At 44.4% G+C, this 72,089-nt stretch overlaps 1 protein-coding gene across 1 annotated transcript; it reads left to right on the forward strand.

Moving 5' to 3' along the window:
• Positions 1 to 1,144: 1,144 nt before the first annotated feature.
• LOC146772935 (ETS translocation variant 3-like protein) lies at positions 1,145 to 44,824 on the forward strand. The gene is made up of 5 exons (XM_085638984.1): positions 1,145 to 1,225; positions 15,340 to 15,577; positions 29,280 to 29,463; positions 34,314 to 34,434; positions 44,355 to 44,824. Exons 1-5 carry the CDS (start codon positions 1,165 to 1,167, stop codon positions 44,822 to 44,824), a joined length of 1,074 nt encoding a protein of 357 aa, XP_085495110.1. The 5' UTR covers positions 1,145 to 1,164.
• The last annotated feature ends 27,265 nt before the right edge of the window (positions 44,825 to 72,089 follow it).

Here is a 72,089-nt window from a genome sequence, read left to right on the forward strand (position 1 = left end):
CAGAACAGCAACGATATTCTTAACACGATGTTACTCACCTGAAAAAATATATTTTCACAACATTTCTGGATCACAATATTTTTGTATCACAATATTTTGTTCTGATATTTCAGTCCCTCAATATCTACAACTCAATATTTTGTGCAAATACCTCATATGCTGGACTTTTCCTCCTCCACATTTCAATTCCTCTGTGTGAAGAGATTGGCAAACATGGAAAACTCGTTCTGCAAAATGTTATTTCCAAACCTATGGTGTAAAGCAGACTGAATTTTATGGTGGACACAAACCAAACCTTTTACATTTATTGAAATTGAATATAATATACCTACTCATGATTGCTTTCATCTAGCCATCTGCATCCATTGGTTTGGGGTTGTGCCATTTAAATTTGTCTTCCAACCACTACACTATACAGCATGTGTTAATGGGTCAACCCACTTTGGCCACTGGTTCACTTGACTGTGAATGGTAACATCCTGCTGTTTTACAAGGAGCAAATCCTCACACTAATAAGTTCCCTTCATTGGAGGGGTCTACAATGGCAATGTGTGCTTTTTTCGAACAAACTGAATTGGCACCAGTTGACTCCCATTTTTGGCTCCTTCTCCCCTTTCTGGAATAAATATTTGCATTTTATAGCACTGCAGAGGCCAATTAGAACATTGAGATGGCATCAGGGGCAAGATGTCTGGGTCAAACCTTTGACTCAGAAACAAAATCTTCTTGGTTACTTGTTTCTGGTTTTGGTTCTGGTCAATTGTGGCATGATTAAACTATATCTAGTGGGCTCTTCCACAGCCTGCACAAAGGCTATTGGCCTTTTTTCAAATTCAGCAGAAAGGGCTAGAGTTGAATGGGTAAGAATTGAATATGTAGTCGGTTCTCACACTCAAGAAGAGTGAAAGAACGTGAGTGCGCCATTTTGGGTATCTTGTACTGGTGTAAGTACTACTTTTCGGGATACCTGAAGGGGTCAGTGTTCCCCAGCCACTACTTTCCTAGAATACCAAAACTGCCTAGAGGTGATTCACAATGCAATGTGTGTGTGCTTTGAATATGTTCAACAACTGCGACCCTCACTGACTTGTTGTTTTACTCCAATATGATCCTGGATGTTTGTGTTTCAGTGTTCCTGTCGCTATAACCTTGGCTGGTGGTGAGATGCACTGCGGCTGCGTTACAGAGGGAGTGGCAGCAGTGCCCAGCTCTTACTGGGTACCAGGTGAGTGGTCCAGGCCGCTTACAGTGTGCAGTCATGCAGCATTACAGGGCACTATAGTTACATCACATTGCATCGTATCAATATGCAATCACATCTTTGTGACCAGTCACACCATGGTGCGTTACAATGTGCTCGCTTTTCCAACACACTCACATCACAGTACAGTCACTTCACAGGTCAGCTGTACCACAGTGCATCACATCAGTGTCTGTTCACTTCTCAGGGTGGTCACATTGTAGTGCGTCAAGGTAGTTACATAGTACAGTGCACAGTTGCATCAGAGACATATCATAGTCACATTTCAGCACACAGTCACTTTGGCACTTTGGCACATCACAGTGCACAGTTACATGTGAATCCACAGGCACAACACAGAGCATAGTCATGTAATAGTGTCACGCATATCACAACACATATATAAAACACACACCATATTCACACCAGTCACCTCACATTGCACAGACTCATTACAATGACATCACAGCGCACATATGACACTGCGAATAACAATTATATGGTAAAAGAATACGTAGAATGTCATCTACCATATCAAGTACCAAATTCCTTGTAAAAAATATCGCCCCATTGCAGTTAATAATAAAAGATCTACACCTCATGGGATAGTAAACAATACTGAGACATTATAGTTATATCAGACGATATTTCTGTAGAACGTATCCTGACATACAACCGCCACATCACAGTCACACCATGGCATACACTGTCATTGAAGAGCACAGTCACCTCACTTGCTATCACATTACTGTCTGTAAGGTCATTACTCCTCAGCCGCATTATCTGACCTGTAAAATAGTCCATCACAGATATAAGAAGGGGAGAGAGGTACTGCTCCTTTTCCATCCTCCCTATCATGGACACATTACAACCACAAAAGAGGAAAAGGAGGAAGAGGTAGGTGTCTAAGATACCACCCTCACTTGGAAAACGTAGGTTTTTTGAAAAAATGCCCTCACCCACTAAATAGTTGCATGCTTTATCATAGGGCTGCTACTACATCCCAACACCTGGGATGGAGCAAATGGAAGGAGAAGACAATACAAACATAAATGTGTTGAATCCACGCAGTAAACTTAATACAAACAGACAGTGATTGTGTAGATGTAAAACTAACTCAGAGATACCGCTCTAAATTTTTATTCATTGGTTCCCTGGATAGGATTAAAAATTAAAAAACGAAGAGGGTCTAGGGGATGATTAGGACCCCTCTTCTCACCTGTACTACTTCTATGTCGACATGTTTCAGACACTACTTCCACCCATGAAGGGTCGTTTGGCCTTCCTCAGGACTAGCTATCCCATTTAATACAAATCGCTTTTCTGGTAAAGATCCAAATAGTCAAGGGGATATGTATGTTTGAAAATAAAGTATTTCTATATACAATTACCTTGCTTGTCACTTTCTGAGTAAACACTTTCATGTGTTTCTGAAATGACAAACACTACACATAAATACAAATTCAAAACAATACCAAACGTTTTCGGATTTCATATCGATGTGTCTTGATTATGTTTAAAGGGAAGACAACCCCTTTATCACATGTACTAATAGGCTTAGTCACTGAAATACCCTGACCGCCATACACCACACATATTGTCACTCATCACCCAGTCCCAACTCTCAGGGCTGAGTAGGAAGTCAATGGTGTAGGTTGAATCTACCAAAGAGTAAAATAGGCTCCATTGTTACCACACCCTGTAAAACTGAGTGTGGCAACACCAGCCAGACCCTTTCATTGTCTGAGCTGAGCTCCACACAAGAATTCCTTCTGCACAGCTTGTATTCAAGCCACAATGTGAATGCTGACACCTCTAGTCAGTGCTTTGAATGGAGATATTGAAGTGCAGGTACTCACTATTTAATGTACCTGTTTGTTCCAGAGAAGTGCGCGTACTCTCCCATTAAATATACCGCAACAATGCTGAGAAGTGCATGGACTCAGTACCGGACAGTATCTGCCCATTTAAAGCACTGCTTCCAGTGGTGGTTTGTGGACCTGCTGTAATCATACTCTGCACACGTCACTCACACATGTTAGAGAAGACCGTACTACATTTGGTTTGACGGAAACTGTTGCCACTCTAAAAAAAACCTGTTGATTCATGTATGTAGAAGAGCTCAAAAGTGCACCAGGTGGTGACCACGTAGACACCAGCAGGATATTTATCAAGCTGGACACTACAAATGACTCCAGCTAGGTTCAGAAGAGGCACCTTAGCATCATTACATTGGTTCCCTATTAAACGGAGAAATAATGTACAGCAACGGGTCAACTCCTATTTCAAGTCGGTTTCAATGGTCTCGGCCTGCGCGTACTCCTAAAACATCTGACCAGTGCCAACTACAAGTGCCTAAGATTAAAATATGTCAAATTGGAGGCAGGAACTGGAGGTGTACAATGGAATCAACCATATGCCAAATGCTATTAGGAAAGATAGTATTTTTTTACATTTTAAGAAGGTCTTCAAAACTTGAACTTACCACTGTAACAACTTGGCTTCAGTTCCTCTTTTTAACTTAGTCTGTTATTAGATCAAAGGTGCCTTTAGGTTTTATAGATGTTTATAGGACTCCAAATACAAATACATGTGACCTTGATATATATTTTAGGCCATTCCCACCATGTGTCAATCCATGACCCACAAATGGAGAAACTAGCTCTTTTCTGTACTCTTAAAACTTTTTCTGACACTTCTCTCATCCAAATTAATAATATGAGCGCTTAGTATTTATTTTATCACAATCATTGTGTAAAATGTTAAATATTGCAAGTGATCAAATCAGTTGTAGAGAAGCTAGATGGCATTTAATCAAAGAAAAAATAGGCAAAATCTGAATTCAGCGAAACCTCTCAATTTAGCACAATAAATAGGTACAGTGTAAACCATTGGAAGTGTTTCAAATACTTGAAGTGAGTTGGTGGGCATCTTCGAAGAAAAGTGCAACAACTCTGTTTATGCTTCTTTATTTAATACAATAAATTCAGTATATGAAATATCACACATGCTATAGGCAAGGTAGCAAAACATTTAAGATTCTTCGGGGAGAGGGGAAGCAGATGGAATATATTGTCAAAGAAAGTTTAAAGGACGTAGATGTTACTGTTTCTTTTTTCACATTAACCTATATAACAATTCAGACTTTACAGCAATGTTTCCTTCTCCTAATCTGGCTAAATGTGTTAGTTTTCAGACACCCGTGGGCCCTCAGTCCCTCTCCTTGCCACAATCTATGCTTCAGTCTGCTCTCCTGGATGTGAAGGAAGAGACTCGTACAATACTACAGTTCTACAGCACTCCATTTTAAGGATTTTGGGAGCACTGGGCATAAGCATATTTTGCAGGCGCCGATACGCAACAACTTTTGATTTCATTATCCATTTCCTAGTAATTCAAGTTTGCATGATGCCAAATAATACTGAATTATATGTTAACTTTTACCAGCCTCACACAAAAATAGCTGAAGTATGTTTTACCCGGGGCCCAAAATCCTTAAGATGACATTGGGTAGAGAGACAGTCAGAGGGATGGGTTTTGGAGAGAGGTTGAGATGAAAACATAGAATAGACAGAGGTCAAACAGAAAAAAAGTTCCCTATCCCTGGAGGCCCCTTGAAAGGCGGGGATCCTAGGTGACCGTCCACTTTGGGTATGACTTAAAATGTCTCTGACTGTTCTTGATGCTTCTGAAGGTGGCTAAAGCTGGCAAATAGCTATGCATCTTAAACATAATTCTGAAAATGAACCTTACAATCTCAAATAGGAATGATCAGGAATGTATTGCATGTTTTAAAATACATTGCAGACAGGATAGAATCCTGAAGTATTTGCTAGACTATGGGGCAAGGTAGTGCACAAACTGCAGAGAGAATCACCCTCTGAGGACAGTCAGACAAGGACAATTTAACCCCTCCCCTGCTCATGACGGAACCACTCCGTCATGAGCCACGGTCGCCGTGTACTCATGACGGAGTGGTTCCGTCATGCCGCGGCCGTTGGCGGCCGCTCCGCCCACGCGGCGCTAATTCCCCGCCTGTGCGGGCGATTAGCACAGTGGGCGGAGTCATGACGGAACCACTCCGTCATGAGCACACACATGGTACTGATGTCACGGTTGACAGTGTTAAAAGCAGCTGAGAAAATCATAGTTCCAATATCAGAAACCTCTCCCATTGGTTCATCTAGATATATACTGCCACTGATTCCATGTCTGTGAAGAGACAGATCCCTACTTGGGCAAGGCGACGACCTAGAGTTATTCATATTATCAAAGTAGCAAATTTAGTAGAAGGACCGCAACTAAACGTAAATAATTTACTTTTTCCATTTTTTCTCTTCTCTGACCCATTCACTTTCAAAACTGAACCAGAACATGGGTCATTTAGGTCAGGGCAGACATACATATGTGTAGGAAGGAGGATTAGTGAAGTATTCTCATGATGATAATAGCTTTTTTGGGAACACGCCAAATTAAAGTACCTGGAATAGAGAAAATAATACTCAAGTGAGCAATAAAGTTGACTACATGATGAATATAACCTGTATGTAATTTGACTTTGTTTTTAATCATGTTTTATTAATTGTGCTTTTATGATTTTAATTTTAAAATCGAATAAAGCTATCTTTGACTTGACTTGACTTGACTACATAATTACGGTATTAGATTACTCTTAAAGTATACTTGAAGGTTAATGTGGCCAAGGTAGCTGCATTGGGTCAATAACATTAAATCAGCATTGTTACAAAAATTGATCATTCATATGTTTTTTCCATGCTATCTTTGATAACCTACAGTGGGAAAAGTGAGATGTAGATCTTCCTTAACACACAAAATTGGAGACAATTAGAATAGATCTGTTGAACTTGGGCCCATAAATATTTCTAGTGCATGCTAGATCACTGATATTTAATGAAGTGGTGACATTGTCCTCTATTGCCACTTACGAGAAGCAGGTTATATATGAATATCTATTTAAATCCCAGTTAACAAAAATGTATGTAATAATATGGTTAAGTGTTGGTTTACATCCTCTGCCTCAGCAGATGTCTTTAAGAAATTATGTAAGAGACTATTTTAGGAACTATGATGCACCTGATCCCACTCCCGGTGAGGGTGTTTAATTCCTTTTAAGACACAGGAGCTGTGGCACCAACCGTAGCAGAGTCCATTTATGATCCTATACACAGCCGCAACAAATCTCCAAACTTATGCGGATCTTAACAACCGATTGCACTTCTCAAAAGTAATATTAAGCTTTTCACTAAAGTCCAAAAATCAGGCATTTTGAATTTATGGCCTTTCCAGAGCATGTGCATAAAAAAATCACAACAAAGAGGATAACACTGGATTGGCGATCAACTCCATTAAGAAGCTTTCCCTAGATCAAGCATCATTGATCCTGAAGGCTTTTGAAGGAGTCAATTGGGAATTCCAAAACCAGTATTGGCTCGAATTTGAAGAAGTTACTGTTGGCAAACTTCATCAACCCTAGTACCAGATTAAAGGCCAGGGCCCTTCTGTCTGATCTGATACTCCTGACGAGAAGCACTCGCCAGGGATGCTACTGTCCCTGTCTCTTTTTGCATTAAGCTTTGAACCCTTTATTCAAAAAAAAATTCCAATCATAACATTAGGGTTTTTGCGTTGGGAAACATGCAATTAAAGTGGGACTGTTTGCTAATGACGAACTGTGCTTTCTAACTGATCTTTTGAGCTCTTGGTTAGCATTAAAAGAGGAACTGAATGCATTGTAAATAATGTCAAAATTAGCTACCAAAAATCAGATGCAATAGAAGAAACTTGAGAAGCTGGACTAGAAGTGATAGCACCAAACGCTATCCGCTCTTAGGGGTGTCCCTTCCATCTGAAGTGCCTCGCCTTTGTGACTGTAATATCCACTGCTCTATGTGCTTTACAAAGACCTATATCGATCGGGACATCTGGAAATTTCATGGATTGGACTCATAAATTGTGTCAAGGTGAACATTTACCAGAGATTCTTGTACATGAGAATGCTGCCACTCAAAGTCCCCATTAATACCATTAAAGAGATTCAAAACAGAATTTTGGTTTTCATATGGAATAACAAGACACCAAGGCCCCAATCAACGCGTGGCCTGGGATTGACAGATTTTCAAAGATACATCTCTGCGGCCCAGATCGCACCAGAAGATTTGTGGGTATAACAGAAAGGCAATTCATGGGTACGGATGGACCAATAGGCATGCAGACACCCCCTGACACATCTTCTCTGGCTTCCTCCCCGGTTGTATAATCAATTAGATCCGTGCACCAAGCAACCAGCACCATATTGCATTACTGATAAAGGGGTGACAGGATGACTGTGGTGGTATTGTGGAACCCAGACTTTTTATCTACTATGTTAGACAGAGGTTTTGCCCAGTTGAGGGATAGTTCCTCCGTTACATTTCAAGTAAGGATTTACCCCAGCAGTTTTTTAATGCCCACAAATGTACGCGTTTGGAGGCGTTTATAAATCTCTATGGCTAACCATGCATTAAATGACCCAGGAATGCACTCATTCCCAACCCTTCAGTGGGATTATGGTACAGAGATCTCCATATTCGTGGCAAAGACAAGTGCACCCGTAAAAAGCGCATGCTGTCAGGAATTCCTTGTGAGTTCTTGGCATGCATAAGTAAGATAAAGTTGGTCGTAAGCCTCAGTTTACAGTCACATTTAATTTATGCATAGCCTCAAAAATGCATTATTGAAATGCATTTATCACTTGTATGGAAATTAGTTTTAGATTTTATTTTAAATGATTTTTATTAATTGTGATTGTGAAACAGTATAATCAATACAGGAGAAATACATTGACTAAGCAATTTACAGGATCCTTAGTACCTCTCTGGTCCCTCATACAGTATAGTATCATACCTGTCAAACCCACCCCAAAACAGGACATGTCCCATAGTGTGTGTAGTCTCCCATAATGAGTCACTTCTACATAACTAGACAACATTAACAACCTGAAATGAAATGAAATGAAAAGACGATTTATAGAGCGCGGTAGCTACCCTGAGGCGTCCTAGTGCTATGGACAGAGCAAGTAGGTGGAGAACTGGGTACTATAGTGGTCTATTGAAAAGCAGGGTTTTCAGTTGCTTACGGAACCGAAGAAGGTTGGGCTCAGAACGAAGAGAGAGGGGAATGGAGTTCCACAGGATGGCCGCATTGTAGGAGAAAGAGCGGCTTCCACACCTGGTTCTTTTTATCCTAGGTACCGTGGCGAGGAAGGAGGAGGCTGATCTGAGCTGTCTGGTGGGTTTATAGGGGGTGATAAGAGAGTGGTTAATGGCCGCCCCGGTTTTCCAAAAGGCTCGATGGGCAATACATAGGGCCTTGAAGTCGATCCTCTCCCTGACCGGGAGCCAATGGAGGTTCCTTAGGCCGGGTTTAATGGAAATCCTCCGGGGTATCAGGAGCAGGGTTCGGGCTGCGCAGTTTTGAAGAGTTTGAAGCTTGCGCAGAGTGGCTTGGGGAGCCCCTAGATAGAGAGCATTCCCGAAATCCAATCGAGACAGAATGAGACCCTGAACCATTATCTGTCGAGGTTGGGGTGGCAGTAGGGGGAGAATCTTACGTAGGAGCCGTAGTAGGCCGAAGCAGGTGGCGGACAGTTTGACTGCTTGATCATTAAAGTTAAGGGACTTGTCCAGCCACATGCCAAGGCTCTTTATTTTGTCTTTAGGGGTGGAGGCAGGACCGATGGAGGTCGGCCAAGATAGGGTGATGGGGAGCGGAGAGGAGTTGCCTAAGAGCATCAATTCGGTTTTGTCCCGTTGAGTTTGAGGCATGATGAGGTCATCCATTTAGTAACCTCCTCGAGGCAGTCCCTAAGGTTGTTTTGTGGGGTGGAAGATTGATTGAGAGCCACCACTAGCTGAGTATCGTCGGCGTAGGTGACGATTTTTATTCCAAAAGGGCGGACAATCTCAGCTAGGGGGCTCATGTATATATTGAACAGAGTAGGGCTTAAGGAGGAACCCTGAGGTACTCCACATCCGAGGGGTTTGTCCGGGGAGGTAAAATCTCCCTCAAAGACCTGGAAGTAGCGGTCGGAGAGGAAGGATTTGAGCCAGTCCAGCGCAATCCCTGAAACTCCTAAGTTGGTGAGCCGATGTAGAAGGATATTATGGCTAACCGTGTCGAAGGCTGCGCTTAGGTCGAGGAGAATGATTGCCGCACATCCTCCCTGGTCCAGTATGTTCTTGGCTGCCTCCGTTACTGCGACTAGAGCAGTTTCGGTCCCGTGCATGGGCCGGAAACCAGTCTGGGTGGGGTCGAGTAGGTGGTTGGTTTCAAGGAATTTGGTCAGAGTGGCATTGGCATATTTTTCCAAAATTTTGCTCAGCCATGGCAGCAAAGAAATTGGGCGGTAATTAGTGGGGTTATTTGGGTCTAGATTGGGTTTTTTCAGAAGGGCCTTGACCATAGCACGCTTCCAGGGCAGCGGGACGCAGCCGGTGGATAGGGACGCATTAACAACCTGATCAGAAATCAGAAATACTCGCCAGATAGTCATTCAATTTTCCCTCCCTGGTTCTCATTGCCCAACTAGACCTCCCCCCTTCATCGGTCTAACCAATGTGTTTGCTTTATAGGCGTTCCCTCCTACCATCCCTTTGCCCACCCACATTTACCCCTCTCCACACCTACTCCCTAACTGCATTTGTGAGGTTAGTCATGCACGATTCTCACTAGTACTCCCTCAAGTGTCATAGATCAATTCAAGGGGGTCTTGTCCCCGGTGGGTCTAAAATTGCCTTTATCATCTCGCCTCATGTTTCCATATCATCTATAAGTTCATAATCTTGTCAAACCATTCGCATGTGTGTCTCCAACGGCGTTGCCCCCTCCACCAGGCTCCCCCTCCAGGCATCAGTTGTAGTAGAAGAAAAGTGAGGGTTCACTAACAACTTCAGATTGACTTGCAGTGTCACAAGAGTTTTGTTATTAGGAATCACTAGTCCTATTATTATCACACTCTTTTGTTGTTTTCTTCTGATTAACCTAGGGGGACTAAGAATGTGTCTTGACCCTCTCTCTCTTGTTGTTTGAAATTATCAGTTGTAGTAGCCCAGTGTTAGACTTGGGGGTCTCTAGTTGGCACAGGTAAGCACTTGTGACAAATAGGGACCCTCGCCTCAAGTCAGGGTAAGGGGGTACACTCCTAAAATAACCCCTGCTCACCCCCTTGGTAGCTTGGCACGAGCAGATAGGCTTATCTCAGAGGCAGTGTGTAAAGCATTTGTGAACACATACAGTAATCAAGTGACAACACTACAGATGGACACCACACAGGTTTTATAACAAAAATAAGTATTCTTTTATAGAGTTACCACAAGACCATTAAACGACGGTTACTTTAGATGGTAGTATTTTGCTTAGTTCTCTTTAGTTCTTAAATTCGACACTTTAAGTCAATGTACCTTTTAGATGCGACACGCAGGGCAACGAAAGTGTTGCAACGATGTTGATGCGTTGAAGATTTTGGTGCAAAGAAATAAAAGACGTGAAGATCTTCCAGATGGTGGCACGCTTCTCCTTCTTGAGTCGCGCTTCCAGCTCCTTGCGACACGCATTCCCTCAGAAGGCCCAACAACAGCAGCAGGCACTTCCAAAGAACTCTAGAGAGCTGGGGGGTGAATTCTGTTGTTCCTGAGACTTCAGCAGGAGGCAAGCTATTTTCCAAGCTCTGGAGATCCGTCACAAGTTGAGCAAAAGTACACACAAAGTTCCTTTCTCCTCTCTTTGGCAGTAGGCAACCCCTGCAGGCCAATCCCCCAGTTTCAGGGATAGTCTCTCCTCAGATTCTTCTTGGTTCCTCTCCTCAGCAGAGTTTCTTCTTGTTTCCCAAAGTGATCTAAATTCTTGGGATCAGGGTCCCAATACTTATACCCCAAAATCCTTTGTCCTCTGAGGGCAGAGGGGCCTTTGCCTTGTTAAAACTGGTTCTGGTCAGTCCTGGAGCACTTTGTTTACCTGACTCCTTCTTTCCTTTCAGAGTGCAGGGCAGAGACATCAGACGCACCACAGGAGGTGGAGCCAGCATTGTGGAGGGAAGGCACAGCCCTATTCAGGTCCCAGGTGCAACTCCTCCCACCCATCTAGATGCAGATCTCTCTATTCACCCCTGGGACACCTCACCCTGTCTCCTAGAATTCCCCAGCCCTGTCACTCAAACTCCAGACAAGGAATACACAGCCTAACAGAGGCAGGTTTGAATGGTTAGACAATAAAATACCTATTTTCTAAAAGTGGTATTTTCAAACACAGAATGTTAAAACCAACTTCACTAAAATATGGATTTTATCATTCTGAGTTCAGGCATACTAAATTCGAATTCCTACCATGTTCCCTGAGTCAGTTAGGATTATAAGATGTAATAATCAAACTGCCCATTCTGGCCTATGGAGAACAGGTAGCCGTGCAATAGTGAAAAACGAAAATGGCTGTAATTATCTATTAGACCATGCCACACACACCGGGGCATGTCCTACCTTATCCTTACAATGCACCCTGCCCTTGGGCCTACCATAGGGGTTTCTGATATGAAGAAAAGGGAAGGTTTAGGGACTGGCAAGTGGGTGCATTTGCCCAGTCAGCTTGACAGTACCAGACTGCACGCAGGCTCTGCAATGGCAGACCTTAGACACACTTTTACAGGCTGCTTCTGTGGGTGGCACAACCAGTGCTGCAAGCCCACCAGCAGTATTTGGATTTACAAGCCCTGGACACTCCTGGTGCACTGTACTAGGGTCTTACAGGTAAACCAAACCAACCAATCATGGAATCACAAATCATACATCAATTTACAATAGGGAGCACTTGAACTGTGGCACTGGAAAGCTGTGGCACAGTGCCCTGAGCAACTAACACCAGCAAAAACACATGAGGCAACAGCGAAAAATGGAAGGGTGACCCACGCCAAGGTGCCAGGTCTAACACCCAGTGTATGGCTATAGATCTTTTTGCCACCAGTGCTCCTAATTTGAAGAATTTAGCCTTTATGTGCTTCTGTTTTTTCCTTTCAGGAGGAGATTAAGAATGTAGTTCCATAGTGTAGGTGTAGTTCCCCCTTAAATATATGTACCAATTGCTAGGGCTATCTCCTACTAAAACGTATAGAGCCCTCGGCACTTCCATATCCTGTGCAGGAAATTTGTGTCAATCTGTCTGCACCTTCCACACACAGCCGAGGCCGCCGAGTAGATCTTGTGTATTTCCAATGGGTTAAGATATGTCATGTGGATGTAATTATATTGTATGAGTTTATAGTGTGCAATACTGGTTACCGTTGTGGTGCCCTGGCACGCTTCTCTCCACTTCTTATCAGTCAATGCGCCTTCTAGGATTAGGATGTAAGTAGCTCAGATTGGCAGAGGTTCGCAGTGCCCGGTATAAGTGTGTGATCAGTTGTCTGCATCCCGGTAGGGCGAGCAACATTGCCATGGTGTGGGAGACTGACAGGCCAGTGTGAAAGGAGGTCAAGATGCCCCTGGCCAAGTGTGCTATTCTGGCATACTGAAGGTACTATCCCGGCTGGAGGCAAACATCTCCTGCGCATCTTCAAGTGTGATAAATCTATTGTCTGAGAATAAATTAGCAAGAGTTGCACAACAGCCATGATCTTGTCCATAGCCACAAAAGGGGCTATGTCCCACAGTGTTGGGGCACTCGTGTGTGGGAGGCATTTTGCACCTTTGCAATAGCTTTATAAGAAATGAGATTTATATATTGCAATATTTGCATTGGGAAACAGAATTCACATCGCATGCATTACAACTCATGCGATTACAATGCGGTCGTTACACCAACTGCGTTGTTACAACGCAAGCCATTACATCGCAAGTCATTTCTACGACTTGCTGTAGGGGGTGCGCTAAACTAAGGAATATAATTTACTATTCCAACACCTTCCCTACTGTTGCACACGCTGGAGTTGGAATAGTAAATTATACTATTCCGCAGTCCAGCGCACCCCCTACAGTAAGTCATAGAAACGACTTGCGATGTAATGGCTTGCGTTGTAACAACACAGTCATTGTAATGACCACATTGCAATCGCATGCGTTATAGCACATGCGATGTAACATTGCATATACATTTGCATTATATAATATTAATTGGTCCATAATTGTTAGTCTGTTAAAACATCTACAATATATATTTTTTTTTTTATTAAACTGGATTTATATTCTAGGAAGGCACCAACCATCAAATAGTATGAATTTTAGCTAATCAACGTGAAAATCCCAAGCGGCATCTCCCACACCAGAATGCTTAGCACTGCCTTGGCTTGTCAGGGCTATGGAGGGAAATCTTAGCTGACACAGAGTAGCAATTACAATTACAATAATTTGTTTTCTGTACAAGCACTGCTCATTTAGATGTTCTGTAAGGGAAGTATGGTCAGATAGGCATCTGATCAACATAACTCCTTTCCACATGTGGTCGTCAAACCCATTCAAAGGGAACCAAGACTGCAAGTTCCACATACAATGTGGGAGTGTCCACCCATGCAGAGATACTGGTTGAGTGTGGGGAACAGGCTGTTAAATGTGACTGAGGTACAGATACAGCTTATGCTCCAGCTGATCGCATTGGGTACATGGGGAGAGCAAACACTAGAGAAATGCGCAACACTCTTTCGCAGCGTAGCCCTAGCAGTCACAACAGGCTATAGTTAATTGATTGGGTAGCTTGATGATACCTACAATGCGGGAATGGGAATCAAATCTTGGTGAATGAGGGCAGAGGAGTTGGTGTACAAATCATGGAGCTGAATCCCAAAATGTGACAACATTTGGAATCCTTTGGCAATGATAATATGGGTCTGTGGGAATTGCAGTCCTGGGAAGACCAGTGGAGAAGTGATAGGGGAGATGACAGGAGGGAGAAGCCAGCACTGGGTGAGAGGGGCCGACAGGAGATGGGGGCCGGAAATGGACAGTCTAACTGATGGACAAATGATTTGAAGCCTGGACAAGCTGCCTGCAGACATCAGCAGTAGTTTGAAATGCCTACCTGTGTCCCGATCCACAGCCCGTATAGAGATGGGGGTGGGGCAAAGGCCTCCACAGGTGTATGATAGGATGCCAATTGTCTGGAGGGGTCTTCTGGGGCAGGTAGGGATTACTAGTACACGGTTGGTGTTAACTGCTCAGTTGTCGGGCAGACTAGGTTATAATGTTGAAACACAAATAAAAAGTTTATTAAAAAAAAAAAACTGCAAGCCCCCAAATTGCACTGGCACGTCTACAATTCAGGGGTTTGCAAAAGGAAAGCATCGAGCTTTTACAGGAAGGTTTTCTTGAGGAGTTATATGGCGACTCTACTAAATAGAAATGTTAATTTCGATTTTGTCAGAAATAAGGAAACTTAAAACTTTGACAACTTTCGCGTTTTGGGGATTAGCACGGTTCACAAAAGAATTTGTGGCTCAGTTTGCAATGTGCAAAATTTCACTTTATTGAATTATGTTATTTACAATAGATTATCTTTAAGGAGTGATCTATGAAAGCCTAAAAGGTGTCCCAAGCTCCTTCATCTCACAACCTGAAATTAGCTGTCGGCCATGGAACCTGTCCTGTCAAAAGATGACTATAATGTCTAATGAGTGTCACACCGGTTCATAATGCATCACAGTTCAGCCTTAGCTTGCACTGTGTCCTCTACAAGGGTAGTTAGATGCATAGAAACATGCTCTACTTGATCAGCCCTGTGATTCTGCTTTTTTTTATTTGCCTTAATATGTCTAAGTGCCCTTTCCTTCCTCCCTCACCAACTTTACTCAATATTGTCTCGTGTCCTCCTCAAGCACTTCCTATTTTAACTCTATATTTCATACCATGTGCCCCTCCTGCATCATTGCCCTCTTTCCTTTATCCCCTCCTTTGTTGTCCATCCTCACAGTTCTTAATTTAGATTTCCACTCCGTCTCTCCACCATGCCAGTCTGGACAAACCTTTTGTCAGCTCCCAGTTCTGTCCTCCAACCTCTCTCTAACATGCTGTTCCTGTAGAAAGCAGCTAATTAACCAGCGCCTTCTGATCTATCCTTGTATCTAGGTTTGGCATTCCCAGACTGGGCCTACAAAGCTGAGTCGAGCCCTGGCTCACGGCAGATCCAACTTTGGCACTTCATCCTGGAACTGCTGCAGAAGGAGGAGTTCCGACACGTCATCGCCTGGCAGCAGGGGGAGTACGGCGAGTTTGTCATCAAGGATCCAGATGAGGTGGCTCGCCTGTGGGGCCGGCGGAAGAGCAAGCCCCAGATGAACTATGACAAGCTCAGCCGAGCTCTCAGGTGAGGACAACATTTATGGAATTGTGTGTTCTGATACAATGCTCTATTCTGGAGTATCACCAAGTCTTTTAACCCCATGACTTTTGGTGTCTTCCAGGTCTATGAACTTAGGGGGTCATTACGATTTAAGTCCATCCGCCATCGTCATGGGAATTGGGACCGGCCGCCTATATGTTGGCGGTCCCAAAGGCAATTACAATGCGACCGCCACTGTGTTTGTCGCATTGTGCATGTTTACCATTGCGGCGGGTGCTGCTGGCTGCAGCACCCGCTGCAATGGTAACAATGCATGCTGAGCATTTCCCTGCACTATTTGGCAGGTACCACACGGTTAAATCAACAGAAGAGTGTTCCTTTTCTCAAACGAAGAAAAGGCATGTAGAAAAACCCATTAGGTTTTTTAGAAAGCCCTCACTCACCAACCTGGTTGGTGACATGCTTAATCATCAGGCCCCACCAGGAGAGGCCGAATGCCACCCTGGTGTGCTGCAACGCCAGAATTACTGCGGAGCTGGTAACAGGTGAATTGTGAAAGGTGAAGAGTGAATTTAAAAATGTCTAGACTGTGTCAAAAAAATCTTTTATTAGTTTTGCCAATCAGACATGAATACAAATATAGTGTGGGATAAAGAAATAAATTAATTGTTCAGTTTTATCCCTAGAAGGGTGGTCAACATGTTTCTGCCTATGTGTGATTGTTAATCAGGCTTTCATCAGGACCAAAGTGTGATGAACCTCGGTGGTATGGGCACGCTAAGGCCCACCCTAACCAGAGGCTACTAGTGTAAAAAATTATAAAAAATACTAGATTTCAAAAAGATCCTCCTAGTTAGAGAGGAACCGAGTTTATTAGAGAGTGTAACCACAAGTTACACCGTGGGTCACGGTGTTAAATGGTAGCGGCAGTCGCAGTCGATAACCTTTCAAGTATTGCCCAGCGGTAATCGCCTCTTATACCATTCGATGCTAAACCAACAAAGAGGCAGGCGCCGGAGACTGGAAGGCAGGAAACAAAGTTTTATTCTCTCTCCGGAGGAGAACACATCAGATCAGACAGCAAGGTATCGTCACGAGGTGCTCTAACTGCATCTCTGAGACCTGGCCTCTTATACACACGTTTATGACTTTATTGCAGGGTTATCATACATGGCACAGTCTTGAGATCACTTTGATGCATGAAAGAACATCCTCAGAATCCCTGGCTCAGATCCGATCCCACGCATAGCTACAGTAGAAGTTCTCACCCCACCCGCAGTAGGAGATGGCTATCACACAGCAGGATATTCCGCCAGTTCCCGGGGGTGTGTGCAACCGGTCGGGTCTCAGGGGGTGGGGGCCTTGATCTGCTGTAATCCCTTTGATGTGGGGTGTTTCCCTTACAGTAGGGGCAATAAACTGCATCCGCAGGGCTAGGTGATGGCCTGGGATCGGTTCGGACAATCGGGCGCGGAGGAAGGGGGTTATCAGAAAGGATGTATGACCATGTATGGGATGAAAGGAGGTGTTGGTCAGGCACGGGGTGCGATTCCATGGCAGGGTCGCGCAGAAGGAGAGGTTTTACGGCCCATGTATGAGAGAGTGGGGGTGGCCAGCGCGCGGGGGATGTTCGCAGCGCCTGAGGGGCGCGCTGGTGATCGGCAATGAGCGGGGAGAGAGAGTGGGGTGCCTAAAATGCCGGCTGTGCGTTCGCTGTGCGTGGCGCTGGGGAGAGGCAAGATGGCGCAGATAATGTTCAGTTACAAGCTAAATTTCCACAGTCCTCCCTTTTAACATATCTCGCCAGCTTGTCTAGTTAGGATCTATCCCCATAATACTACGAACTTCCACCTCATACAGAGCTTTCATTCGTTCCGCTTCAAAGTTCAAAGTCTTAGGGCAGATGCAGTTCATAAAAAGCGAACATAAAGGTGGCAGACACTGAATCCCCAAGCAACATCCGCATAGTATCACAATCGGTATTAGGATAAATGAAAACAGCCTCCATCCCCAACTTTTAATAGTGTCCCAAAACCAACTCCCAAGTGACCATCCTTCTTGCTCCTGATGAACCTCTGCGGAAAGTCTGTGGAGGTGTTCAATTGCTTTGTAGACTGAGGGTGAGTTATCCGGTCGGTGATGGTTTGCTGGAGCCACATATGTCGGAGGAAGGACAAAAGCGATGTAGCAGGTGCCTCCCCAACCTTTCGGAAGCCAGGTGTAGGCCTTAGTACCACAGACGAAGTACATATTCGGGGAGGCAACAAAGGAGGGTGGATCAACTGAGTCCAATGTTCGGGTGATGAGGCAGGAGCTGTGGCCCACCAGCTGCGCCCCCAGGCCTTCGAGGCACACAAATCCAGTGATGTTGATGACGGATAGGGCCACTGTTAGGGTGGCGGCCGTTCGTTTCCGGAGGTAAGAGAAGGTGGGTCTGGCTGGGTTGTTGAACACTTGCATTTCAACTCGTTCTTTTGCAGGGATGTCCATGTGAAAGGAAGTGTTTGATCTCAGAGGACAGAAGGGGGCAGAAGTTTTTCCAGTTTTGTTCAGCCAGAACCCATGGTAGAAGTGTGACACAGTTTTGCCGGAAGTGGCATTGTCCTTGTAGCTTTCCTGCAGGAGGATTAGCCAGGCGAGGCAGGAACCATAGACAGAAAAAGGTGAAGGGATGAAAGGGATAGAGTGTCCAGTGGCATGTGGTAGCAATCCACAGATCCAGCAATTAGTGGCATTGGCGGCAAGATTGTGTTGGTGGAGCAACTGCACAAAAGAGTTATTCCAGAACTCCTTACGCCTTTCTCGGAGTTGGGGTGAAAGTGAGATCAGATGGTGTTCTTTCATGGTGATAGGTTGAACGGTGGTCAGCAATGTCTTATGAGCGGGTGTGCTCTCCTCCATGATCCAGAAGGTGACCATGAGGAGAAGGCAAAAGAGAAGGGTAATAAATAGTGCAATAGTCTTTGAGCTGTGCATTCTGTCAGTCTTTGGGATTTTGTAGTGGATCTTCGGACGTCCGGTTGCTTCCATCATCTTCATGTCGGATGCTTCCATCACCTTCAAGGGACTCGGTAGCGGGCAGAACCACAGACTTTGTTTAGTTTCTCTCCTGGTGGCCTTTGAGGTGACTAGGCAACCGCTCTGAGATTTCCACTTAGTTTGTGGTCTGCTTAGCCGAAGTTCCCTCCTTTCGTCGTAGGTTATACCCTTACTTGGATGGCACAGTGGGATCGGGATGTTTCATTAATTCAAGTGTCTCTGTATCTGGGCAGCGGCTCAGGGATGGTCGGTCTTTGTCCAGAAGTTCTTCTTGGGCGGTGATGTTGTCCGTGGTCGTCAGGGTCGATGATACCTTCTTGCAGTGGTGTGCATGCAGCCAATTGCGCTTCCCCTCCACTCGAAGAGCTGTTCGGGTGGTGATCAGGACTTGCAGGGGGCCCGTCCACCGGGGCTCCAGACTCTTAGTGCGCTGGAAGTTACGCACTAAGACAAAGTCACCGGGTTGGATGTCGTGTCCGGGGCCCCTGGAAACATCGGGAATGGCTTGCAGCACCTGCTGGTGGATAACAGACAACGTTTAAGTTAGGTTATACAAATAGTCAGACATGAGGACGTCCGGGACGTCGTGGATGGATGTTGGCTTCGGTGCAGTCCAAAGGTTCATGGGCCGCCCGAAGACGACCTCGTAGGGGGTTAAGTGGTGTTTGGTGGGGGTGGAACGCATTGATAGTAATGCTAGCGGGAGAGCGTCTGGCCATTTCAGTCCTGTGGTGGCAACTATTTTTGCTATCTTAAGCTTCAATGTGGCATTATGTCGCTCAACCAAGCCTGCAGATTGGGGATGGAAGACCGCATGGAACTTCTGTTTTACACCCAGCCCCTTTAAGATGAGTTGGATAACCTCGGCTACAAAGTGGGGGCCGTTGTCGCTCCACATAATTCGACAAAGGCCGTATCGGGGGAAGAATTCTTTCAGTAGTACTTTTGCGGTAGTCATAGCGGTGTTGTCGTGGGTTGGGTAGGCTTCCACCCACTTGCTGAAGGCACACACAACGACAAGTACATACTTCAAACCTTGGCACCTTTCTAACTGGACGTAGTCCATTTGTAGGACTTCAAAGGGGTGATTGGGAACCCCAAACCCTCCCCGGGGTACAGCAGTTCCTTTCCCAGGGTTGTGTTGGAGGCATACCAGGCATTGTTGGACCAGACGTTTGGCTGAGTCTGGGATTTTGTCGTTGTGCCAGACTTTGGAGATGAGTTCGATCATGGGGGCAGACCCTATGTGTGCGGGGGAGTGTGCCATGGTCAGCATGGGGATCAAGTATGAGTCAGGTAGCAACCATTTGTTCGAGTCTTTAGTTCGCCAGCAACCGTCATCGTCCTTCAATCCCACCCGTGCCCATTCAGTTAATTCGTGTGGTGTGCTGGCTAGTTGGATATCTCTAATCGTTTCCCTAGCATCCTTCCATTTCTCAGTTTGTGACCTGGTCACGTACATACGGGTCGTGGACCTATTCTCGGCTGTGGTTCGGGCAGTAATGTCAGCTAGTGCATTTCCCTGTCCTATAATGTCTGTCACCTTCTTGTGTGCCTGGCATTTGATCACAGCCAGCCGTGTGGGGAGGAGGACTGCTTCGGTCAGGGCAGAGACTAGATCTCCATGCAGGATGGGTGTGCCATGGGAAGTCAAGAATCCCCTCTCTTTCCATAAGAGCCCAAAGTGGTGAACTACCCCGAAGGCGTACTGACTGTCTGTGTAAATGTTTGCGGTTGTCCCTGCTGCCAGGATGCATGCTCGTGTGAGAGCAATTAGTTCCGCCGCCTGTGCGGATCGCTGTGTGATGCGGGCTGTCTCAACAACTGTTCGGGCTGTGGTGACTGCATAGGCAGCTGAGGTGGTGCCATCGGGGAGCTTGATGCATGAGCCATCCACCCACAGTTCTCCGTCAGGGTCCGGGAAGGCAGTATCTCGGAGGTCAACCCTACTCTTGGTCTGTTCGTCGGTGAGGGTCACGCAGTCATGTATAGGGGACGCATTGGGGTCAGTGTCAGGGAGAGGCAGTAGAGTAGCTGGATTCAGAGTGGTGCATCGTTTCAATGTGAGTGTTCCTGTTCATCGTCTGGCCTGCTAGGTGTCGATTCCTGTGCCCTATAATCGTTGCAGGAAGCCTGACATCTGTTGACTTTCTGGTTTATCAAAAATTCGAACCGGCTTCTCCGGTAGAGACTCGTTCATCTTAACACAAGTTCTGTTAATACACATTTTCCTCCGAGGACTGCTAAGTTTATGAAAAGAAAAAAAATGTGAGGTGCTACTGTCATGGGTTCACAGGTATCTATTTCGGGGAGGGACATAAGCTAAACATTTTTCTTGCTGGAGACAATAGGTAACCCTTATCAGCTTAGGCGATGTACCTTTAGAGAATAAGGTCATCAGCTGTTTTGTTCGAAATACTCTGAGACGGCTAGTACAGGGCTGGGGTTATTTTGGGAGAACGGGGTGCTTAGACATTCTAGTTCGGGGTAATTGGGCGGGGGCCATTCTGGGCGGTGGAGATGGTGTTGTTAAAGCTCTAAAAACGAAAACCACTGACATATAGTCCCCGTGATGAGGGCCAAATTGGGAGACATCAGTCGTCTTACCTGTCCTTTCTTTCTCAGCCAATTAAGTTCAACATTTGCAGAAAGGAGAGGTAGTAACGTGGTAAAGTACGGTCGTTTTTGTTTCTGTCAATTTGTTCGAACACCGCCGCGTTCGAGGCCAATTATACACATACTGAGGAGGTATGTGTCGTTAATTTGTTAAAAAAAAAACAAAGAGGGCAGGAAAGCCTTCAGCGAGGGAGGGAGAGAGAGTAAGAGAGAGAGAGAGAGAGAGAGAGAGAGAGAGAGAGGGAGTGAGTGAGAGAGAGAGAGAGAGAGAGAGAGAGAGAGAGAGAGAGACGTGCGCATCAAGTAGGCTATTTGGCATACGTACGACACAAAACGAGAGAGAGAGAGTAACATGTGTACGATAATAGGCTACTTGGTGCACACACAATATTGGAGTAGCATGGGTCAGTTCTATGTAAGAAAACACAAGCGGGGGAAAGACATAAATTTGGTGATCACGTACACAAAAATACCGGATAGGGCGTGTCAGTACATACATCAAGCGCAGAAACTTAAGACGGAGATACAGGGCTACGTTGAGTATGGGGACCTTTCCTTTCTTGTCCTCTTTCCTATGCATGCTGCGTATTTTCAGTATTTTGTAGTCTATCTTGAGGGGGGGTGTCGGACCTTTTACTCCCCTCCCTTTGATTGTTAGACAAGCACTTCAATCATACGATGACGCTCTCTTCAAGCGACCCAAGCATGAAATGCATACACATTCATGCCGCATACTCGTAGCACACACGCACAATCATATCATACAGTTTTTCATGTTCCCAATGGTGGTCTGCACTTTGCGCATTATCCCACAACGTTTGTCTATGTTTTTCCCTATATTGAACATGGTGCGGTCCATGTCCACTCCATTCTTTAGTCGGAACTTCGTCGTGACCTATAGAGAGGGAAAAGAGGGGAGGGGATGTGCAGTATTCAAAGTACATTAGCGCGCGTAGACACGAAAAAGTTCTACTTACCACGTACCAGGCTAGCCGCAGGAGTGGGTAATACCACAGACCTATTATTCTTTTCTTCCGAAACAAAGATGCTCTATTTCATTCATCTCCTAAATTCGGGTTCCCTGGTCGTACATGTATTTCTCAATCGGTCGTATATTATGGTGCAAGATACCATACCTTGCATTCGGCATATACCTCAAGCTATAGTCGATCATTTTCTGACAACTCTTGGAAAAAGACAGGTGTGACAGGTACAAATTCCGTTAATCAAAAAGATTCAGGTAAATGGGGTCTGCATTATCTGTTTTCTATTGCTTGGGAGTAACAATCATTTATTCAAAAGAAAACCTTTACCAACCTAGATGATTTGTCATGACACTGATTCCGTAATTCCTTTAAGAAGCCCTTTATTTAAAACAATGTCAGTATACAAATACGGGCCTACAACCGTTCAGGCCGGCCACGGTGTGAGAGGCGTCTCGGCGCCATTTTGGGGCGAGGTCGGGTGGGTTCAGTGTACAATTATAAGTCTTTCCACTAACTAGCTGCCGGACCAGAATCCCCTTCGGTAGTTCGAGAGTTTTTCATCAGCGTCAGCTTGCGTCAGCATGGCGTCACCGCGGTCTTGTAGCGATGCCGTGGTTCGTCCTTGGGGCGGGACAGCAGGCGGGTTCTTCCGCCGTCGCCCTGAATCAGTCTTTCTTTTACGACACCAAACGGAGGCAAGATGGCTGCCGCCCGGGGCAAGGACAAGTTAACGTGGAATAATCAAGAAAAATAGCGGCGATTGTCCCCACCGGAGGCCCACGGGAGTCGAATGTCAATGACTCCCGCAGAACCTGCAAAGCTGAGAGGGTGTTTTTCAAGGGGTGGGGCCCACGCCCGAGCAGACAAGCCTCCGAGTCCAGGGCCGTCTCACGGTGGGCTAGGCCTGGATCCGAAGAACCGACCACCGGAGTCCAAAGGCAGCAGCAGCAGCAGCTCTTCGTTACAGCCACCGGGGTGGGTCCCTCGATCCCTCGGCCGCGGGGGCCCATTTCTCGGGTGAAACGCTAATGGCAATCTTAGTGGATCTGCGCCTGAGTGGCTACCCGGCAGGCAAGACTTGAATGGCTGTCCCGTTGCAGCCGGTCGGTGAGTGCAGGGGCGCCCACTCATCTGGGCGGCGAGTGAAATGGCTGGGTGCAACTCAGCTGGCCGGTGAAAGAAACGGCGGGGTGCAACTCAGCTGGCCGGTGAAAGAAACGGCTGGGGTGCCCTCATCTGCTGGCGAGCCTCCACCTGGGGAGGCGGGGGAGGCCCGTCCGCGTCGCTTCCCCCCGCCAGGGCACCCTTCGTTGTTGAAGGAAGAAGAAGAGAATGGGAAGATCCGCACAACGTGGCAGACCCCACCTCGGCGTTGCCAGGGTCTTGGCGCCGCATGTAGCTTCCGGCCTATTCGCACAGTTGTCCGCCACTGATGTCGATGGATTTTTTGCATGGCTTTTATAGCCCAAAGCCGACTAAAAGGACCGCCCAAAACAGGCCAATGTTGCAACTTCGAGGAAGGAGAGGCGAGGACGGTGTCACGCGGACGTAAATGCTTTGGGATGGAGGTTGCAGCAGATTGTCATGTAAATAGTTGTTTAAAACGTGTTTTAACTTGTTCACCCTGTCGGAATGTTGTTATACCTATAAGTTATTAAAATGTTTTAATCATACTACTTTGTTGGAGTGTTGTACATATTTGCAATCTAGTTACTGTGTAATCGGAGAACGGCATAGTCCAATTGTGTGTGATCCTAGTCCAGTTCGGTGACGTCGATGGTGGGTATCAGCAGGCTTCCGGTTGTGTGGGATTTTTGTCGTGTTTACTGGGCGGGGTGGGTGGTAGGGCAGACATGTTTAGGCAGCGAGAGCGATGGAGCCGAGCTACCTCGTGGCCGTCTTGACCGTGAGCTTGGCTCCTTCCCCTAGTTTCATATATCCCACAAAGGAATATTTCCTAGCGTCTTTTTAGTTTTGTAGGGTCAAAAAAAAGATCCCACCAGTGGCCACTGACTCTCGGGGTCCCCCTTTGTATATTTATGCCATAGCTTGCTATAAGCTACGGCGACTAGTCCATATTTAGTGAACATGTCCTTATTAGGGGTGCCTTCCAGTGGAGCCGGATGGTCCACCTCTAATAAGCGGTCCGGGCAGAACCAACTACCAATCAGTGGGGAGAAGATAGGCATGACGGGTTACAACGGGGACAAAAGTCAGCACTACCTATCTTTTCACTGCTTGCAAAGACTAGACAGAATATCTCTATTCCTCGTTATTTGTAAGCAGAGAATACCTCCAAAGAACCAATATCGAACAACTAGTGTTCGGACAATCAATCAATCAATGGGGAGATAAAGATAGGCACGACGGGTTACAATGGGGACAAAAGTCTGCGTTACCTACCCTTCACTATTTGCAAAGACTAGACAGAATATTTCTATTCTACGTTATTTGCAAACAGAGAATATCTCAAAGAGCACTATCCTTCAAAACAATCAATATTCGGACAATCAATCAGTGGGGAGATAAAGATAGGCACGACGGGTTACAACGGGGACAAAAGTCTGCGTTACCTACCCTTCACTATCTGCAAAGGGAGAGAGAGAGAGAGAGTATTTCTACTCCTCCCCGTTTGTAGACAGCGAATATCTCAAAGAGAACAATCAATAAGCAATACTAGTATTTTTTCATCAATCAATCAATCGTTTCGCAATTTGTCGTGTTTCACGACCTTACCCGGACCGCGTGGACAGTTTCTCGTCTTCCGCCTCCAGCGCCCGATCGTCCTCTACTCTTCGTTATTGCCGCGGCACTCCTGATGGTTCCCAGTCAGGACCGTAGATCACTCGAGAGAGGTCTGCTCGGAATCAGTGAAGTTCGGATGATCGGCTGCCAGACGAGGGTCTATCGGGCAGGAGCTCTCCCGATCGTTGCAGTCGTTCACTCTGTCGTCGGGACCTCTCCCACTGGATCCACGTGTCGCTGATGGGCCCCACGCTTGGAACGCCAATTGTTAAATGGTAGCGGCAGTCGCAGTCGATAACCTTTCAAGTATTGCCCGGCGGTAATCGCCTCTTATACCATTCGATGCTAAACCAACAAAGAGGCAGGCGCCGGAGACTGGAAGGCAGGAAACAAAGTTTTATTCTCTCCGGAGGAGAACACATCAGATCAGACAGCAAGGTATCGTCACGAGGTGCTCTAACTGCATCTCTGAGACCTGGCCTCTTATACACACGTTTATGACTTTATTGCAGGGTTATCATACATGGCACATTCTTGAGATCACTTTGATGCATGAAAGAACATCCTCAGAATCCCTGGCTCAGATCCGATCCCACGCATAGCTACAGTAGAAGTTCTCACCCCACCCGCAGTAGGAGATGGCTATCACACAGCAGGATCTTCCGCCAGTTCCCGGGGGTGTGTGCAACCGGTCGGGTCTCAGGGGGTGGGGGCCTTGATCTGCTGTAATCCCTTTGATGTGGGGTGTTTCCCTTACAGTAGGGGCAATAAACTGCATCCGCAGGGCTAGGTGATGGCCTGGGATCGGTTCGGACAATCGGGCGCGGAGGAAGGGGGTTATCAGAAAGGATGTATGACCATGTATGGGATGAAAGGAGGTGTTGGTCAGGCACGGGGTGCGATTCCATGGCAGGGTCGCGCAGAAGGAGAGGTTTTACGGCCCATGTATGAGAGAGCGGGGGTGGCCAGCGCGCGGGGGATGTTCGCAGCGCCTGAGGGGCGCGCTGGTGATCGGCAATGAGCGGGGAGAGAGAGTGGGGTGCCTAAAATTGCGGCCGTGCGTTCGCTGTGCGTGGCACTGGGGAGAGGCAAGATGGCGCAGATAATGTTCAGTTACAAGCTAAATTTCCACAACGGGAGGGGGGTGGTGGCAAAATGGCACATCGCCTTCAGCTCCAGGCACCCACTTGGTACCTGTGTGATCCCTCTTGAAACCGGACCCTGTCTGCCACATGGTTCAGGGAAATGTTGGGGGCACTTGTGCCCACAAGTGCACAACTAAAATGCTCCTGCAAAAAGGGGCCCCCCAGAGTACATCCCCGCCAGCCTGTGAATGGCGGTTGAACCGCCATATACAGGCTGGCGGGTATGCAGCATCCTAATCTGGCGGACGGTGCTTATTAGGCACCACCACAATTTTGTGGATGCAGGGTGGGTTCGACATGCAATTGTAACGATTGCCTGTGTCAGACCCGTGGCAGACGGACTTCCCGTCCGCCAGCAAACCGCCCACCATCCTAATCTGGCGGGCGGAGAATGGCCGCATGATGGTGGTGAATACGCCACCGGCAGGCTGCCGGTGGCGTATTTACCGATATCGTAATGACCCCCTCAGTTCTTTCTCTATTTACTCGTTCAGCCAGGGTCTACAATTTCTTGCTCTAGACCAGTGGTTCCTAACCTTTTCACTTTTGTGGACCCCCAATTAATCATTAGTCGAATCTAGAAACCCCCACTGAATCATTATTGGAATCCAGTGCCCCCCCCCCCTCCCACTGAGTCATTGCTGGAAGCCAAGTAATATGGATGATTTGAACTGCTAAATAATACACAAAATTACAGAAGCAAGCATTCAAGCAAATGCACATATGATATATTTTTTTTTATTTAATTCACAAATATATATATTTTTTTTAATTAATTTTAATGGGAAGTTTGGAGCTTTTCTAAATTAAATTAAGGTTACCCATCGTCTACACTATGTTCTCTTTGATACACTTGCGCTGCACCGACTCAAGACTTGGAAATCAATCTAACAATACCAACTCAATTTTTAATCTCCATTTTCAAATTCCTAGACATTTACAGAACATTTTAAAATTTTACATTTGCTTTATTTATACACACTTTAATAATCTATCAATACTACTGAATTGTCTAAGCAGTCGCGGACCCCTAAATAGGCTTCATGTCCCCCCTAAGTGTCCCCGGCCCACAGGTTGAGAACCACTGCTCTAGACTTCAATATAAAGTAAGGTCTCTCACTTGTTAAGCAGCGATTCTAATTTGACATAAGAATGTTCTAAAAGTTGCTGCAATTCCTTGTACCATCTAGTACCACAATGATCTTTTTCCTTTGATTGTGATAGCAGATACATTTGAAGCTCTTAACGAAAGAGGATCCATGTTTACTGCTTCCAATACATAACTCTCATCTGGGTTCAAAAAGTCAAGCTCAGAGATCACTATTAAAAACTCAGCACTCAGTCTGTTTTAATGAACCAAATATAGGTTCAAGAACCCACACCATTGCCTTAGTGCCCCAGACTCTAAGCTTGGGTAACTCATTTAAATGATATAAACATTTACTTGCAAACAGCAAGGCACCTGACCTAGTGCTCGGTGGTTGGCTTCTGGAGCTCAAGATGAGGCTTAGATATAGAATGTGGGCTCTGGAGCTCAAGATGAGACTTAGATATAGAATGTGGGCTCTAGAGCTCAAGGTGAGGCTTTGATATAGAATGTGGTCTCTGGAGTTCAAGATGAGGCTTAGATATAGAATGTAGGGTCTGGAGCTCAAGATGAGGCTTAGATATAGAATGTGGGCTCAGGAGCTCAAGGTGAGGCTTAGGTATAGAATGTGGGTTCTGGAGCTCAAGGTGAGGCTTAGATATAGAATGTGGTCTCTGGAGCTCAAGATGAGGCTTAGATATAGAATGTAGGGTCTGGAGCTCAAGGTGAGACTTAGATATAGAATGTGGGCTCTGGAACTCAAGATGAGGCTTAGATATAGAATGTGGGCTCAGGAGCTCAACATGAGGCTTGGATATTGAATGTGGGCTCTGGAGCTCAATATGAGGCTTAGGACCATATGTAACAACACATTTCCCCATAGACACAGAATGGGCAAAACCCTTTGATACATCTGGCCCTCAGATCTCAAATGTGGGCTCTGGAGCTCAACATGAGGCTTAGATATAGAATGTGGGTTCTGGAGCTCAAGGTGAGGCTTAGATATAGAATGTGGCCTCTGACGCTCAAGATGAGGCTTAGATATAGAATGTAGGGTCTGGAGCTCAAGGTGAGGCTTAGATATAGAATGTGGGCTCTGGAATTCAAGATGAGGCTTAGATATAGAATGTGGGCTCTGGAGCTCAAGATGAGGCTTAGATCTAAAATGTGGGCTCTGGAGCTCAAGATGAGGCTTAGATATAGAATGTGGGCTCTGGAACTCAAGATGAGGCTTAGATATAGAATGTGGGCTCTGGAACTCAAGATTTACATAAGTGAGGAATACTCCTAGGTTCAAGCACCCAAATTCAGGACTTTGCACCCCTTCCTGAAGCCCATCGATGAACTGTCGAAATACATTGTGGGGATAAACATAGTTGCTGAACTTTCCAACCAAAGCTGTTAAACATATTTACTTTATATAAAATCACCCCTCCAAAAATATATACATTTACTTAATTATTCATAAAGCGCACCTCCGCTGACTGTATATTGGTGCTAGGAGGCCTAAAGTTAAAAAGAAAAGGAAAAAGAGAGAAGGTTTTTGTTAGGGATAGTATCATGCAAGAAAAAGGTTGTCCATTAACATAATGTGCCACTCCTCAGTTCCTCACTCTCTCTGTAAAGGAATTGCTTTATTCTGCAATTCAAACCCCTGTTCGGTATAGTGACTCAAAAATGTCAGAAAATTAATCAATTTGTGCTAGAAGAAAACTCCACTTCCCACTCAACCCAATCCCTAACGTTGTCGACGGCAAATGTGGATTAATGGGCAGTGAAGCCACTGCGAAACCCAAAGGCCACAGTCAACCTCTTAGATCAGACCCAATAAGTTAGGAACCCCACTACAGTCAACAAACCTTGGCATGACTCTAACCATAGTTAGCAGCACTCAACAAGCTGTCCATAAAGGAGTTAAAGCATATATCTCCACGAAGCAGCCTCTAGTGTGAGAATACCCCGGTCCCTTTTTCAAGTTGCAAGTTATGCATTGTAATTGTTAGTCGTGCAGTACCTTGTATAGATGGCATTGGTGTGATGCTCACTGTATTTAAAGTAATATGTAGCATGGTATCAATAGAGTTAAAAGGGATGATGGTATCATGCAGGTATTACTACAACAAGAGGATACTTCACAAGACGAAGGGAAAGAGATTCACATACAAATTCAACTTCAGCAAGCTCATCTTCTTCAACTACCCGGTCTGGGACTCAAGGCCGCCCCCGCAGCCGCTGTTGATGGGAGCCGGAGTGTATCGCCCTTCCTTTTTGACGGCTGGGATGCAGAGTCAGGTATGTCTAGAATCTGCGTCAACCAACCCATATCATCATGTTGCCAGCATAAACATTCATTTTATTTGTTCAACCCATTACTTCTTGAAGTGATCAATAGAAGACCCTTTAATTTATTTAGGATAAATATTTACATCCAGTTTCATAAAAAAAAATAGTCTGCTTTCACTTGACGAAATAGGCTATATCATTTACCATTTCAGATGCAGCATATGGTTTTAATATCTAGTCAATATCTAGTTAAGCTCTTATATCACTACTTTCTCTGTTTCAGCAATGCAACTGCATCATGATCGCTACAACTTTTATCCCATTTTAAATAGTCATCCATTCTTCTCAGTCAGCTCCACATTGGGCCATTCTTGGTTATATATGTTACCTGCTAGCTTGAGTCTTTAATTTCTTCTTTGACAACCTGGTATACAATCTCAGTCCAATGTCAAATTCTTCAATAAAGGATTCACCAAATGTTTCTATTTGCACAGAGTGCCTGCCCCTGCAATATCATAAAAAACAATGCAAAAACAACTTGTAGAGCTCACAGCTGCCAAAAACAGGTCTCTCAATTAGTAACCCTCAGTTATTAAATAACCAGGTCTTTAATCGTTTCCTTAACTAATATTCATTAGAAATCTAGCCCGGTAAGAGAGGAGCCTCATTCCAAGCCTTGGTGGCCTCGGCTTGAGGCGGAACCTGGGGATCCCTAGATCTAAGGTCTCAAGGTGGTACATAGAGAGACATCCTTCTGCATAAGTATTGTATTGTATTGTAATGGGATGTATGTCGTTACAACGCACACTTTTACAACGCATGCACTTACAACGCATTTTTTACAACGCAAAATCCATTACAACGCACTATACACTTACAACGCATGACACTACAATGCATTTTTAAAAACTGCCTTTACAACGCACACCATTACAACGCATAATATTAAATTGCATTTAAGGTAAGTATTAGATAGTATAGGGGTAAAAATTACTTTTCTAACTCCAGGGGGTGCAACAGTAGGGTAAGTGTTGGATAGTATAGGGGTAAAAATTACTATTCTAACTCCAGGGGGTGCAACAGTAGGGTAAGTGTTGGATAGTATAGGGGTAAAAATTACTATTCTAACTCCAGGGGGTGCAACAGTAGGGTAAGTGTTGGATAGTATAGGGGTAAAAATTACTATCCTAACTCCAGGGGGTGCAACAGTAGGGTAAGTGTTGGATAGTATAGGGGTAAAAATTACTATTCTAACTCCAGGGGGTGCAACAGTAGGGAAAGTGTTGGATAGTATAGGGGTAAAAATTGCTATTCTAACTCCAGGGGGTGCAACAGTAGGGTAAGTGTTGGATAGTATAGGGGTAAAAATTACTATTCTAACTCCAGGGGGTGCAACAGTAGGGTAAGTGTTGGATAGTATAGGGGTAAAAATTACTTTTCTAACTCCAGGGGGTGCAACAGTAGGGTAAGTGTTGGATAGTATAGGGGTAAAAATTACTATTCTAACTCCAGGGGGTGCAACAGTAGGGTAAGTGTTGGATAGTATAGGGGTAAAAATTACTATTCTAACTCCAGGGGGTGCAACAGTAGGGTAAGTGTTGGATAGTATAGGGGTAAAAATTACTATTCTAACTCCAGGGGGTGCAACAGTAGGGTAAGTGTTGGATAGTGTAGTGTAATATTATGCGTTGTAATGGTAGGCGTTGTAATGGAATGCGTTGTAAAGGTAGTTTTTAAAAATGCGTTGTAGTGTCATGCGTTGTAAGTGTAGTGCGTTGTAATGGATTTTGCGTTGTAAGTGTAGTGCGTTGTAAAAGTTGCGTTGTAAAGGTTGTTCCCCATTGTAATTGCATTTATATATCGCTTACCACCCCTGACGAGGCGTTGAAGTGCTTTTTCGGCTAGTAGCACGCTACTCCGGAACCCAAGAAGGATTAGTGTTGAATTAGTATAGTGAAATATGAAAGTAATTTGAGTGGTGGATAGGTTAGTCAGTTATTTGGATTCAGAATGATAGCGGAGGGATAGAAGAAGGAAAGAGGTTTGCATTTATATAGTGCTTGTTACCCCTGATGGGGTGTTGAAGCGCTTTTTTTTTACGAGTAGCACGCTACTCCGGAACCCATAAAGTTTTAGTGGTGAATTAGTATAGTGAAATATGAAAGTAATTTGAGTGCTGGATATTAGTCAGTTATTTGGATTGAGAGGGATTGCGGAGGGATAGAAGCGGGAAAAAGGCTTGCATTTATATAGTGCTTGCTACCACTAATGAGGTGTTGAAGCGCTTTTTTCGGTGTGTAGCACGCTACTCTGAACCCATAAAATATTAGTGGTGAATTAGTATAGTTAAATATGAAATTTGATAAGTGTACATGTTAGTCTGTTATTTTGATTGAAGAAGATAGTGGAGGGTTAGAAGAGTGAAGGATTTAGAGATTTTTCTTTGTTTTTTTGGACGTTTAACAGTAGTGGGAGGCTTGGGATAGGTAAAAGGGGATGTGGAAGGGAAGAGTCAGAGGGAAGAGTTTAGGAAGGCTTGTTTTGGGTGATCAGTATTGCAAGTGGTTGGGGGCCTCTCTGTGAAGGGAACAAAAGCAATAACCAAAGCTTTAAAATTAATATGTTTCGCAATCGAAAGCCAATGTACTCCTTTAAGGTGTGCCACTACCGATTGGAGTCTAGAAATATCTAAAATCAACCTGGCCACGTAATTTTGAACAACGTGCAGATGCTTAATCAGATAACCAGGATGTCCCAAGAACAAAGCATTTGCATAATCAAGTCGGGAGGTGATTGCAATATGAACTATAATTTTCGGGGATTCAAGCGGGACAAGCGCTAAATGTCTTCTTCAGTGAACCAATCACAGAAAAACACATCCTTGCCAGTGATGTAATTTATGGGCAAAATGGGAGCCCGATGTCAAACATGACCACAAGATTTTTTGCCATTGCTGGGGTAGATGACCAGCTCCCAATTCAGTCATTTGACCAACTAGGCTTATTGTGGCCAAAGAGAAGAATATCGGTTTTGGCAGAGTAAGAACGCAAGCAGTTTTTATACATTAAGTCGACTATCTCTCAGAGGCGGCACTTAAAAGTCGGCTGTTCTCCAATAGAGTAATCACCCAGTGAGAACATAAGTTGTGGATCATCCGCATAGGAAATAACCCAAATGCCAAAGGCCTTAACAATGGCGGCCAAAGGTGCCATGATGCATTAAATAAAGTAGGGCTCAGGGAAGACTCTTGAGAAACCCCACATTTAAGTACCTTAACAGGGGATGAATAAGGCTCCAACCTCCAAATGAGTGTCCCCTTTATGACAAAAAAGACTGCAAAATGGTGCCACATACATTAAAGTCAGCTAGTCTGGACAGAATTTATTTGATGAGAAATACAACGCTGAGAGATCCAAGCTGATAGGGTGGCGCTCTGCCCCTGATAGTTTTTAATAGATTCAGAGACCTCCAACAGAGCTGTTTCCATACTATATCTAGGGAATAAACTAGATTGGGAAGGATGTAGTAACTCATTTTGTTCCAGAAATACATTGAGTTGCTGATTTACCAGCTTTTCCGACACTTTAGATGCAGCTGGTAGCAGCCAGACATGTCTAAAATTATTCAGCTCTGTGGGGTCTGCCATGTTTTTTTTTTATCAATGGGATGAACGTTGCCTGCTTCCATTCCTTAGGAACCACACCTGAGGCAGTGAATCATTAAAAATTGTATTTTAAATAGGGTTAATAATCTCAACTGCCGAAGTCATTGCATTGGGCAGGCACGGATCCATTGGAGAACCCAAACAGCATTGTAGAATGGCCTGCCTGGAATCTTTCAAAGAGATCTCCTTAAAACAAACAAACTTACCACCATGAAAGACATTCAAGTGTCCCTCTGGGACTGTACACAAAATGGGCCTCATTCACAAAGGTAACTTTACACATATAGATTTAATCACGTGTATATTTATGCTTTCACTTAGGAATAAATCTACACGTTTTACTTTACTGTGCATATATTTTATACATTTGCCAATATTGTTTAATTTTCTAAACAGTCATGAACTCCCTTCGGGTCTCCAGACTATATGTTAAGAAACACTGTTTTACCAAATGTGTAGCATACAACGTCACTGACAAGCCAGACATATTGGGAACTGAAACACTGCAGACACTGCAATGTAGAGTACTAAGGGCAATTGGACCACAAGCATTAGACTGGGCAAAAGCAGAAACGGCTGCTCAAGGTGGCTGATTCTTAAATGGAAGGAAGAAAAGGCAGGATCACACGAAGCATGAAGCAGAGAGACCAGCGTTGGGATTAGGGGCTAGAGTATTGAACTCAAAGAGGAGCCGATGGGAGCTACAGGGGCCCTGAAGGCTTGGAGCTAAAGCAGGGTGCAGGGGAGCAATGGAACAAAGCACTGGAGAGGCGGTGGGCAGCTCTGTTTTGCAATCAGAAAATAGGTCAAAACCAAACCATCTGAGATTTGTAGTTCTTCGAGTGCTAAATTGTCATTTCTATGTTTTCAGAATGGGTTCTGCAGTCTTGTACATCATGACTTAATTCGGACTGAAGGGTTTGTGAAAACATTTAGATGCAAGCCAAAATTCAGAATTAATATTTATGCTAAACATCAAGTCATAATTGATCCACAAAACAGGTCTTTTATGGCCAACTGGGAGCCCCATGGCTGTAGAAGGCTTCACCCTAGGATCGGTGTACCTCAGATCATAAAGTTATTTGCCTAATGCTACCAGTGTAGGTAAACATTACGGGATATCATGGTTAATTTGAATTTAAAATAAGGTTTAGGGTTAGCATTAAAAAGCTCACTCCTTTTTATTTCTCATCAGGTCCTCCAAAATATGATTCTTGCTCGCCGGACATTGGCAGACCAATTGGCTTTCCACCGAACCATGCAGGATCCACTGGCCTTTGACCACACCATCGACAAGAAAAGGAGCAGTGTTGAAAGTAAGCAGAGCTTAATTTGACCAGGTGTTTCCAGGGCTCAGCATAGGTACCTGAGATGCCTGGATTCATGGTGACTGTGGAGTGGCTGGACAACTGAGTGTCTTGCAGCTATTAAATGCTTCATTTGCAGAAGCATGGCTAAGTGTGAAAGACATGGACTCATTTTATTTCCAGGTCAGCACTTTTATCACCTTAAAGTGGAGGTGGCACTGGTAGCACATAAGGCTTCTTATAGGCCGGTTACAACCACAAGTGGGGAGAGCCTCAAGCTCAACTTCTATTGGGGGAGGTTGGTCCATGGGGGGTCAGACTAGTGCTGTACTTTCAGCTTTCTCCCAGCTGAACGGTTCAATGACCTAGGACCACTTGGTTGGTCTGACACTGGCATCATTAGATTTGGATTTAGGGCTCGATTTTGGTGGTCGCACTGCCAGCCCACAGCTGCGGATGTCGAGAGAATGCTACCAAGCTGGTGGCATCCCGACCACCGCATTAGGAGTTTCCTGTGGGGCTGGCGGTATGTGGGCGGCGGAGTACTGGCTGCAGCATTCTTCAGCTCCAGAAAAAAGCCATAAGCCAATGCCGGCCATGATGCAGTGCCTCCTGTCAGCCTGGCTCACTGTTTCCCTGCAACATGATATGCAGGCGAAACAGTGTGCTCACCGACCTGACGGCATAGATGGGCATCACTGGAGTACCAGCCACATTACACAAGGGCACACACTTTCACCCTAGAGCCAGTCATTAAGACTCATTACCTGCCTTTCCACTGACTGACTTATGGCGGTGTTCCCCTCCGTGTATATGTCTGCAGAAAGTCAAGTCATAATTGAGCCGGCAGTCAAAATGCCGGCACCGCCACCATTTGCCACCTCTTCCTTTCCTGCCGCAAGATCAGAGATGTTGTCGGCAGCGGTCGGACTGCCAAAAACAAAACAGCGGTTCCCTTACCACCGGGGTCGTAATCAGCTCTTAGAGTCCTGGAAACAGAAATAAGAGTCTTCGAGATGACATTTAGAAGGCAAGTAAAGAATGGAGCCATATTTTTTTGAATACTGGTTCTTGTAGCTTGGTTTTTCCTACTAAAGGTGGAACTACAAATACCAGAATGCAAAGGGAAAAAAAAACAAGAACTGAACAAGCACTCACACAACACAGTACAACACTAAATCAATCAACTCTGCATACATGTGCAAAGCCTTTCATGTGAATCAAATGGCAAAATGTAATGTGTATATTTGCGTTTCTTTACAGCTAGAAAGTGCTTATATCTTGCTGACATTTAAAAACAAGCATTGGCATAGCCAATAGGTCTCGCCTTTGGGAACTTATGCAACAGTTGCATAACTAAATACTTATAAGGTCCCAAAAGCGAGACCTATTGGCTATGCAAAGCGGCCCTGTGGCCGTGAAAGTGATCGTGATCAAACATCAAAGCGGCCGTTGGGCCGCGAAAGTGAAAGTAATCGCGGTAAAGCGTGGCGCGCACGCCCGCACACATGCACTGTAGCTCTAGGCTGGCCTGGTAGCACTTTTTGGAGCCCTCTCAATAAGTCTCGCCAGACCAGCGCATGCGCTGGGTCAGGCGAGACCTTACGAATCCCTTTTTGGATGCACTATACCTGACATCTGAAATAATTACTTTAACAATAGCCACCAGAGCTTTCCTCACTGCAGGAGTAAGCTTTATAAACAGTAATAAAATATTGTATAGTGGTTGCATCTATATACAGCTTGCTATCACTGATGAGGCACTGCCGTGCTTTACGTCAGGCAGTATGATGCTCTGGAGCCCAAGGTGAGCAGTTAATTCAGTGGTTATTGTTGGTTATTGAGTTTAGACTTGTGTCCTCAAGGAGACCATCCCATGCATTTACTCCAGTGAGTTTATGGTAGATGAAATTGGTAGGAGTTAAGTGTGATCATTAATGAGGGAGTATGTACATTCATTCATATGGTTGGTGGGATTCATATATTGGCTCGGTACTGCAAGGTTGCAGGGTATGGCTTCCATAGAAGGAGAGGTTGTAGTCTTTGAAATAAAGTGTGGGCTATTTGCAGCAATGCAATAATGGAAATTAATAAAAACATTCACAAGATGTAGAGTAGGCTGTACTCAGAGACAGGAGGCTTGGGGAAAATGTTACTCCATGTGCCATTCCCCTACCCCCTCCTGGAGTATTTTGAGACACTGTAGATGGCGGCTGGCCCCTTATTCCAATGGCTCTGCAGATTGTGATTCTGGTGCAAACTCATGTTCACACGGAATTGGGATTCTGACACTGATGTTCATTGGTCACCTTGTGATGTGTGCCCACATGATTTTCACCAGGTAAGGCCTGTAACATGCCATGCAAGCACACTCTGAGAGGTCCAAGTTTCAAGGCTTAAGCATGGCTGGGAAACAAAGGGAGCACTTTCTGCCTTTCCAAGGTCCAGCACTTCTAAGGGTAGAGAAATCACACCTGTAAAATTAGTGTTTATTGGGCATGTCATTTTCTCCTGGATTTCAGTGTGACTCTTATTGCCCCCCCTAGCGATTACCCAAGTGTGAACGTAAATGGGATATTCTATTCTGGAAGATTTGGGAGGAGGACATTTCTAGGGTCTGTCTAGCTAGGGTATTTGACCCACCCAAAACCATATTTTAATATCAGTATTTCATTCAAATGAGATCAATGAAAAAGTAGTTTTAAATATATTTTAAAAACGTCAATGCACTGATCTTGCATTTTATAAACTTGTAGCTTAGCAGTAGCGACTGATGGTGACAAAGCAAACCTCGGAGTCTATGTGGTGTTCAACTCGATATTGTGACGGAAAATGTCTATATGATGCATTACATGTTGGTGTTTCTTCCTAACAAAGCTTGGCACTTTCCTCAATGCAGGCTTTGCAAGGTGTGTGCACTTCAGGCCCTGTGTTTGTTCATTAGCAAGGTTTCTTCATGCGATATACATAATCATAATGCATACATACAGATGCTCAGCATTTGAACTCTTTTTTAAATGTCATTGTGCGATTCTTCTGGACTCACAGGGCTGCCATGCATGGAAATGATCCTTCTCTTATCTTTTATCGACATGTGTGTGATGTGTGTTCCAGTCTGGCCTGGAAACGTGCCTCAGTTTGCGCCCCTTGTCACAGAAAACCGACACTGCACAATAACTCTTCCAAAGGGGTATGTTTTACAATGTTTTGCACAAACCCTGGGGCAGATTTATGTTCCCCGGCGCATCCCTGCAAATCAGCATGGATGCACCAGGGAAAATGCGTCACGCAAGTTTGCCCTTGCGCCACCGCAGATGCGCCGCATTTACAATGCGGTGCATCCTGGCGCAAGGACAAGCAGATGCGTGACGCATGTGCCGTCGTAAGGTTGGCGCAGTGCTGAAGTTGTGTCGCAGGCGCGACGCAACTCCAGCACTGTTCCAACCTGCCCTATCTGTAACGTGGTGCGTCAAGCCTTACGCCTGCTTCAAGCAGGCGCAGGGTTTTGACGCATCAGCGTTGGAAAAGTGACTCAGTCAAATCTTATAGATTTCACTGAGTCACTTTTCAGGGGCGTTCCTGCGACGGAACGCCCCCCCCTGCGTTGACACGCCCACATGAAACCTGACGCAGGTTTCATGTGGCGCAGGGCTTTACACTGTGACGCATCTCCATAGATGCGTCACGATGTAAATAGGGCGCAACATGGCGCAGTTTTTACGCCGCCGCTGCGTCACGAAAGTGACGCAACAGCGGCGTAAAAGTGGCGCAAGTCCGATATAAATCTGCCCCCCTGTATTTAGACTCAAGCCCATTAGGATGCATCAGAACATTTCAGTATCCTTTTTGGGGAACGGGGATGAAGCAGAAGTGCATGCTATGGCCATAGCAGCAATGTGATTTAACTAGGAGCACAAGCTCAAAATAAGTAGACAATCCCATCCTCAATACGTTACATTTACAAATAGATTCTGGGGCATATTTACAAGGAAGTGGTGGAGTGCTGCGATGTGGCACATTTCGCTGCGCCGCGCTTCACCATTTCCGGAACGCAAGGATGCTCTGTATTTACAACAATACGGCGCACCTGTGTGTTTTCCCAAGCACTGGCTCTAAAATTAGTTGCCTAGCGACAACACAGACACCCTTGCGCCGTAGTGCAAGGGTGCCTGCATTGCAGCACATGATTGTTTATGTGCAGGAGTGTCCCTTCCTGCACATAAACAATCAATAATGACAATTTGCTACTTCTATGTGTGATGCATTCTGCATCACATAGAATTAGCAAATTGTTATTATTTAACTCCTTCGCTGCGGCGGGAATTCCGCCGCAGCGCTGGGGGGTGCGGGGGGCAGCGCGGTGGCGCTGTGCTCATGACGGAGCCGCTCCGTCATGAGCCACGGTTGAGCTGTGCTCATGACGGAACGGTTCCGTCATGACTCCGCCCAGTTGCATTGTCCCCCCGCACAGGCGGGGAAACTGCGCCGCGTGTGCGGAGCGGCCGCCAACGGTCGTGGCATGACGGAACCGCTCCGTCATGAGCACACGGCAACCGTGGCTCATGACGGAGCGGTTCCGTCATGAGCGGGGAAGGGGTTAATGTTTATGTGCAGGAAGGGACACCTTCCTGCACATAAACACTCATTCATGGTGTTTTGCTCTTTCTATGTGTGCTGCATTCTGCATCACATAGAATTAGCAAATTGTTATTATTTAATGTTTATGTGCAGGAAGGGACACCTTCCTGCACATAAACACTCATTCATGGTGTTTTGCTCTTTCTATGTGTGCTGCATTCTGCAGCACACATAGGAAAAGCAAAAACATGGAGAAATAAAGGCATTTCTCCTCGTTGCACCATTCCAACACCTGCTATTGCATGGCGTTAGTTTTGGGCACTGACTAAGATTTACAGATCTTGTAAATCTGAGGCAGCATCAAAAAGCAATGGGTGTTGCGGTGGAATGCCCACAGCACCACCCATTACAAGCCCCTTCCACGCAGAAAGGGTACCATATCTGCTAGGGTGGAGGAGCGTCGCACAACTGCTTTCTTGCAGTGTGAGAAGCAGAAACATAAAATGGTTAAACTATCATTAAATGTTCCTGCTTCTCGCACTGCAAGAAAGCTGAATTGTTTGGTTGTGGGCGGGCTGGTGGGCGGGGCTGCTCTACGAGCAGGACTGGGCAGGGAAAGACTGGTGTGCCCACTCCTGAGTGAGCATGACTGGTTTGGTCGGCCCTCTGGGGCCGCCCAAACCAGTCATTCGTACTCTGCCCTTTCTCCACGCAGGCTGCAATGCAGCCTACATGGAGAAATGGCCTCCCCATAAGTGCCTGGCTGGGCGGCGTCCCGACCAGCCACAAGGCTGCCATTGCAGCATTGTGATTGGCTTAGGGATGGCAGGGAGGCTGCCTGCTTCCTGTTCCTGTCGGAGGCAGGAGAGCAAGAGCCGAGAAAACGTGGGACCCATCCGGCCAGCGGACAGGTGCGTTTTAAAAATGTATTATTACATTTACCACCCCCCTCCCCGCGTGACCCCCTTGCTCCCTCGCCAGCGATTTATGCTGGTCATGACTGAGTGATGATCTGGTGGCGCAAGCCCCTTGTAAATATGCCCCTCTGTTTTTTGTTCTTTTCACTCATAAGTAACAATACCACATACAGTATATTCATTAAAGAGTTGACACTTCACGACCTTTATATTAATGGTTTGGGCAAGGCACTCCTGAAAGACAATCAAGATTTCCCTCAAGTAGCTGGATGTCCAATACCAGCTCTCCTGTATGCGGATGACGCGGTATTGATGTCCCACACGCAAATTGATCTTCAGAGGTTTTTCTAATTTTATGAAAGACCTTGGCCGAAGAGTGAATACCTCGAAGACTTTTATCATGCTGTGCGGCAATGGCAGTAAAAGGTCCAAGGACATGTTTATGACAGGAAAGAAGATTGGGGTTACTAAGAGATTTTCGTACCTCGGAATTCTCTTTGACCAAAATGATTCCTGGGTACAAGCAGTCTCAGCGAAAAAACTAGCTTTATTAAGAACAACCAACGCCCTTGCCAACTTTGCAAGAAAACTGGGTAGGAGACCATCAGTAGAGCTTATTAAAATTTACAAAGCAAAGTGTGTCTCCTCCGCGCTGTATGGGGCAGGGGTCTGGGGTTTTGCTGATTTGCTGCCGATACAACGGGTGGAAACTCTTTTTTAAGATACATTTTGTCTGTGCCGAACAGTACCTCATCGTATATATGTCATGCTGAGTTGGGCCTCCCTTTCATTTCTGATTTAATAAAACTAGAGCCTATTCTTTTATGGCATAGACTCTGGACTAGAGAAGAGACAAAGCTAAATAGAGATATTTTAACAGATAGTCTGAAATTGGAAGGGGCCCTAAAGATCCCATGGGTAAGATATGTTCGAGACTTCTTGCATGATCTAGGTCGCATAGAATACTTTACCGATCCAAGAGCTACTCAGATGACAGCTAGAAAAGAGCTAAAAAAAAAGAGGGTCTTTTGTTAATGGACACTATCAGAATGTCGTCAGAGGCTACAAAACCAATTGTCCAGCATAATCAGTTGATTTTAACTACTTTTAATATTCAACCCCATTTAACTTTTGTACCAGGTGTTTATGATAGGTTTTTATTGACCAGATTTAGGTTGGGGGTCTTTCACAGACTTGTTAGTTTAGGTTTCCGAAAATGAATGATTGGGCTCAAGACCTCCAAATGTGTCCTTGTGATAATTATTCAGCACAGGCTACTATACATGTTGTTCTTTTTTGTAGGTTCTATGCTGATTTGAGGAAAGTCTGTATTTTATCAGTCCTAAAATCGTTGGGGCTTCGACAATGCCGACCTGCTCTCATTGTATTACAACTGTTGGATAATGAGCACAGGGTTTTTAGGATTGTAACTTTTTTAAATTGAGTACTGAGGAAATGTATGTTTACCTAATTCATTGTTTTTAGAAACCGGTATTGGTATAATTCTATTATGTTTTAAATTTTTATAATGAATTGTTGATAATTTTCTTTGTTGTTTGGTATCCCATCTTATGTAATGATCTATGTGTTACTATTTTGTGCTTTTATAATTGTTTGATATAGCAATTGAATAAAGCTTTCCTTGACCTTGACCTCTACCGGTGTGTTGCACCCGACAAATTAAGTAACATTTGTTACGCAAAATACATACGTCCAATTTAATCTCTAAAATGCTTCACTGAATTTAAATATGTCTTGGATTTGTTTCATCGCCTGTCTCCCAGCCTTCAGAAAAATAAAAAATCAACACACAACACCAGCAGCTCTTTTTAGCAATCACAAAAACTATGTATTCTGTCTAATTAAAAGTAAATGTCACACTGTTTAACATGACAGCATCAACAGTTGGTGATTTTCAATGAGGTCTAAATACTGGCTGTCAAAAGCGAGAAACCAGACACAGAAAACTACATTTGATAGCCTAAGTAGGATTTAGAAAATGGCTCATGAAAACAGAAATATATCTGGTAGTGATAAAGAACTAGGCTTTAGTGTCCAGGGGAAACATCCTTTACCACGCAACCATTACAACGCGGTATGGTTACATCGTGGTTTTAACAACGCAAGTCGTTACACCGACTTGCACTGGAGGGCGCTGTAGGATAAGGAATAGTGTGAATTACTTTCCAACACCTTCCCTACTGTACGTAGACTGGAGTTGGAATAGTAATTCACACTATTCCTATGTCCAGCGCCCTCCAACGCAAGTCGATGTAACGACTTGCGTTGTTAAAACCGCGATGTAACATACCGCGTTGTAATGGTACGCGTTGTTACATCATACATCCGTGTCCAGTCACCTTTCAGTGTCCTGTCACCTTCAGATGTTGTCAGCACCTATAGGGCACCAGACTGACATTGTTGTATACAACTGAACATCACCATCTCCTGAGTGATCTTCTTGAACTTGAACATGATCTGCTCAGATTTGCTTTAATAATCGCCTTGACGTTGCTTTTTTGGGGGCTTATGGTTACATTGGCAGTATAATTATTTCATTTGCGTTTTAATATAGTGTAGCCATACTTAAAACAGGTGTAAGCACTCTACACACATTGTTGATATGAGACATCTCTTTACAAGGGAACTAATCTAAAAGAAGGACAAAGCCGTTATAATGCATGGGCACAATGGCGATTGCCTGGGGCCCCAACTTACAAAGGGCCTTTTTGTTAAAGTCATCTGTAACCACCAGGATACCACAGATGCCTCCTTGTAAAGCAGAGGAGAACTCACCAGGTGTCCACGAGTGGAATGATGGACCGGTTCTTTGAAACGGTGCAAGCGGTTTAGGACTTTTTTCTCTAGCCAGTTCTATGGTATCCTGATGGTTACAGGACAGTTTACACATATCTCTAGGGTTGCTACCATTGTTCCTTGCCCTGATGAAGACCACATAACAATCTTTTTTAGGGGTCAAAGCGTCAATGAACACCTTTGTTGCCGGCTACTAAGTTATTCTACTGTATGCTTTCGCATCTTGTTTAATTTGCATTCTTAAATTGTTTTTAGTTAACTTATTGGGACCACTTGCAGTACGAAATGTATGTCTATTCCTTCTATATATTGGCCCCTTTTATCTTTTTATTTTCTATTATCCTATGTATTGCTTTTTAAGATATCTATTATATCGAAATAAAGCTGATTGATTGATTGATGGTATAGGAATATTGTGCTATTAGAAATACATCATTTGTCAACACTGGTTATCTGTTGTTGCGCACATATATTCACCTGTGTCACAAACCACTTTCACTGCGCCATTTTGTTTGGAGCACCTATATAAACATTGGTAATGCACTTTGCTAAAGAACTCAATGATTTGAACATACATTTGTGTGTATGTAATAACTTTGCAAGAAATTGCCAAAGGAGTATAGGCTGTAAGATCTCCCAGACTAAGCCATTTGTGATTGCTGCTTAATGTACTGCCCTTATTCTCATGGCCATCAATCTGTTATGCCATCGGAGTAAGCTTTCCATCGACGGAACCAACTAGGGCTCTGTCGAAGGATATCTGAAGGTCGGCCCAACTTACAATAGGGCAGGTAGACAAAGAGTTCGGCAGAGAGGGTACTCCTCACAAGACAGGGTACCCTGCAAGACAAACTCAAACTCAGACTGTTGTGTTTCTGTAGGACTGCCCTTAAATGAGTGGGAAACACCAAACAAAACCATTAAAGTTAATCGATCAAGGGATTGGCATATCCCCCATAGTCGGAAGATCACATTGAAGGGCAGTCATCACACCATGTTCAGAAGGTTACCTGCAACACATCTTCAGATCTTTAAATGGCCAAATGAAAACACTACGAATGTCTCCTTAAAGACATCTGTCACAACATTGCTGTAAGGTATCCTTGGGTAATTATTTTCACCATTTTGAGAAGGCCACCTTGAAGACTCCTCTCCCACCATGTTCACAAGGTCACCAGACATACACTTTTCCTGACATGTTCAAAAATGCAACTAAAATAATAAATTTCAACCATGTTTCGATGGTCATTATAAGACATACTTAACATCATATTGAGAAGGTCACTGTAAGCACATCTCCCACTTTGTTTAACGGGTAACCCTTAAGATACCCACCTGGAGCAGGCCATTTTAAAGGCACCTCTCCCTCCATTTTTTAAAGGTTACTTACAGAGTTTAGAAGGAGCCTCAAAGACTCCTTTAATATTTTTGCCAGTTTACATTCTCAATAAGAAAACTAGAGAAGATCTCTAGATATGTTTGCTGCATATCAAGATTAGGTATTTGTAAAGTGGTCGCTCTGAACGTTGAGTTTTCGCTCTTTTTAGTGTTGAGTATTACAGGTTAAGAAATGTCCAATTCATTGATTCTATTTTTTCGTTTTATTTTCCTCTCTAGGATGCAATCCCATCCATCCGTCATGTCTTCTGGGTTCTTGTTGCCATTTCGGAGTTCAAGATGAACTTTTCCCCTTCTTCCCGTCAACCCCTCGCCCTTCAGGATGTGCTCCCCACACCGGGCAACACCTTGGCACTCCTCAGCTCTTCCCGGTCCCAAGCCCTCCTGGTTGGCCCGGGTTCTCTGGACACCTTTTCAAACACAGCCAACTATTAAAGGAAGAAAGAAGTCCACTCCTCAGCCGAACAGAGACTCTCAAAATAGAGAAGGCGTCATCAGGAACTCATCAAGAGTCTCCTAAGCCGCAGAAAAGATCATTCCAAGAGTTTCCTTTATTGAAAACACAGGGGAAGATGAAAGTACCAACCAGCGAGCGACCACAGGAAGCAGAGGGAGAAGGGGGAGGGACTTCCAGGTCACACTGCACTTATTCCTCAGAGACCTCCCCTGAACAAGAAAAGCACGATTAAGGAAATAGATCACAGGAGGATTATCTGAATCTGAAGAGCACAGGTGGAAGAGATGGGTGGGCTTCTCCGTTCACCTAATCAGCACATAAGGAGGCGCAAATACAGCACTTTCAGTGAAGTGTTACCTGATTTAAACCAGAATAGAACTGTGAAATATTTCCACACCTGGCCGCCATAAAGTGTGTATTTTCCTTTTGTACATTTCCCAGTGTGCACAAGAGTTTAAGTTTGTCCCCAACCTATCAGGCTTTCCTGCTTGAGAACAGTGTAATTTTACACGACTGCTTCTGAAAGGCCGCCTAATCAATAAATAATTTATCAGCTAATGTGAACCTAACTCAATCAGGGTCAAGTAAAATCTCATTATGACACAATTAGAAAGTAAGCCAGCAATGAAGTCAGTAGCAATTAAACCTCCCACACTTCTGCTTACTCAGTAGACTGATGTTGCTTCTCCGGCAGCTGTACAAGCTCTTAGAAGAACTGTGATATCCGCATAGAAGGCAATGCCAAGCCCAACAAACGTAAGGGCAAAGCAGACCTGGCCAGGGCCGGCTTTAGGGCAGTGCGATTGGTGCAGCCGCACTGTGCGCTGACCTGAGGCGGGGGCGTGGACCTCGGGGGGGGGGGGGGGCGCTGTGTTTAGCAATAACTTATGATTGGAGAGGGACACCTTTGCCCAGCTGCGGCTGCTGCAGGTGAGAGCGGTGGGGCGGTGGGGCAGGGTGAGGGGGCATTTCAAAAGACGACCAAGAGGGAAAATTAATTATTTATTTAATTTTCCCTCGTGGTCGTCTCTCGATATTCCCCCTCACCTGGCCCCACAGCTCTTACCTGCAGCGGCTGCGGCTGCCTTTACCTGATGGTAGTGACAGAATTCGAGAAGGCAGTAATAGGACTGTGGGGGCGGCAAAAATGATTGTCGCACCGGGTTCCACCAGTGCTAAAGCAGGCCCTGGACCTGACCAGCTGCCGGACTGGCCTGTGTGCCTATTTTCTGGTCCAACTGGCATGGCAGCAGAACATTTTCAGATATGCCTTTACAAAGCGTTATGGGAAAAAAGATTAGAGCTACACCCAATGCGATTAAAGTGCGTACTGCTAGCAAATTGTGGCAGAAGCCTACAGGCACTTGTGCTTTTCGTCTCCTGCACAGGAGCTGAAAAATTCTACTAGGTTTTCAACAATTTATATGTCCTAATAGTATATCAAATGCAGCTTTAGGGAGGAGTTTCTTTAAAAATTCCTGAGTTTTAGAACCAGCTTCAGCTAAACAATGTTTAAATCCTACATAACATTGACCAATCGCAATGGTTCTACTATGTTTACAAATACACCATGGCCATAAAATTTGGCAAACTGTCCTCAATGTCTGTCCTCCCAAATGTTCTGCCCATCTTCCCCATGATGAGAGCACCAAGAGTTTTTGCATACTTTGATCTTCCACTCACTTCATACTGTCTACACTGCTAGAAGAGACCATAAAGATACATAGCCAATAGCCTAGAGCCCATAGAAATATCCCTGGTATGGCACCCTTCGAAATCATAGACACATTGTAATGTTCTGACTGTAATAGCGCCCACAGATCCTGCAGCCGTTTCCCAAAGATATGCACGGAATGCATCAAAACCATGCACCGATCCCATAGGACAACAGATGGTGTGAAGGGCCAACTAGAAATTCTCATTGTAAAACCTTGGTGCTATTATCCTGAAGTCAGATGTCCTCATCAGGATTTCCACTTTTTATTTTTAAAACTATGCCTACAAGAAATTCTTTCTCAGTTGGCAGTTAAAACAAAAAAAATTCCTAGGTTAGTAAAAGTGAAGTTCTTCAACTTCCCATAGTAGTACTTCTCACTTACCCAGGCAGGTGTAATGCCTGCCAGGACAGTGCTGGGACTTTTAGTGTTGCAGGTAAAATAGCAGGTTGCCTTTGGAGCCACCCTTGTCCTCTAAAAAAGAGGCAATTTTCCAATATTATTTTGGAATGTGTGTGACACCTTACATTGGCCTATCTATGCACCAGCCATTATACCCATGAATGAGAGAGTACAACTGTAGAGGCTGTTCCCAGATTGTATAAACAATACACTTGTGCAAAAATTGAGTTAGTGCTGTTATACATAATTTTTGCTTGGTTACTCCAAAATGGACAAAAGGGTTTTACTCCAGTCTATAGTAGAAAGAAATTGTTCCTCAACGTTAAACATGGAGGAAAGAAATTGTGAAACATTTGGAAAGCAATATAGGACATGTTTTGACTGGTGATCTTCAGTGATACTGTCTGTTTTTAGAAAACATTGTATGGCTGTCCCAAGACAAGAACCCATTCCACCAAGGTCCAGTTTACTCCTTACAGCTGGCCAGAGGCTTCCTCATGGTTCTAGCAAACTAAACTTTAAACAACCCAAACACCAACGGTGGACTTGTTAACAGCACCTCACATAAAGTTCCAACCAATTATGACCCAGTACACTTCTTTTCCAGAACCCGCTGTCATTAGATACCGTTGCCTCGCAGAAATTGAATTTACAAAGTGGAATGGTGCACCTGGAGATATAGCAGTCCACAAATCCTCAGTTGTGTTTTAAAAATATTTTTTATTCTTCCTTTATTTCATATTCATAACATTCCCATTTAAACGTACATCCAGCCAACATGTTTCGTTCAAAAAACGCATTTGAACTTCGTCAGGGCTCAAATATCTTAATATCCTTTATACTCCTGGTGCAGAAATTAATGAAAGCAGTCCTCAAAATTCATTGGTCAAATCAAGCGGAAACTGTAATTGGATGCTCTCCATATTCCTGAGCCAGATCCGCCAAAGACATATTCAACTGGTCCAATAATAAAGGGGGGAATAGTGTCCCCCATATGATACATGAGTCTGTAGCAAACTTGACCCTCCAGAGCTCTTACTGGAACAAACCAAGTATATGGACATTTAGCACAGGTCAGCAGCATCCCTCAGACACACAGGATTCTCTTCAAGTCGTCGCATACATGAACAGAGAAGTTCCCAGCAGGAAAAGGCAAATATTCCCAGTGTGTCAATGTGTCTTGAGCGCGGTGCAGGGAGCTCTCTGGATCAGTCCGGGTGTACACCCTTCCCAGTAAAAACATGCAAGAAGTTTGTCAAATTTCAGGTGTTCAACAATGAAACACAGCTGTACTTCGCTGGTTACTAAAAAATCTATATTTTCCAGCTATCCCAATTCTGCAGACACTCCTGAGTATAAATCAACAACACGGAAAGGTTCCCAAAGTGAAAGCATCTTCTTTCAAATGAAACAATTCAATGGAAGCTACATCTTCCCCCAAAAGGGACTAGAGACATTCTACAAACCATTGAAGGGATACCAGCCGGACCACCTGTAGTGCATTGGAGGCAACTGCCGCAGCCCCATCCCTACCTTCAACAAGGGAATCCTTTAAACTTTATTTTCTTATCAGGTTTCTTGCCAGGCACATTAGTGTGAACTAACTGGCCCTGTTAGTTGCTCAAGGAAGAAAATATATTTAGGAATTACAATCTTGGTCATTTGTTACAGATACATTTGCAATCATAAATCCGTTTAAAAATGTTTGTTTTGGCTATATATTAAGTTTTGAATAGTTCTTCACTTGGATATTACCAATAAAAAGTAAGATGTTTCGAGTTCCAATGAAATTTTCTGAGTTTGAAACAATGCTGATGAACGTTAATGGCGTACTTTGCACTCTATGTAATCACAGAGACAAAACTACAACAATAATGCATTTTTATTTCCAGGGGCGGCTGGCAGGGGGATCAAAATATATATTTTTTAAACTTACCTCCTTGCGCCTGCGGCTGCCTCCGTCTCTCCTCCGTAGTTGCTGAAGAGTCCCGACGGCACACAGGCTCCCCAAAGCAAATCACAATGCTGCATTTCAGCATTGTGATTGGTCTGAGCACCATGGTTAGGCGCCCAGACAGGCAGTGGGAGCCTGTGCATGTTCCTCACCAGTCTGTGTGCTACAGTCTGGTGAGGAACATGCAAAGTGCCATGACTGTTTGGCCGAGCCAAGACAGCCATCCAAGCAGTCATGCGCACTCAGGGTCTCATTTATGAAAAGTGTCCGTTCGCTGGGGAAAAACAGCGATGCAACACTTTTCATTGCGCCATCCTTGGGACACCATGGACGTGCTGTATTTACACTACAGCGCTACATGTCTCAAGGATTGCACAGATACGTCAGGAATCCTGACATATCTGGTGGCGCAGTAATGACACATTGCTGGAGTGTGTAGGAAACTGGGCCAACTCCAGCAGTGTGTCATTACCCATGGGGCGAGTCCCATGTAAAAGGCCCTGCATCACTCACTACACCTGTTTGAAGCAGGCATAACAATTGTGGCGCAGTCAAGCCGTAGGAGTGACGCAGTGAAATCTCATAGATTTCACTGCGTCACTCCTACGAAGCTTTTTTTTACGTGGGAAAGCCCACCCTGCATACATTGTACCTGACGTAGGTATAAGCTTTACAAAGTGACACATTTGCCTAGATGTGTCACTTTGTAAATAGGGCGCATTGTGGAGAATTGTTTACACCACTGTAGCGTCAAAAAAATTGACGCAACAGGGGCGAAAGCCCTCATAAATAAGGGCCTTAGTGTGCATGAACCACACCTCCTCCTGTGACCCCAGCCCCACCGCACCCTAACCCAGCCCCACAGCAACAAAAAATAAAATGATAATAACCTTGCTATTATCATTTCATTTTTACTTTTCCCACAGCTCTGAGAGCAGTGGGGCAATGCTCCTACGCCTTAGTAGAGGAGCAGCCCCTTGTTTATTTCAAGTCCATCAACAGTGCATGTTAGATGCTGGGCAGACCCTTGAATAGTAGATTAATACGTTTCTTACACCTTTCTGGGCTTCCCTATTGTATCTGGCCTCCAATCACAGCAGGCTTGTCACAGAAAGAGCTGCATTGATATTGAGGAACAGGATATTTCTCAATACAGCCTGGAGTGGCTAGGTTTATTTCATATAAGGGATCAGAAAAGGAAAAAAGTGCTTTCACGTGGCTGCATACAAATGTAAGTACTTAGGATAAAAAAATAAAGAGGAAGACACTTGAAATTGCTTTCATGAATTTTTAAAAAAAACACGACTACCGTAATTTAATCATTCTAAACAAATTCTGCCCAGCCTTATGCAAGTGGGAGCAAAGTCTGTGAAGACATGACCAATCAAAATGTACTTTTTGTATTCTGCTTGAAATTGGCTTTGGCTGTATTTGTACCCCAGTAAAAGTGTTGACAAAATTGGGAGATGTGAGATCCGAGTCATGAGTGAAAAAGTGCTTTGCCTAGGATCACACATTGTGATCAGGCGATGAACTGCAATTCATCAACAGAGCCACTGGGCCATATCTTCCCTCCTCTGCAGCTCCCAGACATTCTTAGAATAAGGTACCCTCCTTAGCAGAAAGGGTATGTTTACATTGATGGAGGCCTGGAACATGCAAAACACACAACCTGCAGACAGAAGATAGAAGTGCTGAATTAATGCACTTAGGAGAAAGATACCGAGTGCAGAGTGATCAGTGAAACTACACCATCAGTGAAAACCACTTGAATTGTCTGACAGCAACTATCAAACTGTACTAGAGTGGAAGGTAATCTGGGATCTATGCGCATCTAGTCTTCACCTTTCTGCATAGACCGCGAACTGGTGCGCCCACGGTGTGCCACTGATTCAGTGATAAACCATAGCTAAGGATGCACATAACCAAGTGTAGACAGCACAAGATGGAAAAGAAATTCGTGAATGATGGGATACTGCGTCCTAGTAGCATCTGCAGTCCATAACCTACTGTTTTTAGGTCTCGTCTGACCCAGCGCATGCGCTGGTCTGGCGAGACTTATTGAGAGGGCTTCAAAAAGTGCTACCAGGCCAGCCTAGAGCTACAGTGCTTGTGCGCGGGCGCGGGTACGCGCTTTACCGAGATTACTTTCACTTTCGCAGCCGCTTTGATGTTTGATCACGATCAGGATCGCGATCACTTTCACGGCCGCACGGCCGCTTTGCATAGCCAATAGGTCTCGCTTTTGGGACCTTATAAGTATTTAGTTATGCAACTGTGGCATGGCTAAACACTTATAAGGTCCCATAGGCGAGACCTATTGGCTATGCCAATGCTTGTTTTTGTTTTTCATTGGGTGACAAATCTCAATTAAACCCTTCCAAACATATTGAAGCATGGATGAGTTTCCTCCAGTTTTTAAATCCCTACAAAATGAACGTTGTCTCAGATGGCGATTAAAGTATAACATGTATCAATCAGCAAGTTCTGCAGCATAATCATCTTCAGGAACAAAGTCCCAAATGAAAAGGCTTCTCAGAATACGAGATGGACCCTTAACCCCAGATGGTTTCCTCTCAGCTGTGTGTTACATGATGGCCATGCACCAGTGTTATTGGCGTTTTCTCACTTCCTGGGTTAGCTGACAAACCAATGAGAAGGCAGGTCAAAGTTTTTAGAGGCCATGTGTCAAAGTTTGATACTATTGCTGAATGAACCAGTCAGTGGATTTCCCAAAAGGAGTGGATCGCCTTTGTTATTTGTAGGAGTATGTTTGTTGTTATTCATAGTTGTTAATAAAGCTTGTACCTGTGCACACTGTGTCACTTTCAAGAACGTTTACGTCTCTCTACTTCTTGCAAGCGTTTTTAATGTTTGCTGCCTACATCAATAAGCACTTAAATTAATTTTCCTCTACTAAACACCATTTTCTGAGAAATCCCTAAAACTGACAGTTAGTTCTGGAAAATAAAAAAAAGATATTATGGCCTGAAGTTTAACATACTGTTAGCTTTACATTGACAAGTAAGTAGACCTTGAACCTGGCCATTTCGTGCCGTCCGATGACTAGGGTGACCAACTGGCATGGGTGCAAATTCAGGACGGTCAGTGTAAAAATTCAGAACAAAGGGGCAAAATTCAGGACAGATGTTCAAATTTCAGGACAAAAATTTGGAACAAAACATACCTTAAACAGACATATCAGAGGAGGTCGCACAATAGTATATAAGTAAATAGACAACCAAAATAAGTACAAGTCAAAATACGTTTATATAAGGTTGAGACAATCGTGCACTTCACAGTTTTTCAGTATGCGCGCAGCTTTGCAAAGCGACAGCAGGCCCTTTCTGCAATCAAGATTTGTGCAGGAGAAGGCACACCATATGCTGTCACTATAATAGGGCTCATTGTCATTCTATCTGTGATAATCGTCCGCTGTCTCAGAATGAGAATGGGCCAGTCCACAGTCTTTGCGGGGTCTGGGAGGGGCTGCTGCAGGCAGCCTCAGTCTAAAGATTAAAAGATAAGTGCAAGAGACCCCGAGTGGAAACTTTTAAACTCATGGGGCCTCTCGCAGGGGAACAGCATACCTTCCTGAAATTCGACAATTTGATTTTAGTAAATTGAGGTCCCCAAATTACGGACGCCTTACAGACATCATACTAAAATAACGGACGGTCCGTGAAATTTACGGACGGGCGGTCACCCTACCGATGACGGAGATGTAAAGCAAACTGAATTAAAGAGAAACAATGCCCTTCAACACCCAAACCCTCTCTGAGCTCCGAGCCCAGCCTATGTGTACATCTGCCTCTGCAGCAAAGCAGTGTGGAGCGGGGTTACGCAGCAGCACTCACCTGCGTCTACCATCCTTCATGTCATTTTGGAATCCAGCAACAGTTTGAGAGCGTTTTCATGCCAGTACTGCTGGGGGGTATACATTGGAGGTGCTCATGCTCTGTAGTTTTCGTGGTTCTCAAAGTCCATTTAAGGACTGGGACAATGCCATGTTTCCAGTGGTGGATCCTCAGCTGGCTCAACTGCCCGATACCCATGACCCCATGGAGTATACACCCAAGGCTGCCGGGACGCTGTGGCTGCAGAGTAGGATTGCTGACCCAGGCTGGAAAAACAACAATGGTCTTGAACTGTAGGGAGAAAACTCCCTGTGCCTCAGGGACATTGGCTTTTAGGTGACCTCAATAGACTTCTGCCCATCATCTATTACATATTTGGGCAGGTATTCATTCCTCTGGCCAGCTTTCAAGAGTGGAAGCAAAGAGGCAGCAGCCTAAAGCTTGATGCTGAATGCAATCACAATAATACAACCACCGGTTAGGATACATTCCACTGCCTAGGACGGCGCAACCTTTTCTCAGGATCTTGTATCTGTCAGGGATGGTGGTTGCGATGTTGGGTGCAGAGCTGGTGTTGGTCCAGGTCTCTGTGAGGAAGGCATAATCGGGCATGTGGGTGTTGAGGAGGTCCCAGATTTCTATTGCGTGTCTGTGCAGGGAGCTTACATTGAGGAGGATGGAGTCCAGTAGTTTGTGTGCACTGGCGTCCGATGGGCTGGAGGCTACTGCTGGGGTCTGTAGGTGAGTGAAAGTGTGGCGGCAGTGTCGGCAGGAGATCGGGCCTTGAGGGTTGCTCAATGTCGAGAGTTGGCAGTTGTTGTTGCGTCCGGGGGAGAGTACTGGGGTCTTAGTGGCTGGACGGGGGACCACGGTCCGTGGTGGCATGCCCCTATGCAAATGAGAGAACACCCTCTGTTGATAGTGCCCGCGCGTTAAGTGCACCAGCTCTATCGGTATTATAGAAGGGGACACAGCAGTGTCTACATCCCCTTCTATAATACCAAAGTGCCCCGGGGGCGTGCAAAGCGGGTTTCAAACACCTGTTGCGCCCCCCGGGTCACAATCTGTAATACGGCCCCTGATGGGCTCAACCTGGCGCTAGGGGCAGAGCCTTAACTGTGCAGCTGCGCGGGGGAGAGCAGTGACTCTGACCAGGATGTCAGAGGCCAAGCTTCCAGAGACCTTCCCTGTTTTCCAGCTGACCAGCCCCAACTGGATTTGACCTGGTCTCTTCGGCAGGCCTCTGCTGGAGTGAGTCCTGACCCCTCAAATACTTTCCCCAACATACAGGGTCCTTGATCAATGACTGTAGTCAGAGTATAAACCTCTCTGTACAATTGTAGGAATCACTGTATCCAACGCAATGTGGTGCAGACCAACAAAGGACCTCACATCTCAGCATCTGGCAGCTCCTGATTGGTGGATTCACCAGAACCAACACACTGTGGTGCAGATCGACAAAGGACTTCACATGGCATTCCCTTGCAACTCCTGATCAGCGGCTTCACTGGAACTGAAACAGCACGGCTCAGACCGCCGCAGGACCTCGCATTGCAACTCCTGATCGGTAGCTTCACCAGAAGCAATGAAGCGCATCGCAGACAGACACAAGACTTTGCTTCTCAGTACCAAGGACAAAAGAGTATAACTATCAGCAGACTGAACTTAGTCCTGTGAACAGCCCACACTTCATCGATGTCGGCCTGAATTTGGGACCCTTTCCCAGTCCAGTGAGACCGAATAATCGCAGGTGGTAAGCTTCCAGGGGCTTTCCCTGCTTTCCAGCTCAACAGAGCCAACTGGACATCCCCTGGTCCCCTCCGCTGGCCTCTGTGGGAGTGAGACGGTCTGACTCCCCTAGTGCTGATAATGACCAGCAGCTTCACGGGAAATGATACAGCGCAGACGATACAGCACCATGGATTGGAGCACCAAGGACAAAAATATAGCACCCCCAGTGGGCCATACTCAGTCCTGTACCCAGACCAGGCTCCATCGGGGTCAGCCTGAACTTGTGACTTTGACCCTGCCCAGCGTGACCAGACAAACCACAAATTCTGCTTTGTGCTTTTTGGTGCTATTTTCACTAGAAATGTTAACAACTCATAACTCTGGTATTAAAGAGTGAATTTATACTATTGTAGTGACATTCTAACTATTAGAATGTACTCTGTTTTTCGAAATTGATTTTGGTTTTTTCTTGTGCTGTGTTTTTTACTTTATTACAGTTTGGGTGCTGCATACATACTTTCAACATTGCCTAAAAGTTAAGCCTGACTGCTTTTGTGCTAAAATACCAGAAGGTTAAGCAGAGGATTATTTAGTCACTTTTGTGGTTCAGCCTGACAAGGATTGTATTTATTATTTGAGTGGTGCTTCCACCCCTCTCACCTAATGACCAAAAGTCAGCTTGCTCTGGAGGACATGTCACCCTTTCCGTGTTAGTGTTTAGGACATGGTCAACAAGGGACTTCACAGTCGAACATCAGCCATTAGTAACTGAGCATACACAACACATCCAAGACACCTGAATTCAGCACCATGAATATGCACATTCCTGCAACATCGCCTCTATAATCTGCAGAGCAGCCACTAGAGTCCAAAACCCCTCCCAGCAAAGAACTGAAGACCACAGAAGAAAAAATACCATCCTATCTCCGCCTACTATATTTTCAATGTCTCTGGTGCCACAGAGCGCTGAGACACTGTGTCAACGCATGAGAGGACCAAAAACAGGTTCCAGAAGGGCAAAAAACAACAAGAGGACACAAAATGTTGTCTACCGAATGTAACGAATAAGGTGAGGCCCAGTCTTTACAGTTTCAACAATGCCCAGAAAATCTTTACAACTTCGGAGCACATCTACCAAAAATCCTGATCAATGTAGTATAATGGTGGCATCCAGATGCCTGCACAAGAGCCTCGATGGAAGTGAGCATTCACTTTGAGTCAGCAATGGAGATGCATATGCATGCATCCCATAAAAACAAACAAGAATGGAAAACCATAATGGAAAGATGTTCTGCAAAGTCTCTAGAGTGAACCAAAACAAGGCCGAAGCTTAACTTATTAACTATATGTGCGCAATTACAGTCCATATGAAATAGGCTCTGAGCCATGATGGGTGCAGTAATGACAATATATATCCAACAGTTATGTCAGTAATGCCCACTGGACAGAAGCACTCAGTGTACGGGACAACTCGTTAGAGGGTCTCTGTGATGTTCTGACTGCAATGTGTCCCGTGCCCATATATGGTGCAACCTGTAGAGGGTGTGAGTTGGTTCACAACATTGGTGTAACAGTGCCATGTGCTTTTCTGGTTCCTCCTAACAGGTCACTAGCCCATCCATGGTGGCAGTGATATTTCCTGACATCTCATGTCATGTGTATGTGTGTTGGTAGTAGGCCTGGGCGAAAATTCCGTTCCGCTCGCGGAAATTGCAATAATTTGACATGTTCACGTTCCGCGGAGAGTGCGAAAATGTCAAAATTTCCGCAATCCGCATCTTACCGGAAATATTTTTCTTGCTCGTGCTGTAAAAAAATACATTCTCGCGTGCGTGCGATCGCCTTACCTGAATCCCCGAGTTCGCCAACAAGTTTTCCCGATCCGGTCGCGTTCTCCACGAGATGTTGGATTGTTGGTAGCCATTTGCGCTGTCTCGCGACAGTTCACGCCCGCATTAACGTCATTTGTTGCGCGATCACGTCATTCGTCGCGCGATCACGTCTTTCTTCTCGCGATCATACATCGCGAGAGTATGAGATGATTGAGATCTTGAACACGTCATTCTCCACCGCGAGCGAGAGCGTGAGGACGCGGGCACGTCATATCGAACGCGAGCGGGCGGGACAAGTGAAAACAAGATGGCCGCGCCCGTGACCAACCGCATGGGTAAGTTGGCGAGCCGCGATCACGCAGAAAATACCACAAACGGGTGGGAAAAAAACGTCCGCGTCTTCGCGATATTTCCGCGTGTTTGCAGAGATTTTTAACATTTTCGCGATAGTTTGCGAAAGTGAATTTCGCAAATTCCGCCCACCCCTAGTTGGTAGTTATATGATATGGGTTTTTGCATCATCCACAGTTGGGAGCCATTGTTCATGGACGTTTTGTGTAGAAGGACTGCACTGAGCCTATTCAGGGCCGGCTCTAGGGCGGTGCGATCGGTGCCACCGCACCGGGTGTTGACTTGGGGTGGGGACGTCATTTTTGAAAATGTATATTATCATTTTGGAAGCACCTGTTGCCGCGTTCAGGGCCTCCAGCACTCTTCAGCCATCAATTAAAATGTCAAACTAACTCTGGTGATTAATCATCTTTCTGGAAAGAGACCAGAGGTTTGTCTAGTGGAAGTTTTGACTCATACTAAGGTAGCGCAGAGGGTAAAAATGCCTGCTGCTAAGAAGGTGTACTATGCAGATAAAAAAGCGCATATTATGTAAATAGATCAGTGTGTTAATGTTTCTGAAAGAGAGCTCCTTTTGTAACTTGTTGTTTATAAGTCAAAAACCTAATATAGAACATTGAGTTATTAACTGTTATCAAAGACCTGCATACAAACTGCAAGATATATATTAGAGCTATATGGTTTTTTGGGTTAACTTGGGTAGAAAACAATTATTATTATTAAAGAGAACCCCTAACAATGATGTTACATTTTAAATTCTGAATTTGTGCTTTTTCAGAATAAGGCTCAAACTATATTGCCTACCAGTATCGATGACATGTCACTCCTACACTACACCTTGTAGTCCTGTCTGATGTAACATTTCCTACGCACTGATTACACATGTATGATTGTCTCTCTGCAATGTATGTGTGATGTAAAGTGCTGCGTATGAGTGGCGCTATAAAACTAAATGAATCTGAGAGACAGTGGTTATGGAGACTTGAGGGCTACTGTTAAAGTGTGCTACTGAGGGAATCCGTGGCAGAGGTGGTCATGGGGGGGCGCCAAAAGACACTGTCGCACAGGGCGCCACCAGCGCTAAAGCCAGCCCTGAGCCTATTGCCTTTAGTGGTCGTACTAGGCGTGTGAACATCCCTTGATACAGACACATGAACAGCTATATGAGTAAAGCATAACACCCTTGATGGTGCATCATGCCTACATGAATGTCTTGTTCGATGTCTTCTGTTGCCTGGTGACAAAGTTATGATTAGGTAAAATTCACCATGTCGACTAAGGATATGCAGGCTCACCTCCTGGAGAGAGGGCCACATCATGAGTTTCAGTCAGTCATAAATCTTTTATTGGTTCATTAATTTAAATCATTTGCAATTGATGTACAAAAACATGAGTAGTGACCAAACAAGTTACGTACGCAAACTAAAAAAAACTATGTTTTTTTCCCCTTCTTTAAATAAAAAAATCCTCTAACTCAGCCACATTCAATCAATTCCATAAAAACAGTAAAAGATTACAAGTTAATGAGAAACAGCAATGCTAAAACCATATAGTTAATGTGCAAAGATGCTAGGGCTGTGCAAACTGTGCATGTGCTGCATGTTATCAAAGATACAGGATGAATAAAGTTAAAGTTAAATAAGTCCCTTAAGGGGCTGTGAGTCACAGATAGTACCTGGGAATAGATGTTTACTCAGATCTATATGGACGAGGTTTGATGTACAGAGCGGTGCTTAAGAAACATGCGAGTCCAGCATATTGTGTCTCAGTCTTACAAGACAAATTAAAATCAGTAGTAGTGAGCAATAGTAGTTAGGGTGTTAATGTGACTTATCTGCGTTTTTAAATGATGCCTGTAGCAGACTAATATACTTGCCGAATTTTGCCAGGTCGCATGGCTCCACTATGTTAAAAACTATGGGCCATATTATCAAGGACGGAGTTAAAACTATCACCGCTTTAGCGGCAGGAAACTTCCACTATAGCGGCGATAATGGGCTTGATTATATGCCGCAGAGAATTCCCATAGAAGCCCATGTTCACACCGGAACATGGGCTTCCATGGGAATTCAGAAGGGCATATTATCAAGCCCATTATCGAGCGGCGATAATTTTAACGCCGTTTCTTGATAATATGCCCCCAAGTTTGTGGACTCTTTACAAGTTTGTATCCCATTTCCTAGGATCAAAGGGTTTAGCAAGGCCTGATGGGCGTCCTGGAGCACAGGACAGCAGCACAGCAGGTGGTTAAAATTTTTTTTTTGGTATCCACATAGTCTGTACTTACTAATCATGGGAAGGGAGTGCCATTCGGGGTTCAGCTCTTTAATCTGTAAGCACATCAACCTTGCAGACATGATTTGTTTTATACACGACCTTCCAATCACGCTCTGAAGATATGGCTGTGGTCTCGGTTGTGGCAGATTGGCAGTATCATATGAAGCGGCCACTTCAGCAAATGCCGGAATATTCTCGGATTTTAATTTTGCCAGATCGGTTAGTGTTGAATGTGTTTTTATTTGCCGTTTGATGATTTTTTTAAGGGCCGGATGTGATAAAAGTTTATTGTTTAGCACTGACAGGTCTATTTGAAGTGTGTCCACTGATTTAGTTAAATAGTTCGGCCATAAATTTGACTTTAGGGGAAAGATCTGTTGGAGAATGGATTTCAAGGTATTCGGAGAAGCCTTAATGATCCTGTATTAATATTTTATTTTTAAAATGCTCTCATGTTAGACCACATTTGCGCCTCGATGCCCAGTTCTAATCTAATCAAGTAACCTCATGTGTGGTTTGGGAGTCTGAAAATTCAAAAGTTGGAATTTATCAAGACAGCATTTACTTTCTTGTTACTTTGTCCGAATACAACCACCTTGGTCTTTGCCTCACTGACAGTCAGTTTGTTTACTTCATTGTATACATGAAGAGCATTCAGGGCTTTTTGAATCCCAGTTTGCGAATGGTCCGGTAACACTATCTCATACACGTATTGTAATAATGTTATATTTGAAGACCCAATGCTAGGTGGGATCAGATTTGAATGTTTTAAGGCCGAAAACATGTAAGTTGTGTACAGGTTAAATAAAGGGGGGGGCAGGACACACCCCTGCTTTAATCCACTATTTGCCATTATTTTCACTCTTGTCAGTGTGTCAGAAAGCTTCATCTTGACCCAGGTCTTGGTGTAGAATGGCATTATGGCCCGCAGCAGGTTATTTGGAATGCCCATGTCCTGCAATTTCTGCCACAGAATGTTTCTTTCCACTGAATCAAAAGCGGTGGAATAATCATTAGAACATTGGAATGTTGGATGCTCCATTGAAAACAATGGAGTGCTCCGGGTTTATAAAGGCTGGTATAAGCCCGGAGCTTCAACATTCCAATGTTTTCTTTGTTCACAGCTCTGGCTGTGAACAAAGGCTTCAGGGAGCCTGAGGGGATCTGAATCTCCTCGTACTCCCTGAAGGCTTCTTTTTATTTGTTAGAACATTCTGCCCTCTAGTGGCAGAATGTTCTAATAGCCTTATAACCCTTCGTAGCAGGGCTATACCGGCTTTTAAATACCCTCTGCTTTGTTAAAGTCCCTCGCCTTCGGCTCGGGCCTTTAGCGATGCAGCGGGCCTTTAATAGCCGGTATAGCCCGCTATAAGGCTATAATAAAACATGCGTATGAAGACTGAGAATTGCAGCTGAGGGTTTGTTGAATTAAAATCATGAGTGTTCCGTAGCTTATGGTTTATACAGTACCGTATCTATTTATAAATGTGTGTTGTGATTCACATAGTAGAGCACGATTGGTATACTCCTCAGACCCCTTTGTGTCTTTCTTTGCAGACCCTTTCTTCTTCCCTACAGGCCTGCCTGACCTGCCTGACTCTCCCACAGCCAACCTGACATTTCAAATGTCCCTTTGAGTGCTCATATATCTCATTCTACCAACGACCAACTCCTTGTCTTGAGTTGCCACAGCCCTGCTGCAGGCAGAAGCCCATGATAAAGAAACAACTCACCAGTTTCCTACAAGGCTTATTCTGGTAATTTTCTACTCCCAATCAAACTGTTAAATCACTCCAGTGTCCCACTGAAGTACCTACATACAGAGAGGTAGGGTGGCTTCCTGGACTGGGCCTTCAGGGAATAGTCCTAGATCGAGATTGGTTGGCATTTAGTTGTACGGCTCATCAGACTCATGCCAGGCCCACCCCTCACACCTTGTCATCAAATAACCAGATGTTCATCATAAAGGGCTTCTGTAAGGAAAGTCCCACTGTCAAGGTAATTTTAAAAAAATTACTTTTTTATTGTTTTTCACACCAACCAAAGACAAATATCACAGGACACGAGAAATATAGCATTTTGTACAAAAAAACATAATTTATGCACCATTTTGCTAGGCAAGACTTGTCTAAAATTTCATGCCAATGATGTGTTCTGAATTGTAGATTATATTACTATAAAAGCAATGCTCTCTGTTAAGTCAGTGACCCACCAGCCCAAAGGCACAGGTGCAAGAAATCTACCAGCCTTTTCCTCAGAAAAAGGTAATGTTCTGTGCCCTGCATCGTCCATGCAGTCCAAACATTGCTTCAGCTTAGCTCAGGGGTTTAATCAGAGTACCAGCAAGAAGGCTTAGAAGACAAGACCTTGAGCACTCAAAGTCCATGGCCTAATAGGTACAGGAAATAGAGGGATCTTATAATCTCCAAAGCCCAGCATAGAGTAACGAGGAGTTCCACCTTACCCCCTCCCGCCTAATTTCTTTCCATTGTGGTCAGTTAGGTAAATATATCTTTATGTCCTTTATAAAGTGCATTCTTAAGAGATTTTATTGTAGTGAATGTAGAGATAGGTGGAGGAGGTGGTCTACTGACTCACAGATTCTCTTCCTCTGGTCTCTTCTTATATCTCTCTGCCATAATACCACCGTTTTCAGATCTCAGTTATACCCTGTTTCTTCTCATTGTCACTGCCTAATCCTTATCTCCTCCTGCATCAAAGTTCTTTCAACAAATATTCCTGCTAGGATATGCCACACCATCCACTAGTGGGCATTACTCAGAATTTTTCTACCCCATTCAATCACCACAGAACTCGAACACCACAGGAGCCCCAACCACTATGGAAATCAACATCACATGTCAGGAACATATCAGATTAAATATTATTTATGTCTCAAAGGTTAACAGCAACTTTTGCAGAGCACCGTCCTATGTCCAAATCAGTAAACATATTGCACACCAGGCAAAACCTCCTTTTGACTTTCCTTAACAGCAAGACATAATGAAGGTGAATAATCTAAAAATGTGTTCAAGCGCACCAGCTGCACTGCTCCATTCTAACACCAAAAATACCCTCACAGGTTAGTGAATGAGATTTTGCCACCGACAGAGACAAACGTCGCCAAACATTTCATCACATGATGACTCCGACTTCGGCCTTTAATGAAAAGAGCAGAAACTTGTAGAATGCAACTTGTATGACTGTCTTATAAGGCCACACTGAGGGAAGACTGTGCTCTACACAAATGTTATTAATATAACACAACTTAAAACTTCTACTGCATATGACATTGCCTTGTGTTTCTTCTTTGTCTTTTTATTTTGTTTGGTGCTGTATAGTTTGTTCCTCTTTAGGTCGAGCTTTAGAGACCTGTTGTATATACTTTAGTTTATCATTCTGTGTGGGCTTAAAGCCCGCCCACTGCTTTTAATTTGTTTGTTTCAGTGTCCTTTAAAAATCCTTGCTTACCAGTGGTCAGTCCTTTATCAATGTCTCTCCTTTTTGTCTTTCGTTTCCTCTCATGGAGCATTGTTCATGTATTGTATCTTTACGCTTTGGTTCTTTATCTGTTTGTTTGGGCGACTATTATTTTATTTCTTCCTGGCTCATGCTACTGTTTGCCTGTGTTTAGCTTTGGCGTCCGTAGCTACTTGCAGTATTTCCCCCTCCCAACTTCTCCCATGTCTCACTTCACACAAGTGTTTGTGGGTTTCTCTTGATCAGCGCAGCGCTTGCTTCACAGCGTCGTGCTTCATCTTTCGGCATGGGGCTACTTCTGGAGGCCGCAACCCTTTCTTTATTTCTGCACGGCATTGCGGATGCTTCAGAAGGCCGCAGGCCTTTCTTTATTCTGCACGGCATGGAGGCCGGTTTAGGAGTCCATGACCCTTTATTTTATTCTGCATGCTTGTTTCCTTTAATGGTGCGCATGATATATAATGGGAGATTCACCACCCCACATTTGTGTTGTTAATGTGGTCACCAGATTAGATAGACAGATGGATACAGAGCAGTTCACTTCCACACATGTCCTTCATCTATGTTCACAGCACCGTTCACTTCTTACTGTGACTTCCTGAATCCTGCTGCTGTATCACATACACAGAGAGCTTGTGAATGCGGAAGTGGAACCCACACTAACAACTACCAAAAGACATGGCTACAGGTGTAGGCTCGGCACTCATAAACCACAGGGATGCTGCGGGTCTGGACAACTGGCTCAGTCTGGAAGGGGAGAAGCACCCAGGGCAAGTAGAGGCTAATAGAGGGGTAGACAGACCTGAGCTGAGGTGGCAGCAGGCAGAGGAGGAGGAGAACAGGGACCCTCAGTGGCTGTGAGACCCTGATGACCGGAAAGGATTGCTGAGCCAAGCAAATGGGCTGAGGAGTAAGTGTCATAGTGTTGTCTGTTATCATGGTAACTGTTGGGAGGGGCAGCTGTGCACTGGGGAGTGCACTGGATCAAACATAGTAGAACCATGCATATCCGCACATATGAACCCCCACTCACGAATGTCAACCTCGTTTGACTTGCTTGCATCCTCCACATTGGAGTTGCTTTCTTTAGACTTAAGTTGGGTACCGTGCGTTGGCATACAAATTGTCCTTCTTCACACTCCTAGACATGAGTGATTTCCATCATTTTCAGTTGATTTACTCCCTCAAAACACCAAACCCCACTCTCCTTCAGGTCTTGGAAGGTGGAGTGTGAGGGATCATGAGAGACGCATTACGAATACTCTACTGGGTTGCTGTGATCAGACCTTTTTTTCCATTCAGTTTGTGCTATCTCTTGTTCGCAAACTTCTTGCACAAGAAGAGAAGGAAGTGGACTGGAGAGAAGGAGTGTGTTACATCCTTGTTGATGTGTTGTGTCCTCGTTCTCGAACTCATGTCTCTGTGTCTCTTGGGCTGTATTGGAATTGGGATGTTGTCTCAGATTCCTTAACGGTAGAGAGCCAGGAGACGCGAGAGAGAGGACTTGTAATGCCATGGATGGTTGCCTACTGTACTGAATACTTGAATAAAGAGGGTTAATCATTATTGCCTTCACAGTGTCTTCCCTCATAACACTAGCAACAACTGGAAATGAAATTCATGCAGCGGTGAGGTGAGTGCTGCACTCAGCCTCCAATTTGAATCGTTCTTGATTTGACCCTGCATGATCCTATGTGCACTCCAGCATTGTAAAGTACCCCTGATATCACGACTGCATGGTGCGACACTGTGACACTGTTGGTTGTATGTGAGCAACCACGATCTGTGATTGGGATTAATGAAAGTTTTTGAGAAGATTCAATGCATGCATGGACCGCGCGCATGTCCAGCGGCCAGTTTGATTACAGGGAAAGTCACAATACTTGGTCAGGCACATTTTCACAGTGCAACACAGGATGGATATCTCAGATGTCCAGAATTCAAGTCCAGCATAAGCACTTACAGCGATCAGGCAAATCTAGCAAAAGTGTTTATAACTGCCTGGTGGATTTTTAATCAAACATTTATTTTCTACAATTCCAGAGGCCATTTTATATTCCTGAACTGTCTGGGGTGCACAAAGTCAGTCACTAAAGCTACAAATTTGGTGGACATTTTATTTTTGGGGCTAGTTTGTGTCATTACCATATTCAGGAAAATAACTCTGAATGCTACACATGTTTGTTCTGGCTTGAGAAGTATAATATTTTGAATGTGATCCTAATTTTAACAGAGTGTATTCATATATAAAGTGTTTAGTTTATTTTTTTCTCTGCATCATTTTTCCAAAATGCAAGATTTACGCACTCCACCACCTTTCTTACAAACTCCAGGAGAACCATCAGTAGCTCGGAAAGACTGGTTCAGAGCATTCAATTCATTTTTAGGAATAATTCATGGGTTTAAATTTAAACCAGAAGGGAAGCGGTGGCTTCTGGAACATTCACTGGGTAAGGGAGGTCAAGCAATACCAGCACATTTACCTGATCCACCAACGGAGGATGAGATGGATGAATACGAGATGGCAGTGATGAAATTGGAACAACATTTCTCTAAATCTCCTAACTTAATTGTTAGGAGACTTACATTTTTCTCCTGAGAACAATAAGCAACAGAATCGATTGATGCTCATGTCGCTTCATTATGGGTCTTGGCAGCTAAATGTGAATTTGGTACATTCACTGATAAGCTCATCAGGGATCAACTAGTAACAAGATGTTACATTAAACATATCCAGGAAAGACTACTAACATGCAAGAATCTGTCACTTGATGAAGTGGTTGATGCTGCCAACACTATGCAGGATAAAAAAATCTGTCATGGAACTTAATAAGGATGCGGAAGAAGCTGTGTTGTTAGTTAAGCCTAACAAATCTGGGTTCAACAAAGTTATTGATGACCTCCACCTCCGGCAAAGTCCCATTCTTCTCCAGTTCAGGAAAGACCTCAAGACTTGGCTCTTCAGATGACCTAACAGAACTGCACCCCGCACCTTCAGACCCTAACAGGTGAGTAGTGTGCTTTACAAACCCCTTATTGCTTGATTGACAAAGGAAAAACCAAAGTGGGGGGCATACATGTTTTCGTTGTGGATCTACATTTCATGTGGCATCATTTAAGTAGTGTCCTGCACTGGGCAAAGAATGTCTCAAGTGAGGCACATCTGATCATGTTGCTGGAGTGTGTAATTCTCAACCACAGAAGACTAGTGTCAATGTAGTGGAAGAGGAATACGAACAAGCTCATAGTATGGGTAATATGCTTTTGTGCATGACAGTGCATGAGAATGATGTTCCGAAGACCAAAGATCCCATAGATGATTTTCTCATTATTGACAACATTGTACCATTGTTGACAGATTCTGGTTCAAAAATATTTGAGCAGAGATTTGAACAGAAGCTAGAATTACCTGATATTCATCCTATTGCGTACAATGGCAAGAGAATTGCTTTGGAGGTTTTTTTCAACTCAGTCAAGCGATTCAAAGGGCAGGAAGTTCAAAGCAGGGTATATGTTTCTCCTCATGGCTCTGATATTTTGGGTTGGCATCACCAGTGGTGTTTAGGAATTATTTTGAGACCTGGCTGACCAAACCAGATTCAAACAGTGGAAAGGAATGGTGGACATTATACCAGTAATGAGTTGGATGTAGTGCTTTCAGAGAACAAGGACATTTTTTATGAAAAACTTGGTACACTGAGTGAAATTGACCATATTATTAAAGTAAAAAATGGAAGTGTACCCCTGAAGCATAAGCTTAGATGCATTCTGTTGAGTCACTCATTTGCACTCATTTCTCAATTGTGTAGTTATGGTGTCATAGAACCAGTCAAAACATCCTTATGGTTATCTACCATTGTATTAGCCAGCAAAAAGAATGATGAATTAAGGATGTGCATTGATCCTAGGAGTCTTAATAAGGCCATATGGGTGGATGTATATCCATTACCCCGTATTGTAGAGATGTTCATCACCTTGGAAGGAGCTAAGTGTTTTTCAAAGATAGACATGAAGTCAGCTTATCACCAAGTGGTACTGGCAGAGGAGTCTAGACATTTCACTGCTTTTGTGATACCATCGGGGTATTTCAATTGTGCAGAATGCCCTTTGGCCTTGTGCTGGCTGCTGCTGTGTTTCAGCGAGTAATTGGAGAAGCACTAAAAGATTTGATAGGCGTCCTGGTATTTCAAGACGTTACTTTGGTCTATGGTCAAAACAAGAATGAACATGACTCAAGATGTAATGCTGTTCTGTCTACACTAAGAGCCAGGGGATTGAGTTTCAAGACTGGATAAATGTGGGTTTGGTGTAAGCAAAGTTGAAAATCTTGGCCATGTAGTTTCTGGGAATGGAGTATTCACCACACCCTGGGTTACTCAAAGCTATTGAGAAAGTTCCTACACCAATTGATCGTGGATAATTTGGAGCGTTTCTTGGCATGTGTGAAGTGTATTACAAATGTATTCAAACTTTTGCTACCAAAGTGGAGTCATTGTTCAGCTTGTTGAAAAAGAATGCAAAATTCACTTGGGGGGGGACTCACAAGAACATGATTTTCTTAGGATAAAAAGGGAATTGATTAATGCTCCTTTGTTGTCTCCATTCATACCAGGAAAATCCTCATGTATTAATGTAGATGCAAGTGCTGTGTGGCTTGGTGCAGTTCTAACTCAAGAGGAAGATAGCTCTGAATATTTAATTGCTTTTGCTTCGTGTACACTCAAACCACAAGGACATCTCTATTCTGTGATTGAAAGGGAAATGCTGGCTTGTGTATGGGCAGCAGAAAAATTTAAAGCTTGTGTGCGGAACCAACATTTCTTTTACGCACTGATCACAAGCCATTACTGCCTATTATAAGTGGTTGCCATGTTCATTCCACCAAGGCCATGGCTAGGTTGAAAGGCTGAATGTGAAATTGTTGGAGTATCTCTTTGATGTAGAATATATTTCAGGGGGCAGAGATATCAAAACTGACTGCTTATCGTGTTTACTGTGCTTGGATTTTGACTTAGACAGGGGTATGAGTGATCAATAAGATAAACATTGTTTGGTGGCACGCGTTGTGTGGGGTAAGTTCAAATGTGTCAGTGAAGAAGTATGGAGGAAGGATTTGGATCAGGACATTATTTTGAAAAAGTTGGTGAACTTATGACATAAGGGTGCCTAAAGAAAAGACCTAGCTGTATCAATGCAGCCATATAGTAAGCTACAAACAGAGTTATCCCTGGAAGTGGGTCTTTCGTTCATAGAGGACAAATTGATTCCACCATGTACTCTCAGAAGTAAATTGTTAAATCATGTGGGCCATTTGTGTATGACTCTCAATAATAAAAGGTTGAGGAAAACATATTGGTGGCCAGGCATGGAGAGAAGTGTTGAGAATGTCATTGGTAAATGCCCTGTTTGCCTACAGAATGATAAAAATCTTAAGAGTGTGACACCTCCTATGGTGGAAGTTGGTAGTTCAGAGAAAGTTTGGAATAGAGTCTAGATTTTCTTGGTTCTTTTAGAACGTTAACTTACAGCCAATGTTTTGCCATAGTACTGATTGACCATTTGTCCAAATGGATGGATTCAAATTTGTGAGTGATGTCAACACTAAAACAGTATTTACTTTCTTAACAGATGTATTTTCAAAAGAATACTTTCCTTCTGAAGTAATATTGGATAATGGGGTACTGTTCGCATCAGATGACAAAGTGAAGTTTTTAAGAGAAGTTGGCATCAAGGATAAAAGATGCAGTCTGTACCCTCCTCAAAGTAATGATCAGGTTGAGAGAGCAAATACACTGGTGAGTGAATGTGAGAGGTGCAATCATTGAAGGGGGATGTTGTAGATGCGGTACGTGCCATGTTGTGGTCTTATCGCAACACTACCCATTGTGTAACAGGGGTTTCACCTTTTCAAACCCTATGGGGAAAATCTTCTCAGGATCTTCTTAAACCTGCATGGTTGAACAAGCTGTCTAAAACTGAATCTCCTTTTAACATTAAGAAACACATTGGGGACATGCGTGCCAACACTGAATAAAGTCAACATAGAAGTAAAGTCAGATATGATGCATGCAAGAAAACCAAGTCAATTCCTTTCAAAAAAGGGAATTGCATCAAGTTACCCAGTGCCAAAGTGATGAAGAGCAAAGTGAAGTGTGGTGCACCGTGTGGAGTAAATGAAGTGAATATGGATGGAAGTACAGTGAGATTGAAAAATGGACAATGGTGGAATGTTGCTTGTGTGGAGAAAGTTACTGTTACTGTGCGTTGTTCTGAGAATGAGATTTCTCATCTCCTGTAAAGGCAAGTTTGGACTCCAAGCCTAAGAGTGGGGTTCCTGTTTGTGAGAAACTTGGGAAATGTGAACCTAGGGTTCCAGTGAAGTTCGAGGATTTTGTTATGAGTTTAATATGTATGGTCAGTATGCAAATTTAAATGCATACCTATATATTTAAATTGGTAACTATGGTATGATGTTTTATTAGCATGTGTATATATTATATTGTTGTATTTATCAATGTTATTATTACTTTGTTTCATTTTTGCTTGGTTGAACTTGTCAGTTCCTTTGTTTTCTATTATTATTAAGTGGGAGGTGTGTTATTTCCTTGCTGATGTGTTGTGTCCACGTTGCGTGTCTCTGTGTCTCTCGGGCCATATTGGAATTGGAATCTTGTCTTGGACTCCTTAACAGTTGAGTACCAGGGGACGGGAGAGAGGACGTGTAATGCCATGGGGGGTTGCTAAGTGTATTGAATACTTGAATAAACAGGATTAATCATCGCTACCTTCTCAGTGCCTTTTCTTATAACAAAATATATGCACGCTTTCTTTTTGCCCTGTTTGGTGGATCTAGTGTCTCTCTGAAAGGTGTTTTACTGTTTGTGTATCCTAAACATGTACAAGCTTTTCAATGTTCTGCGATGCAGGCTCGACTGTTCCAACGTGCCTCTAGGCATTTAATGTACTGTATTGTTCACCTTCATGGGCAGCCTGAATACACATTATTCCCCCTTCCAATAGCACAGGGCGCTGTACTACGTAAAGGTCAATACCAGAGTAAAACCATCTTCCAGGAGCAGAGCCCATACTACATTTGTATTATGCATTGTAGTTGTACAGTTTGGTCGTTTTAGGCCACTCCTGTACTATGAAGTAAAACTTCTTGAAGGGCTCGACAAACAGTCTTGAATTACTGTTTTTACACGCATTAAGGACTCACACAGGAGAGAGAAAGTTATGAAAACAGGAAATGAAATGTGCCAAACATTCTTAATGCACACAGAATTAGTGTTGGACTGGGTTTTCAAGGTTCAGAACACTTATTGCATGGCACTAGTTCTTTAGATCTCACCTACAACAACCATTAGCTGTCACTTGTCACAAATACCTATTGTGTAACCCACCAGAATATACAATGGGCTTTCAGCCAGCACATTACTTACCATTGGCTGGCTTTCTTTTTAATCTCATTTGTTTGCTTCTTATTTGAAGGCTTTCTTTTCCTCCTATTGTGCTCAACTTTCCAGTGGAGCATAGCCACACTACCACGTTTTTGTCTACATGAGTTGTATTCTTCAACTTTTTTCATTCAGGGAAACTACTTCATTCAGGCAAGACCTGTTGGCTTTGCCAATGCTTGTTTGATCCCTGTATTAGGTAGTACAGCTAGAGTTAAGTCTGACATAGATTTTAATGGTCTGGTTTTACAGCGCAGCTGTCGTCAGACAATTATGTGATCATCACTAGAGAGGGGCTTTGGCCTCACCCACATTTTGGAAGCCAGGAGTACATGTTTTGATTGGGCAGAAGTTTTGTGCTATCAGGAATCAAAGAAGTGCTTTACCTCCACGCAGGTGTGATCTTTTTGTTTATCTATCCAGCTGCCTACACTAGGACTTTCAGAGGCACACACATGACACTGGAATGCTAATAAAGTGTTTTAGATAACTAGATCATTTATGTTGCTTTTCGAGGCAGCAGCAGAGATTTGTAGAGGGCAGTCATAATCTAAATGTATTTTTAGGTCTGGCTTGACAGTGCAACTGCTCCTTAAACTTTTAACCTACACCAATATTATTATACAATTTTTTCCTTCGACTTAATGCATCTCTATTCCCATGCTATTTACTTGTGATGCTTTGCATTGCCATACAGCATTCCTTCATAGCCAGACCTGTGGCATTGCCAATGCTTGCTTGTTTGATTCTCCTCCTATCGTCTGCTCTTTTCTGATTTTGTCATAACTGCATATCCATCTGATTTAAATTCTCTTGTAAGTTTTAATAATTTGCTCCTAGTTACTATCATGTCAGGAGATACTGATATCAAGCACAGAAACTCAGCAGAGTTCACTGTCCACGTGACCATCGTAACTCACTTCCTGTGGGTGAGGTGTAGGAAGGAACAGAGTGGCGACGTGGTTAGCGAAAAGGGAGTGGAAGGAAAGCTAATGTGCTGGAGAGTAGCTCTGCATTGGTGAGCACATGTAAATCAAAGAGAAAAAATATATAAATACTTAAAGAAACCCCCATGTGTTGGCCTCCATACATCCAGGCCTCATAGTTACTTAAGGCGGTTGCACACTCAGAACACCAAGGGATGTTTCACGCTTTACAGCAAACAAGTGATGGACGGAATGCTGACAATGCAAACATTCTCCCCAAGTCAAAAGATCTGGATTAAATCCATTGTTCTTTTGCCCACTACGCCACGCCAGTTTGGACCCAGCCATATGCAAATCAGTCTTGACCCTGTGCCTCATGGGAACAGTCCAGACCGAACTGCCAGGCCAGGTCCTCCCTAGACCGGAAACAAGCATCCTGGGACTGGTTTCATGGTATGTTACCCTTCTTCAGCCAGGCTAGCTTGAATCCAGTGGCACGGTGAACAAGGGACCCATGTATGGGCATGCCCATCCCACTTAGGGTGAAAAGTGTTACAGCAAACAAGTGATGGACGGAATGCTGACAATGCAAACATTCTCCCCAGTCAAAAGATCTGGGTTAAATCCATCGTTCTTTTGCCCACTACACCACCCGAGTTTGGACCCAGCTATATGCAAATCAGTCTTGACCCTGTGCCTCATGGGAACAGTCCAGACCGAACTGCCAGGCCAGGTCCTCCCTGGACCAGAACAAGCATCCTGGGACCGGTTTCACGGTATGTCACCCTTCTTCAGCCAGGCTAGCTTGAATCCAGTGGCACAGTGAGCAAGGGACCCACGTCTGTGCATACCCATCCCACTTAGGGTGAAAAGTGTTACAGCAAACAAGTGATGGACGGAATGCTGACAATGGAAACATTCTCCCCAGTCAAAAGATCTGGGTTAAATCCATCGTTCTTTTGCCCACTACGCCACCCCAGTTTGGACCCAGCCATATGCAAATCAGTCTTGACCCTGTGCCTCATGGGAACAGTCCAGACCAAACTGCCAGGCCAGGTCCTCCCTGGACCGGAAACAAGCATCCTAGGACCGGTTTCACGGTATGTCACCCTTCTTCAGCCAGGCTAGCTTGAATCCAGTGGTACAGTGAGCAAGGGACCCACGTCTGTGCATACCCATCCCACTTAGGGCGAAAAGTGTTACAGCAAACAAGTGATGGACGGAATGCTGATAATGCAAACATTCTCCCCCAGTCAGAAGATCTGGGTTAAATCCATCGTTCTTTTGCCCACTATGCCACCCCAGTTTGGACCCAGCCATATGCAAATCAGTCTTGACCCTGTGCCTCATGGGAACAGTCCAGACCGAACTGCCAGGCCAGGTCCTCCCTGGACCGGAAACAAGTGCTCACCAGGCCACTGGAATCAAGCTATCCTGGCTGAAGAGGGGTGAAACCCCGAAACCGGTCCTAGGATGCTTGTTTCCGGTCCACGGAGGACCTTGCCTGGCAGTTCG

Source organism: Triturus cristatus, chromosome 12 (assembly GCF_964204655.1).
Source record: "Triturus cristatus chromosome 12, aTriCri1.1, whole genome shotgun sequence".
NCBI lineage: Eukaryota > Metazoa > Chordata > Amphibia > Caudata > Salamandridae > Triturus > Triturus cristatus.

Coding starts and splice junctions, on each gene's coding strand:
- LOC146772935 (XM_085638984.1), top strand. CDS start 1,165: ATGCACTGCGGCTGCGTTACAGAGGGAGTGGCAGCAGTGCCCAGCTCT. Junction 15,578..29,279: donor AAGCTCAGCCGAGCTCTCAG/GTGAGGACAACA, acceptor GGTATCATGCAG/GTATTACTACAACAAGAGGA. Junction 29,464..34,313: donor CGGCTGGGATGCAGAGTCAG/GTATGTCTAGAA, acceptor ATTTCTCATCAG/GTCCTCCAAAATATGATTCT.